Here is a 71,448-nt window from a genome sequence, read left to right on the forward strand (position 1 = left end):
CCATCCAAATTGGACATTAACTCTAACGATCTGACCCACTTTGAGGGCTAAAATGGTCATTTCAAGGCTTCCAAAAACTTTCTCTTCTCTCTCTCTTCTCCAAATTTCTCTCTCTCAGATCTGTAACTCCAAAAATCCAAATTGAAACCCAAACGAAGCAAAGAGCACAGCCATGGTAGCACTAGCATACAGCTACAAATCATCTCTCATTCTATTCATTCACACATTGATGTTTTCTCAATAACCACAATAGAATCGAAACACTAACATTGTTGTCAAAGATAGGCCATTGTTGTGATTCTGGAGGACTAAGGGCACGTCCTCGCCGAGGAGGTCTTCAGGGTCAAACTAATGGGGTATGAGGTGACAGAGGGGGCTGAATTGGTTGCACTACGTGTCGTTATTGTCGTCGTCGTCTTCTCCGGGCTCGGTGGAAGTGATGAGGATCTTGATGTCTTGGGCGCGGCGGATTTATTGGAAGAATTGGCGGCAACGCCTACAGGGGGCGGCAGAGACGGCGATATATTAGAGGCGAGGCTCCTATTGGACCAAGAGCCCCTTCAATCCCTTCAATCATAACCGAACTGGTCACAGGGCTAGTATAAACCCTAAAATTCTTCAACCTATGAACAAATAGAGCCCTCATAGACCCCATGAGCCTCACCTCAGATCGTAGATTGTTTTTAGCGACGATCGGACTTTGTACGAGGGGAAGAAGTAGGAGTTCTAAGTGACGAGCTTCTCGAGGTAGGTGATAGAGGCAGAGATTTGGTCGAGGAAGGGTTTGAGGTGAGTGGGATCGGTGAGTCGGCACTGGGCGAGTTGGGAGTTAACGAAGGACTTGGAGATGGAGAAGCGGGATTGGTGGCAGTGGGTGAGGCAGTCGGGCATGGATTGGTGCTTCTTTTGGCGAGCTGGGTCGGAATCTAGGGCTTCTTGGGTAGGATTTGGAGATGAAAGAGAAACCCCCGAAAGTGAATGTGATGCCCCGGAAATTCGTATTTATTTTCCGAGGATTTTCTGGAATCTAATTTATGGTTGTTGGACGGTTTCGTGGCTCGTGGATGGAGCGGAAGTATTTCGGACGAAATTCTATTTGAAAAGTGTGGTTTTAGGGGGGTTGCCAAAGGTTGACTTTTGATACGTTGGGATTCTCCGAAAACTTCCTTCACGAAAGTTGTAGAGTGCGTCAATACGAGTTCGTGGACATGTGGAACGCGAGAATCGGAGTTCGTATGAGAAAGTTATGGCCATTGGAAGGAATTTCCATTTTAGTATAAATAGAAGTTTCCCGAAGGAGAAACTTACTATTTTCATTTCCTTCCATTTCCGGAAACTCATTTTTTTCTCTCCCTTTTTCTCTCTCGGTCGATACCTTCAGTATCGAAGAAAACCGCCTGACCCGACCCGAACCCGGCCGATCCGACCCGACTTTTCCGGCCAACTGCGGCGGTCTCCGGCCGTGAAACTTGGCCAGCAGGGTCGCCTCCTCCGTCTGGTCGTCCCTCTGGTGGTCTCTATCGCCGATTCTTCTCCACGGCGGCGCTGCAAGGTGGTGCAGCCTTGTGTTTTCGGACCCGGCCGGAAAACACAACTCCGGCGACCTCGTGGCTTCAGGCTTCTTGGGTTGAGTTCAGAACAAGCTCCCTGGTCGATCCTTGGTGTTTGTTTCGACCGGTTTACGTGAAAATTCGATCAACTCAGATTGGATTACTATTCACGGCTTGTGAGGTAGTTTTCGATCCCTTAAGCTTGTTTTCTGACTTCGATCCAGTTATGAAAGTTCACAAGCATGCTTAGATGAAGCTTTTTGATGTTGGGAGTTTTGTGAGATTTTGAGTTTTGGCCGGCGGCGGTGCTCCACCGCCTGTGGCGGCGTTCCGGCTGTGTTCCGGCCATGTATGGGACTGTTTCTGGTATTATATGTCTTCTACTCGTCGATACGAGCGTTTCGATATATAATATGCAAATTTTGGAGTTCGAATGGATTTGTTATGATTTTTTCCGTTTCATATCGGTGAATTTATTCGATCCGTGAAGATTTGAGCGTCCGATCGACTTGTGGTTTGGTCACATCGATCGTGGGTGTATTCCGGAGACTTTGGGAGGTCTCGGATGTGGTTTTGCCTCGATTGGCGCCACTTTGGGGATTTTAGTTCAAAACAGGGGTTTCGAACTTAAATCAAATGTGAATCGTTACTAAGTTGAAACCATATGTGACCAGGTACTTGACGAGGTATCCTTGGACGATTGTTTTGTGGTGTGGCTGCCTTGTTCTGTATTGAAGACGCAGCAGGAATTTCGAGGTGAGTAAATCTCGCGATATGTGTTATGAGACTAGTTACCATATTGTCTTGGAGTTAGGGGATTAACTGTGACTTTAGATGGTATTAGTGGTATTTCTGAGTGGATGACTATGTGTGTATATATATATATTATGGGGTATATATATATGCATATGTACTCATGTATTAGTGGCTTCGTGGTGAATCTTTGTGATGATTGTCGTGTAAGACTTGTATAGGAGTATCTGTGTGATGAATCAATGACATCAATATGGTGAATCTTTGTGATGATTGTCATGTAGAGCTTGTGTGTAGAAATATCTGTTTAGCTTGTGTAGGAATAATTGTGTGATGATTGCTATCTGTGTGATGACTAGCAATGAATCTGTGTGAGGATCGCTATCTGTGTGATGACCGGTGATATCTGTGTGATGAATATGTGGGAGGATTGCTATCTGTGTGATGACTAGCAATGAATCTGTGTGATGATTAGTTAAATGATCGCTATCTATGTGATGACCAGCGATATCTGTGTGATGAATATGTGGGATGATCGCTATCTATGTGATGACCGGCGATATCTGTGTGATGAATATATGCGATGATTGCTATCTGTGTGATGATTAGCAATGAATCTATGTGGGAGGATCGCTATCTGTGTGATGATTGGCGATATCTGTGTGATGATTAGTTAGATGATCGCTATCTGTGTGATGACTGGCGATGTCTGCGTGATGATTAGTTGGATGATCAGCGATATCTGTGTGATGATCAGTAGGATGATGGCTATCTGTGTGATGATCGATGGAATCTATGTGATGATCAGTGTGATGACAGCTCGGTAGCGGAGTTGAATTGTTATTAAGTTAACAAAGATCGAGAGGACTGCTGTGATGGTTGGGGCTACCTACAGACGTCAGAGTGTGGGATTACTATGGTTTGAACTACTTGACTTAGTGTGACCTCCTGAACTAAATTATATGCAGGGGTTACCATGACTTGTTTTGCTTGTTTTGAATTGTGATTGCCTTGTTTTCTTCTTGATTTGATTGATTGATGGTTTGATTTATCTTGAAAACCATAGTGGTGACGATTGTGCTCTGTGTGAGGATAGGAAGGTGATTCATTGTTTTCACCTTGATGTCATGTTGATGACAAGGTTTCCTGTGGGAAGGAAATGAGTGTGATCCTTGTGACTCACCGTTGTGCGTCAAGGGATTTTCAAACATTATCTAAGGAGGTTTTGTTTGATGGGGAATTTGTGTAATGAGATGCTGGGTTGAGAATCTGAGCATGTAGTTTAGTCACGAGTTGACCTATGTAAGCATGAGATGGAAGAGTGAAGCAGATGGCTGTAGGTGTGAGATGTATGCTTATCGTTGTTTAGGTTGGGGTGACTTGAGAAATGTGTTTTGCTTTGTGGTTTTGAGTTTACTCATACGAGCTTCATAAGCTTACCGGGTTTGTTGTGTGGCAACCCGGTGCACTATTCAATGGAATTGTGTAGGGGTTATTTCTGCAGGTCAGGTTGATCGTGGCTGAAGCTGAAGTGGCGTGCTGGCAGCATTATGGGTAGGAAGCAATTTTTGTTGGCCTTGTCATTGTTATGACTTCTGCTGTGTGGCAAAACTCTGTGGTGCATTTATGTTTTAGTTTGTATTGTTGACTGAACGTTTCACGCATATATAATTATGGGGTTATATATATCGATTTTTAATTGTGTTAAAAATCAGGGGTGTGACAGTGAAAGAGAAAGGTTTTTTTTTTGGTTTGTTTGTTTTTTTGCCTTGAAATGACCATTTTAGCCTCAAAGTGGGTCAAATAGTCAGAGTTAACGTCCAATTTGGATGGAATCAGAGAAATTGGACATGACCGACTGCAATTGAAAAGTTGGGGGGGGGGGGTAAAAATTCAAAATTGAGAGTAGATGGGGTGACATCACCTCAGGGGGGTAAACTGAAATTAATCATATATTTTATTTAAGGAATATGCCAATCAATTATAATTTGATTTAATGCTTGATTTCAATCAGAATTAAACAAATTAATTTGATTGATATTTGAATTTAATACTTGATTTCAATTAGAATTAAATAATTTAATCTGATCGATATTTGTATTTAATACTTGATTTCAATCAGAATTAAACAATTTAATCTAATCGATATTTGTATTTAATGCTTGATTTTTATCGAGATCAATCAGTTTAATACAATTGATCCGCTTTAAATGCTTAACTCGAGCAACAATCAATCAGCGATAAATTAATGCTTCCACAATTGATGTTTCCGCGTCATTCAATCGATGGATCACTCGTGTTTTGACATGTGTCATCCTCGAAGCTCACATAATTTTGGTGACAGATGAGCCACGTGTACCTTTTGTAGGACTCATGTGCCAACTAAGCTTGTTTAGTTAAAATTTCAAAGATTAACCGATTTATTTAATGAATTTTATTTTCATTAAATTTCTTGTGTCTACACCTGCGATTAGGCACCTTTGGCCACACTTCATGTTAGAAAATTTGAATTTAGATATTGATAGAAAAGTGTTAGTTTTGAAATTATTGGATTTTTTATTCGTTGTTGTGAATCAAATTCGGTGGCCATCCTTATTGGATTGAAGCATGTTAAAAGAAAATTAAGGAATGCTAAAAGAGGATTTGGGGATAGTTAAATGGTTGAGAATCTTGGATTTTGAGTATTTAAGGACCTTAAATTGGAAAAGCCAGTTTTAGTGAAATTATGAGTAATTGTGTTATTAATATTTTGTGGAAGTAATTATCGATCTTAAACTTTTCCCCTTTTATTATTTATACACTGCCAATTTGTACAAGACATAGTGAGCCCTCGAGTGAGGAGGATCCCGGCAGGCAGCAGGCATAGCTGTGAGGCTTACCAATGAGTAGACTTTTGATTTTAAATTAAATTATGCATGCAGTGTGGATTTTCGATTATGAATTTAATTCAAGACATAAAAATATTTGTTTAAATACGATTTCAGTATTATCAAAAAGAAATTTATTTTTAAAATGTGACTTGATAAGGAGGCTATTGTATGTTGCATGCATGCATTACCTAGTCGGCAGTACCCTCCAGGTAATAATCCGGTCGGCAGTACCCTCCAGACTATATTCCAATCGGTAGTACCCTTCGATGCGTCATCTGGTCGGCAGTACGCTCTAACCACCACTTCCTAGATTCCAGTGGGCAGTACCCTCGATGCGTCGTCTGGTCAACAGTATCCTTCAGATGGCATGAGATGACTAGTCGGTAGTACCCTCTAGTCATCGAACGTTTTACATTAAGTTGTTGATTTCAAAAAGATGATTTGAATGATTAATTTTTTGTGCTGCATGCCGGTTTTAAACATGAAGAAAATGGGAAGGCATTCACTTTACTTTTATCTCTATAATAAATTACTTTATTTTTGTCCATTCACTCTAACGGTTTCCAATGCTTTTCCCTAGGCCCTTCGGTTTTTCAATTGCCTAGATTTCAAACTGCCGAAGTCATGCATTCAGAAATTCAAGGCTTAGAGGCTTAGGATCTACCACTTCCGTTTTGTCTGTAGGTTATTACTTAACCTACTTATGTAATATATTGGCTTAATTTCGTAGAATTGCTTTGATAACCAAAACTTAAGCTGGAAGAATGATTAATACTTAAGAATTTAGATGTTGTGGGTGTGCTAAGATGAATTACTATCTGAAATGTATTATACCTGGAATGTAAATATTTGAATGCATAAATTGGTGTTGTGATGTTAGTTTAAGCTTCATGTCTTGGTTTTGCTAAATTTGGGTAATCGATTTTTAGGGGAAATTTTGCCTAATTTTCAGCAAAAACTTTACCTAAGGTGGGCCCCGCAGGCCCAGTTCGGGTTTCAGGGTGAAATCCGGTCTAGGTTCTGTTCATGATAAATTTCTGCTTGTTGAGGACTGGATGCCTAATGATAGCATTGTAGGAACTAAAAAAATATACAAAAATGAACTCAGTGTGTACCTCTACCGTGGTCCCAATTGACAGGCACATGTAGGTAGATCCTAGCGATTGAGTTACGTTGCTAGAGAAACTGAGTAGAGGCTCATGGTATTGTAGGAGTTTTCTGTTGCGCTCTAGTTGTTGTAGTAGCTGTTGAAGATGACATTGACGGTGGATCCGCTATCCACTAATACCCTTCCAACTGACCACCTGTCAAGGGTTGCGTTAATCACGAATAGGTCATCGTGGGTGAGTGGATGCCTCGCTTTTCCTTCCCAGCTAGTTTTAGTCATCTTGGCGGACCTTTTGTAGCGGATATTGAAGACTTCCTTTGGGTGGTTGGCGCGCTCATAGCGCTTTCTTGCCCTGTATGACATGTTGTTGATGAGAGCGCCCCCATCAATCATATTGATATGACATATAGGCTCAATATTAGTGACTACTGGTGCCAGCTGGCGAACTTTGTACTACTCCAATTTTCCGTCACGGTAAAGTGATTGCCGTTTTTAGGGCGTTGCAGTCATTGGTGTTGTGACCGTGTCTTCGTGGTACTAGCAACACTTGTCGATATTTCTTGGTTTACCTGTTCTAGGGTATTTTCTTGGGGGTGGCAGAGGAACTTGATCCTTGTATTGATTGTAGATTTCTTCATAGGAGGCCGTCAGGACCGTGAACACCTCATACCTTGGAAGATTTGCTGTTGGCTTGTTGTTGCGGTTATCACGGAGGTCATTATGGAAAAAACGATTACCCTTATTATGATACTGCTGGTTCTTCTGACGCTTATATTGGTAATTGCTCTATTGCCATTCTCTATTCTTATCGTTTGACTGTGTGGTGTTAGAGGGAGGATTGCTGGCGGTGGCCTGTTGGGATGATAAAGGTTGAGTGCTCTTGGCGGGAGTTTGTGAATGTGGTGGTGTGGGGGGGGGGGGGGCGTGGTACGATAAGTGCTATATTTCACTTGGGCATGGAGAACTGCCTCACCCATTATGTGATCATAGGTTGCATTAGGGCAGTTGTAGTTCAAATGATATAAGAATTGTCCCTTAACGAGCCCTTGCTTGAAGGCAGCTAGAGCCGTGGTTTTGTCGAAATCCCGACACGTTGATGTAGCGTTTTGTCATCTAGTGACGAATGCTCGTAAGGACTCGTCAGTGCCCTGCTTAACATTGAACAGCTGGCTTGAGTTGTGGTGTCCATCCGTCATGAGGATGAATTGTTACAAGAAGGCGTTTGACAGAGATGAAAATGAGTCGATGGAACCTGGAGGACATTCAAAGAACTGGCTCATAACCTCGCCATCCAATGTGTCGCTGAACAACTGACATATGATTACATCATCAAAGCCCTTGTTGTTTGTTACCTTCTTGAATGTGTTCATGTGGACAAAAGGATCCTTCAGGCCATTATACTGGGAGATTTTTGGCGTCTTTGCATATGCTGGCCTCATGGTTTGTAGAATTCTGACAGTGAATGGGCCTGGGCGTGTAGCAAAGAGTGGGTTTGGGTTGGCGCTAGGGCGTCTGTTTCTGCTCAGAGCAGTCTTTCCTCTAACTCTTACACCTTTTCTAGGATCAAAGTGGTAACAGGATCAAATGAGAGGATCATTTTTCCTACCTCATGCACTGTTGGGGATTGCCGGATTGGCCAAAAATTATAGGAAAAATAGTTGGAGTTGTAGCGCCTTATCAGCGTCGTACCGTAGCCATCCAGCGCCGAGTGGATGATCTGACGCCAATGCTCACATAATGCCACCAAGAGGGTTCAACCACTACTGGTCTGCCGACCTGAGGTTGCTGGAATCGGAAGATGAAGTCGGGTCGGGTAGCCGTGTCGCTGGTTCTCTTGCGGGTTGGGATTTCTGAATCTCTCTCGATCTTTCTAACGCTATTTGATCCCTTCCACTACTTCTATATTCCAATAAAATCAAATCCAATGGTTGAGAACAACCGGTGGAAGATTTGGATGGTCCTAATTGCACCACACAATTTTAACTTTTCTTTAAATATTTTTCAAAATCCTAGAACTTCAGTAATTCATAAAAATTAGCTCGAGTGTCCAAAAAATTTCTCGAAAATACCCACGAACTTGTCATGTAGTGTAATTTATTATCCGACCCCTAAATAAAAGATGTAACCTTGTGAAAATTTTCAGAAAATATTCCCGAGCAGCATTTTAATTACCAAGATTGTTAAATAGTTCTCAAACAATCTCTTCTTAGCTCGACAAAATTTTTCGAGGCTCACAGTCGCACCTCGAGCGGTGTGGCGACTTCAACTTATGAGAGATGCTGGGGCTAACTGAAGAAATAGACAGCCCACCATGATAAAAACCATAAGCAACACCACCTAAGGAAGGGATTGGCGCTAAGGATCCCATATCAACACAGTTCTTGTACAAATATTGTTTGTTGAAATCACATCTTTATTGTACTTCCTCTACGATGTTAGAAAAACCAATAATCAAACAAGCCACATCAATATAATTTAAATTTCTAATTTCAAAAGTGAATTGTTATATATAATAGGGGAAAAATGTGAATAGTACCTGACGTTTGTTTCATTAGTCACTTTGATATCTCAAGTTTACAAAACATCACATTGGTACCTGAGATTTTGACCTCGACTTAATATAAGTACCTGGAGCCGTTAACTCCGTTACGACGTTAGCCAACAAAATAACTTGAAGGGCATATGAGTAATTTCAGTCTTTAATGTTATCTTTTTTTTTTTCCCTTCACGCACTCTCTTCTTCTTCCTTAGCAACTCGGCTTGGCTGCTCCCGACAATGTTGAGAGGAAAGGTCTCCGGCTATGAGAAGAAGGGAGGCTCCTCATAATAAATAAAAGTGAATCCATTTCCCTTGCTCTAATGCTCTCAACTGAGCATAGCCTGTGAGGAGTGCAACGACTGTGAATTTATCCACTTGAACTCATCTAAATTGCATCTCTTGGAATATAGCCACTGCTTCATCAAATTGGTTATATTGTACATTCCATTCATCATAGCTGTCCATAGAACAACATCCTTAGTAAGACTCCTATCAAACAACTTTCTAGCCTCATCTAGCATACCACAATTCACATACCCATTCATCATAGTAGTCCAACACAAGACATTTTTCAACGGAATTTCATCGAAAACTTTCCTTGCTTCACTTAAATAACCACACATAGCATATACATGCAACACCAAATTTCCGATTATAGTAGTGAACTTAAGCTCAGCTCTAACATAGTCATGAATTTCTCTACCAAGCTCCATATCTTCTAGTGCTATGTAAGTCGAAAGCTCACGACTGTAGCTTTATCTGGCGTATCATTGCTCTCCCTTCTCATCCACCAGAACACACTCACTACCTCCCTAAACCTCATGCATCTAACATTCCAAGAAACAAGGACATTGCAACATCAACTTGACCAATAAGTAGGATTTTCACATATTTTTCAATTTGAGGCAATTGAAGTGGAATTATAGAGGAAATTGCCTCTTCTATCAGCAAGTCCTTGGTAAAGTCAAGACCTTTTCTTGATATAACTGCATATATGGATCCTTCCTCTTGGGCCTTTGTAGGAATCAGAAAAAATGATAAACTGTGAAGAAAGTAGTAAAAGCCATGAACTTTATGAAGAAAACCATCTTAGAAATAGCTACGTTATGCTATGGAATTGGATTGAAATATAGAAAAACATAATTACAGCAAAACCATAAACCATATGGAACAAAATAATCAAATTTGGGCTTTCATTGGAATCTTTTAAAATGATAAGACTATGAAGATTATAGTGGAAGCCATGAACTTTGTGAAGGAGCCCATGTTAGAAAATAGCTATTAGAGATGGTTTCCTTTTGAGACTTTCTCTTCCGAAATCGAGTTAAGAAATTTGGAAATCGAAGTCCAGTAAGAGCCTTGCTACAGCTTTTGGGTTCTTGAAATCGACTCAATTGAGGATTGAGAGAGTAGGAAAAATTGAAATTTGAAGCATGAGAGCTTGAGAGGTAAAGCTGAGTTTGATCTTTGAAGAAGAGAAACATGGAGAATTGGGAGGAAGAAGAACAAGAGATTGAGTGAAGGGACAAAAATAGCCTTTTAGATATGCCTGCTGGCAACCTCTGCAACGAAGCTAACTTATGCAAGTACTTCTATTGGGTCAGAGCCAAAACCTCAGGTATTATTCTGATATTTTTGAAACTTGATGTACCGAAGTTACTAATGAAATAAACGTCAAGTACTGTTTGCATTTTTCCGTATATAATATGTTAATCTGAAAGGGAAAATCGTTCAAACAGTGTCTGAACTTTTCTAGACTATTAATTTTCATACCTATACTTTGAAAAAATGTCAAAATGGTACGTGAAAATTTTACCCTGACCCAATTTCTGTACCTAACAACAGTAAAGTTGTCAACTCTGTTAAATTTTCAGGGGTAAATCTGGCACTTCATGTGGTTTGGATAAGATGTGCTTCTGGGTCCAACTTGGATTTTGTAACCCTTTTGGGTGTGGTTAGATCAATGAAGAGTTCTGGGTTTTTGTTGAAGAATCCAATTATCAAGTATTTGTTATTGTTGTTGATTTATGGTGTTGGAAAGCACTGGTTTTGGATCGAAGAGTTGAAATGGATGTACATGTGTTGATTGAATCCTTATACTTGAGTTTTATGAGAGTTTTTTCCTAATCTGGATCCCGAACAACCATGTTGAAAACTAGAGTAGTAAACAAAATCCTTACTGTGAGTTTAAATCCATTAATCTTGTGGCTTTAGTTCCCTGCACTCAACATTCCAGCACTTAGATTGTTGAACAACCATGAAGTTTGATTGAGAAAGCAGAATCCCGCATCAAGATTAATTTTGTGCTTTTGGGTCTAATTTGGATTTTGTAATTGTTGTCCTTAATTTTGTGTAGGTGTTTCATCTCCTTCTTCAACTCAACCTCTTGCTTGTGAATTGTGATTCCATGGATCAATGAAAAGTTCATAAAGCTGATTTTGAAATCCAATGGCCTTCTTCTCCACTCTTTGATTCACTGTACTGGAATACATGAAGTATCAATTTTACCCCTTGAAAGTTAACGGAGTTGACGACCTTACTGTTCCTAGGTACGGAAATTGGGTCGGGGTAATGTTAATGTTTAAGATTGAGCGGTAGCTTAATCTTTGTTAACGCTAGTCCGATGGGCGGACTGCTACTTGCAATGTTCTCAGAGCTTTCGTTACCTGTCAAGTGAATTACAAAGCGGGGACATTGCCTAAGTTAGTCAATGTATTTATATTGACAAAGTAACAATAGGTGAGTAGTAAATGCGTAATTAATGAGGAGAGAGGAGAGAACCTTTTATTGGTGGGGAAGAGGCAGAGCTCTTCCATGTGGGACTGATGTGCTTCAGTTTCTCAGCTTCTGATGCTAACTTGGTGCCACGTCAGCGATGATCTGGGGGTGAGCCGGGGCTTAGGCGGTAGCCTGTTTGGTTGTGTTTCCGTATGTCACACAGTTGGAGGTATTTGGTACCGCTGGCGGTATCATAAATGTGGCTCATTATAGCTAATTATGCTTGCAAATGCTCACATAAGTACAAGTCCCCCAAGTCCCCATTCAAGGAGGGCAATCTTGGTTGGGGAGTTGCCTTGCGGTTCAAAGCGTTACTTCCGCTAGACTTGCAAAAGCATAATGATCATCAGTGCGTTGTCAACCATGGTCTTATTAAGCAAACACTTTGTACCCTTTTGGATGGGCCCCTGTTAGGCCCCCCAGGGAGTCCCCCACTCCCCGGCTAAGATAGACCTCCGTTTGGTCGGTATATTATTTGTTGAGGGGACCTGCATTAAGCAGAGGGTGTTGGGTAGCGAGCCCAAACTTTGGTACCCGAGTGGCCGGGGTCAACGTGCCTGATCAGGGCTGTCGTAAACTGTTGACGTGTCCCCGTGTCCCGGAGGGACTTAGCTTGATTGTAACTCCGCGTAACGGTCGTTGTTAAAAAGAGGCGTTGCCTCGGGAATCGCCTTTGGCGGAAGTCCCTCATCTGATAGTGAGCGGTAAGCAGTGTTGCTGGGACCAACCTGGTGGTGGTCCAGTGAGCGGAGTTGCGCTTAGCAGAGACTGCCTCGCTTGTAAGATGAAAATGGAGAAGTTCCGCTAGCGAAGTTGCGCTTCGCGGAGACTGCCTCGCTTGCAAGATGAAAAGGGAGAAGTTCCGCTAGCAGAGTTGCGCTTGACGGAGACTCTCTCACTTGCAAGATGAAAAAGGGGGAAGTTCTGCTAGTGGAGTTGCGCTTCGCGGAGACTGCCTCACTTGCAAGATGAAAAGGGAGAAGTTCCGCTAGCGGAGTTGCGCTTGGCGGAGACTGCCTCACTTGTAAGATTAAAAAGGGGGAAGTTCCACTATTGGAGACTGCCCGATGGTTTGTGACCTGCCTCTTCGATGGTTGCTTCTGCTGGACGCTTCGTCTGACGGCGTTCGACACGTGGCCGATATGTATTGGGTTAGCGTGTGGAATAACGTCTCTGCAGCACGCCCGTCTTGTCGTCATTAATGCGAGTAATCATGGATTTGTTGCCTCGGTTAATCCGGAGAGTAAGTGCGATCGTAGGCCACGTGTACAGTTGTCGTGTGATCTTTTTTTTTTTCAGCGGACGATGGAGATTTGTTTGATGTTGACATAAAAGAGGGAAACCGAGTGGTTCAACACTTTGCACTTTGAACTGATATCGTCATCTTCAAGCTACCCTCTGTTATTTCGAGAAGAAGATTCTGCGATTCCGTGAAGTTGTTGAACTCCGGAGGACGAAAACCTCTTGTAGTGAAGACAAGTGTCCTCGAGCGTACCAGAAATTTCATCTTCGAGGTTGGTATTCTGAACCCATCCCTGTTTTATTGGGTTTTTTTGTTTGTAAGTTTGTGTTTGCTATTTGTATTGAGTTCTAGCAGTCCCTGTTGTGTTTGAAGGTTTAGACTGGGTTCTGGGGGTGGGTGTATGTGCTGGATGGTTGAATATGGGTTTTGAGTGTGGATGTGTTTTGTTCTTGTTTTGGCATTTTCTGGGTAAATGTTCTTGGTGTTCTTAACTGAAAACTGCTAAGGGGTTAGTGTAGATCGGTTTGGAACTAACTTACCTGGGTTTTAGGGTTTGTGATGGCCAGCGTCATAGAAATCTCGAGCAGTGAGGCTTCCGGGTCTAACGTGTCGCTCAGAGGGGCGGATAGGGTGTTTATTGATTCGTTGCATCCGTCTGCCCCTGCAGGAACCTCACTGTCCGAACAGCTTGATATCGAGCAGCTACAAACCATACCTTGGGAAGTTTCCATGGGTCGTGCGGTCGTCCAGAGTGTTCTAGGGCGAGGGAGGAGGCCACCGCTCAAAATAGGCACGAGGGGAGGTTAGCGAGCAATAGCGCTGCTAGCGGTTCTGCAAACGAGGGAGACACTGGTGGTGGAGAAATAGAGTCTGCCTGGGTTTTTAGCGACGGTACCTCCGTGGATGAACCGGGAGGGCCCATGACTGCGGCCGCCGTCCAACGTATGAAGCGGGTCTTCCGCCTACCCGGAGTGGTGAAGCTGTATCTGCCGACCACCGAGGAAAAAGCTTCCATTCTGCCGGCGAGGTATGGGGCAGTCCATGAGGCCATCTTCCGCCAAGGTGAAACCTTGCCGCTACTCCCCAACCTCCAGATCCTGTTATGCTAGTTCGGCGTCGCCTTTGGGCAGGTTTGCCCTAATATATGGCGTCTGCTGATGGTGATCAACTTGCTATGGCGCTTGTCTAGTAGCGAGGGTCCAACTGTGGCGGAGGTGCTGCACTTCTACGAATTGGTGTACGTGAGGCGCCAAGGTTGCAGCGGGCAGGTGAACTTGAGCCGCCGCCAGGGGGCGCCCAAGCTAATTGAGAATTTGAAGGACTCCATGTCTGCCTGGCGGGGCACCTTCTGTGTTGCCACGACGGGGTGGGAATATCAAGCGGGGTTGAATGAGAGGGTGCCATCGTTCAGGATTAAGTAGGAGTTCCAACCTATCTAAGGTTGCCGCCGATCTCTGCTGCCCAAAGTTGGCGGCTTTTGTTTGTGTTGTGCATTTTGTTTTAATCATTAACTCCCCTTCTTCTTTTTTTGGTAGCGGGCTTGCGGTATACTTTGACGCGTGAGGAAGAGTGTCGCCTGGTGAGGATTAGAGGTTGTTGGCTGAATCACAATCTGCTTGACCTACGTTTTCTCACCGGCTGGGAGTTGTTGGTCTGCCAAGAGTTAACTCGCTCACTTGGTAAGTGTCTTCCGCTAATTTGTGCCCTAAGTTTGTATGGGGCTAATTGTTTCTTTTTTTTTTAGATTCTCCGCTAGGCAACAAAGTAAGTCGTGACGCATTTGCCAAGGCCATGGACCGCGCAGAGTTGACTGATTTTTTGGAGGGCATGTACGCCGCTGGGCTGGAGGCCCAACATACTGCCGTCAACCCCCAAACACTGGCGATGAGCCAGTCAGAGGCTCTAGTGGTGCTACCAATGCCGCACCACTCGCATCTTGGTCCTGATGGTTCGCCCGTGGTTCAAGCGGGAGGTGGAGCCAATCGCGGGGCTGCCGGCGTTAGCCAAGTACCTGCTGCCCTTGCACAGCCGAAATAGAGAGCGCCCGCCACCCGACGTGGGTCCCAGAGGGAGCGCAGGGTCTTGAGGTAGGAAACCGCTACTATTGCGGGGTTGGAGCAACAAGTAGCCTCAAGGCCTGCAGCCGCTGGTACTACACTGGCTATTCTGCAAAGGATGCGGTGGCAAAACGACAATGAAGAAGAGGACGAGGTTGATGACGCGGAAACCATTGGGGCCAGCCAGAAGAAGAAGACGAAGCAGGCCTCCTAGCAGGTGACCGTAGCGGTGTCTGGGGAAGCACCGCAGGGCGGGCTGGACTCATTCTTCGCCTATGCGGAGTTTCTAGCCAATCCAGAGAGGGAATTCCTGTTCCACCTGTGCAAGAGGCTGGGCCTTGGCAGACTGGATGGGACGGTCCGCCCAACTGCTGTGCAACAATCGCCGTTCAGCTCGGCGTTCGGCCATTTGTCTGTCAGGCTACATGAGCTGTTCTTGGCTGTTTCAAAGCAGCCTAAGGCCGAGCGGCGACTGCGGGAGGAACTTGAAGGTCTTAAGGAGCAGTTGGCGGATGCCCAGGCCAGGCTGGAGGATATGGAGCGGCGGCTGACCAAGGCGGAGTGTGATGCCTTAGATGCCCACGGCAAGCTTGGCGTAGACATAGAGCACAATCTTAAGCGGAACGACAAGATTAACTGGCTCGAGCAGGATGTGGCTCTGCTGAAGGAGCAGGTGGCGGCTAAGGGTAAGATGGTCGACATCCTCCAGAAGGATTCTGCCGCCAATGCCACGGAGCTGCAAAGGTTGGAAGCTGAGGTGGCCCGACTGAGTGCTGAGAAAGATCTCACTGAGGCTGCCGCCGTAGAGGCGTTTAAGCAGTCCACGGAATATCAGCGTGCCATGATGGAGGCGGCAAAGAGGGGTGCTGCTGCTAATGTGGAGCTGCTGAAGCAGAAGGGCGCCATTGATTGGGTGAAGGCGTCTCAGCCTACGAGTACACCAAGTCGACCGCCAGTGCAGCCCGTTCAGGCATGATGTCTTTCCGCTGATCCAGTTGAGGTGTGCTCTGGTAGCGGAAATAGTGATCATGCCCTGGTGGATGACCCTTAGCTGACCCCGATGCCCACTCAGTCTGAAGTATCCCGGGCCAATGTTCTGGCGGCGCACACTCGCCCTGATGGGACCATCATGACACCGAGCCCCACTGCTCGTGGCTCGGACCAGACCAGTCACCTGGCTACTGCTCAGCCGCCGGTGGGCAAAGAGACCGCTGCCGACGATCCCAAAAATTCTTGAAGACCGCCAGTTCCCCAGCTATTTTTTTTGTAATGCAATGCCGCTGAGGCTTTATTTTTTTTTTTGTAACTTGACAGTATTTTTGGGCGGGGAGTCTCGACCCTGGATATATGAAGTATTGCTATTTCTTCTGAAATTTTTCCAAGTGTGGTATTGCGTCTACTGATTGTGTTGTTTGAATGTTGGTATACTGCTAGAGTTTTGACTTGTGCTTTTGCCAGTCGATGAAACATTAAAGGAATTAAAATTGTTCCAAGTGCACGATGTAGTGGACGTGGTCTGCCGAATGTTGTTGGCGTTACCAGTGAATTCTTGTGCAGGACTTGGTGACAATGGCTTGAATAATTCCTCGTTGCATTGATAGCTGATTGATCAGTGCTTACAAAAGCGGGGTTGTACCCGTTGGGTAGCTTCCCGTAGCTAAATATGGAACAAAAATTTAGCTAAGTCAAGATGCTCTTGGGTAGCGGCATAACTATTTGTAATAATACTGAAGGTGTTCGGTATTCCAAGGGTGGGTCGTGGTGACGCCATCCTTGTCCATTAAGTAGAAGGTGCTAGGGCTGATGACCTCCACTATTTTGTGTGGTCCTTCCCAAGTTGGGTGGAATGCCGTTGGCGGTGGAATGATTTCCTTCATGACCCAGTCCCCCAGTTGGAGGTTCCTGGCTTTGACTCTGGCGTTATAAAAACGTGATATTTATTGCTTGTTTTGCAAGTTGTGTAGATGGGCTCTGTGGCGTTTCTCTTCAAGGTTGATGCCTTCGCCGTTAGTCTAGGGGCGGTAGCCCTCGACTCTGGCGGTTGGTTGGGTGACCTCAATTGGTAGGACTGCCTCAGTTTCGAACATCATATAGAATGGTGTTTCACCAGTGGCGGAAGTTGGGGTAGTCTGAATGGCCCACAGAACTTCCGAATAAACCCTTGGCATCGCCGAGTTTCTTTTTTAGCTGCTTCTTGATTATCTTGCTTGCTGCTTCGACCTGGCCATTAGTTTGGGGGTGGGCGACAGATGCAAAGTTCATCTTGGTGCCCAGGTTGGCGTTGAAAGATATGAGTTCCTTGTTGTTGAACTGTGTCTGTGATGATTGTGTGGGGGACACCATAGCGGCAGTAGATGTTCTTCCAGAGGAAGTGAATTACCTTGGCGGTAGTTATTGCTTATCCATTTACTGTTGTAGTCGATGGCGACAATCATATATTTGAACTGGCCCTTGGCGGTTGGGAATTTACTAAGTAGGTCCAGGCCCCACGTGGAGTGAATCCATGGACCAATGATGATGGAGAGGGGTTCCGTCGGGGCGTGGGGAAGATCAGCATATTGTTGACACTTGTGGCAAGACCTAGAAACCTTCAAGGTGTCGTCTCCGTGTGGGGGCCAGAAGTAGCCTTGTCGCATTGTGCGATTGGCCAGAGATCTGGCGTAGGAGTGGTTTCCACATTCCTCAGCATGTATCATGGCAAGGATAACCTTCCCCTCTTCTGGGATCAGACACCGAAGGTCGGGATGGGTGAATCCTTGGCGGTAAAGCTTGTCATTCTGGATGTTGTAGCGGACTGCCCTCCGCTTAAGTTGCTGCGCTTCGACCTTATCCGCTGGCAGTGTGCCATTGCGCTTGTACTCAATGATTTCATCCATCCAGCTGGGATTGACCTCAATGTTGAAAATCTCCGCCACGGTTTTTGTGATGCTTGGCCTGTCAAGACACTCTAACCTTGTGTCCGCCGGACTTTGGTGTGGATGGGCGGTGGCCAATCTTACCAGTGAGTCAGCCTTGGCGTTCTTTTGTCTGGGGATCTATGTGATGGTGTGAAATTTGAATTTTTTGAGGAGTGTCTTGACGTACCCCAGGTATGCCGCCAGTTGTTGGTCCTTGGCCTGAAAGCAGTCGTTGACCTGGTTGACGACTAGCTAGGAGTCGTTGAATATGTTGACACTTTCAGCCCCTGAATCAATGGCTAGGAGTAAGCAGACAATGAGCGCTTCATACTCTGCCATGTTGTTTGAGGCTTTGAAATTGAACTTTAGCTCGTATTCCACGTTTAACCCTCCTGGTCATGTCAAGATGACTCCGGTGGCGCAAGCCTTGGCTCAAGCGGAGCCGTCTACGTAGAGGTTCTAGTCTGACTGCTGCTGGGGGGCTGGTTCCTCAGCGGTTATCATTTCTGTGTTGGCCTCTACCCTTGAGTTAGGTTCATCCTACCGCTCGGTGAGCTCAGCGATGAAATCTGCTTCTGCCTGGCCTTTCATGGCAGTCCTTGGCTTGTAGTCAATGTCGAACTTGCTGAGCTCGATGGCCCGCTTGCTGAGGCGGCCAGAATGTTCGGGATTTTGCAATACCTACTTCAGCGGTTGATATTTTAGGACATGAATTGTGTAGGCTTGTAAGTATTGGCGGAGACGATGAGTGCGAGAGCGAGTTTCTCTAGTGGGGGATTCCTTGTTTCCGCCCCGTTCATGCCTCTGCCTGCGTAGAAGACTGGGAGCTCTGTGTGGTTCTTTGGTCTTACAATGGCGCAGCTTACCGTTGTTGGTGATACCGCCAAGTATATGTATAGTACTTCACCCTAAATAGGAATGGAAAGAAGTGGAACTGCCGCCAGGTATTCTTTCAGGCCTTGGAATGCCGCCGCACAATCGGGGGTCCAGTCGATTACCTTCTTGTGGGTTCTTTTCAACAGCTTGAAAAATGGGAGGCATTTGTCGGTGAGTCTGGATATAACAGAGAAAGGGCAGTCAGCTTTCCCTGTAGGCTCTGGACGTGCACCTTCCATTCAGGAGCCTTCATGTTGCGGATGGCCTGCACCTTGTCAGAATTGGCCTCAATGCCCTGTTCACTGATGATGTAGCCCAGGAACTTGCTAGCGGTGATGCCAAAGAAACATTTTTCTGGGTTGAGGCGCATGCCATAGGCCAAGAGAATGGCGAATATGATTATGAGGTTTTCCACGTGTCCGCTGGCCTTGATGATTTTGACCAACATGTCGTCCTCGTAGACCTCAATGATTTTGCCTAGATGCTCGGCGAACATGGCGTTCATCAGCTGCTGATAGGTTGCACTAGCGTTCTTCAACTCGAAGGGCATGACATTGTAACAGTATAGGCCCTTGTCGGTAGTGATGGTGGTACACTCTTGGTTGTCGGGGTGCATTTTGATATGATTATAGCTGAAGAAGGCGTCCATCATGCTGAGCAGTTCATGGCCAGTGGTTGCATCAACCAGTTGATCAATGCGGGGTAGCGGGAAGCTATCCTTTGGGCATGCCTTGTTAAGGGCCTTGTGTCGACGCACATCCGCCATTTTCCTCTAGGTTTCTTGACCATGACCAGGTTGGAAATCCATCGAGGATAATTGACCTGGCGGATGAACCCAATGTTCTGGAGCTTGGCGACCTCTTCCCCGATAGCGCGGTATCTTTCCTCATCGAAGGCCCTCCGCCGCTACTTCACAGGGTAGAAGGATGTTGTGATGCTAAACTTGTGTGTGATGATCTCGGGGTGATGCCGAGCATATCAGTGTAGGACCATGTAAAGACGGCATCATTGTTACGTAAGAATTGTGTATGTTCCGCCGCTACTTCTGGGGCCAGTTGAGAGCCGACGCGGACCGTCCGCTCAGGGTGCTGGTCGGAGATGCTGATAACCCTCAAAGATGTTTCTGGGTTGACAGGCTCCTTTTGGACATATTTCTTCTCGTCATCCCGAGGGTCCTCAAAAATGTTTGGTGCCGGTGCATGGTTTCCTACTGTTAGGATTTCATGCCACAGTCATTGAATATCACTCCCGTGCCAGCTGTTGGCTTCCTCTCACACAGCCTGTGTCGTTGGGTGTGGGGAACTTCATAAGGAGCATGTAGCCAGTGATGATGCACTTAAGTTTGTTGAGTGTCGATCGCCCAATGATGGCGTTGTACGAACTGAAGCAGTCGACAACGATGAAATCCGTGTGAACTTCGGCCGTACATGGGCTGGTGCCGATTACCAGGCTCATGTAATCAGAACCTAGCAGCTGTGTCACATCGCCAGAGAAGCTAAGCAGGGGCTCATGATCCTAGAGCAATTTTCTGTACCGCTGGAGTTGGTTGTAGCAGCCATTGAAGATGACATTAACCGCGGATCCGCTATTAACAAGGACTCTTTCCACTGACCATTTGCTGAGTATGGCGTCGATCAAGAATGGATAGTCGTGGGGCAGATGTACTCCGCGCTCTTCCTCCTCCGAGAAGGTGATGGGTTCCTAGCCAGATCTTGGAAGTTTAGCGGATCTCTCATAGCGGATGTTGCAAACTTCCTTAGGGTGGTTAGCGCATGCATAGCGCTTTCTTTCCCTATGAGACATGTTGGTGATTGGAGCACCGCCGTCGATGGTGTTGATGCGGCCCATAGGCTCAATGTTGGCAACCATAGGTGGCGGTTGACGCACTTCGAATTATTCCAGCTTACCATCACGGTACAGAGTCTTAATAGCTGTTTTGAGAGCATTGCAATTGTTGGTGGTGTGACCACTGTCCTCTTGGTATTTGCACCACTTGCCAGTGTTCTTGGGCTTCCCCACCCTTGGGTATTTTCTTGGGGGTGGTGGTGGAATCTGGTCCTTGCACTAGTTGTATATCTCCTCGTACGAGGCTGTGAGGACTGTAAACACTGCGTACCGCTGAGAGGACTCCTTCGGTTTGTTGCAATTATCCCCATGGGATGAGCAGTTGCCCTTGTTGTAATGTTGGTTCTTCTGCCGCTTGCTCTGGTAGTTGCCCTGTTGCCTCTCTCTCTTATTATCAGTTGGCGGCGTAACAGAGATTTTGCTAGCGGTTTCCTGCTGGCTCTAGGAGGGCTGAGCGGACTTTGCCGATGTTGGTGGCGATGGTGGGGTTTCTCCATATGTGATGAATTCTGCCTGTGCATGGATGACTGCCTTGCCCATGACGTGGTCATACGTGGCATTTGGGTGATTGTAATTAAGGTGGTAGAGAAATAGCCCCTTGAGGAGTCCTTACTTGAAGGCTGCCAACGCCATTGTTTTGTCAAGATTGCGGCACTGAGATGCTACCGCCCGCCACCTGGTGACAAATGCCTTCAACGCCTCCTCGGCGCCCTGTTTAACGTTGAATAACTGACTTGTGTTGTGATGTCTGGCGGCTAGGAGGATGAACCGAGAGAGAAAAGCATTTGATAATTCCTGGAATGAGTCGATGTATCCTGATGGGCACTCAAAGAACCAACTCATCGCCTTACTATCCAATGTTTCACTGAACAAGTGGCAGAGGGTGGCGTCATCAAATCCCTTGTTGTTAGTGACCTTCTTGAAGGTGTCCATGTGGACGAAGGGGTCAGTCATACTGCTGTATTGTGACATCTTTGGCGTCTTTGCGTATGCTGGCCTGACTGCTTGCAAGATCTTGGCAGTGAATGGCCCTGGTCTGGACACAAAGAGCGGATTTGAGATTGGCACTGGGGCGCGTGTCTCCGCCCGGATTAGCCTTTGCTCTAATTGTTGCATTCTTTCTAGGATTAGGGCGGTTATGTCATCAGCGGGTCCTACCTGGAGATTCTGCTGAACCAGCTCCCGCCTGGGGACATGTGGATTGCTTTCAGTCCTGGCCCTAGCGGCCGAGCGGTTGATGTGCGGCTGTGACTCCTCTTCCGGTTCCATCTTTAGGCAGGGCAAGGGAGGTGGGCCCATTCCCAATAGTTCTAGTGGGTTCGGCCGTACCTGCATTTGTATGATTGGTACGGGTACCATTCCGCCAGTAATGGGTCGACTACGTCTGATGCTCGCGATTGCTCGCTCTGTGCTGGGTTAGCGTTTGCCTCCAGCGCCCTTTTCAGCTCGTCGAATTTTGACATCAGCGTGGCCACCTGCTTTTGGGCCTCGGCCTTCTCTCTGCACTCTAGTTCGCGCTCTCTATTCTCCTTGTGGAGGTACGCCAATGCCAGCTCATACATAGCGGTGAGATCCCAGCCTGGTGGGTAACTGCTGCCTGGTCGTGCCTCCGCTGCAGTTTGGGTCAGCGGGACTTGGGATGAGCCTTGGGTTCCACGCTAGGGTTGACGGGAGTGTTTAATAGTGCTCGGTTAACGTTAACTGCTGGGTTATCATTAGCTGTGGGGTTGGTGGGATGAGAGTTGGCAGATTGATCCGCCTGCTCCTCAGCATTTCCTTCGCTACCGTTAGTCATGGTGATTGTTGTGGTGGGATAGCCTTTTGCTCAAGGATTCCGACAGACGGCGCCAATGTTAATGTTTAAGATTGAGCAGTAGCTTAATCTTTGTTAACGCTAGTCCGATGGGCAGACTGCTACTTGCAATGTTCTCAGAGCTTCCGCTACCTTTCAAGTGAAATACAAAGCGGCGTCAAAGGGAGACCGCGTTGGGCGGTCTTCTCTTCTCTGATGCCTAAGTTAGTCAATGTATTTATATTGACAGAGTAACAATAGGTGAGTAGTAAATGCGTAATTAATGAGAAGAGATGAAATAACCTTTTATAGGTGGAGAAGAGGCCGAACTCTTCAATGTTTTCGATGTGGGACTGATGTGCTTCAGTTTCTCAGCTTCTGGAGCTTCTGATGCTAACTTGGCGCGGCGCGTGGAGGCGCTTCAGCAATGATCTGGGGGTGAGCCGGGGCTCAGGCGGTAGCCTGTTTGGTTGTGTTTCCGTAGGTCACACAGTTGGCAGTATTTGGTACCGCTGGCGATATCATGAGTGTGGCTCATTATAGCTAATTATGCTTGCAAATGCTCATGTAAGTACAGGTAAAATTTTCAGGTACCATTTTGATTTTTTTTCAAAGTATAGATATGAAAATTAATAGTCTGGAAAAGTTCAGACATTGTTTGGACGATTTTTCCTAATCTGAAATAAATCAACCGTTTGTCTAGTGTTTTTTTTTTTTTCAAGAAATATTTCATAAGCCAAGATATTTCAATCAGAGGGAAATATGTCTTGCGCTGAAGGAATTATAGTTGAAGAGATGCAAGCTCTGTCAAGTAGTCTTAATATCTCTTTGATCAAGCATACATTATGGGATAACAATATATAGAGCTGCTCATGCAATAACAAGCATTGTAGCTCAAGAGGATGGACGAGTGTTATGGTTAGAGGATGTGCAATCTTGGTTCATGGCCATAACTGAGAGTGAGTAGTCTTTAACCGGAGTAGATGTGAGGGAAATGAGTAGTTCTAGATGAGAGACCTTGTTGGGAGATGTTGAGACTCTACATCGGGTCATTCCTGTCTTATGTGATTGTTATTTTTAGGTTAATAAAAGTTCTTATTCTAAAAAAAAAAAAATCAGCGGACTTAACAGCCACATATATCTTTATCGTATGAGAGATTCTTATATATGACAGAGGTGTCACGTGGCGATACGCCCAACCAATCATTACCTATGCAGAGGGGTGTTTTTGATATTTCATTTTCATTAAACATGGGTAATTTCAAAATACAATTAAAAAATAAAAAGACTTGATTGACTGGGCGTACCACGTGGCTTTTGCGTTTGTCCTACCTAAGAATTTAAACATCATTACTAACCATCAAAATGTATGTTCTTCAAGTTGTTAAAAAAGAAAGGAAAAAAAGTTGTTAAATAAGTTTGTGAGTTCACTACAGTTGTATAACCATGGAAAATGTGTAGAATATTCTCAGTTCCTTTTGTCTTGGAACGAACAGAAGAAGCCCATTATTACCGGGTCCGTTCTGACGTGTCGTAAACAAAACGGAGTGGGGCCCACAGGGGGAAGCGGGAAAGACTAGCGAAGTATCGTCGGGACTTTGAGGAGAGGTGGGATTATTCTAACAGTAGTACTACTGGGAGGGGGAGGCGTGGGGATAAGGAAAGGGTAAGGGCAATGACAGTGAGATTCACCTCCATTATTCCCTTCTGACCCGCAATGCTGTCCTCATCAAATCTGCCTCTCTCTTTTTTCTCAACGCCTTTTTGAATCTTCTTATATATTCGCAGCTCTCAAAGCTCAAACCGAGTATCCACTTCAAGCTAGCTAAGCTTTGTTTAGTTTTGTTGGGTGCTCTCTCAAACCCTCTCCCCAAATTATTCTGAATTTCTGGTACGCCCACTTTGGAATCTACCATTTCCCCATTTCTGGCCGGGTTTCTTTCTTCTGTGAGTGTCTCCACAGTTTTGCATTGAAACTTGTTGAGAACAAGCTCCAGATCGATCATGTAATTTAATTTAGGTGTTTATTTTTACTTCTGATTGCCTCCTCTTCTTCAAATGGCAATCTCTTGCACACCAGCTTACTGACAAAAAGCCTTATTAGGATCACCCATTGATTCAGTGGAGGCTATCCAAGTACATATTGCCAGTAATTCATTAGAGAAACAAGCATGGAGGAGACATTTGTGCCTCTTCGTGGCATCAAGAATGACCTTAGAGGAAGGTTGATGTGCTACAAGCAAGATTGGACTGGTGGCTTCAGAGCAGGATACAGGTACCCACTTAACTTTCAACTTTTTGTTTTCTTTCATTTTTCGGAATTTAGTTTTGCCTTTGTAAACAAATCCGGCACGTTAAGTTGTCAAACTGTCAATTAATCATTAAAATTTTGTTCTGAGGTGAAAGTCTAAATTGTTGAGAGATTGACAGTTTGACAATATAACATACCATATATGTTTAAATCGATGCTATTCTTTCTACTTTTATGTTTGATTTGGACTTCATTTTCCGGTGAGAGAGGCCTTGGTGACAAAATCGGTAATATGGTTTGCAGGATTTTGGCTCCCACCACATACATCTTCTTTGCTTCAGCAATCCCGGTCATTTCATTTGGTGAACAGCTGGAGCGAAGTACTGGTATGATAAATGAACTCAAAAGACATTCTTTTGCAGTACTTGAAAAAAAAAAACATATAATTCTAAAAAACATGTAAGTCCAAAGGTTACAACTTTCTGATTTCTTTGAATTTTCAGCCTTTTTTCACATTAGCGTTCTTCATCATTGATAATGGAGAAGAAAAAACAGAAAGCAATAGAAAGATAAAGTAAAATATTATGATTAACAATATTTTGTGATAGTTATGGCCAGCATATGTGAGTTTTCTACTGAATTATGATATGATATTTAACTAGTTGGCACCTGTTAAATTACTTTGTAGATGGAGTTTTGACAGCAGTGCAAACCTTGGTATCTACGGCTGTCTGTGGAATCATACACTCCATAGTTGGTGGTCAACCCTTGCTGATATTGGGTGTGGCTGAGCCTACTGTAATCATGTACACCTTTATGTTTAATTTTGCCAAGGAGCAAAAAGACTTGGGTCCAAAACTGTTTCTAGCATGGACAGGATGGTGAGCTAGGATTATTATTCATTTTCTAGTTTTATTTAACTATCTACGTACTCAATCACGCTTTTGTGATCTTGTCTTATTCCACAATTCAATTTGGCTTATATATTCTTCTATGAAATGGGTTGACTGAGCTTAATTTTCTGACAATACTTAATTTTCTTGTAGGGTATGTGTATGGACAGCAGTGTTGCTGTTCTTATTGGCTATTTTGGGTGCTTGTTCCATTATAAACAGATTCACCCGTGTAGCTGGAGAACTGTTTGGCCTCCTTATTGCTATGCTCTTCATGCAGCAATCCATAAAAGTAAGAATACCTGCAACTTTTGGTGCCTTCTGGTACATTGGAGTTGAATTGAACCTTGGAATAGGAATCTCCATTCAGTTGTTTGGTGGTCAAAAAGAACATAACAATACAACTTTACTGTCATAGGATGGGTATTTGATTATTAGAGTTCCATCGATAAATATTACTAAAAAGAAGTAGAACTGAACAATTTGATCATGACCTTGATTGTTTGCAATTGTGATATTCTAGGGACTTGTGGAGGAGTTTCGCATACCACAAAGAGAAGATAAAAGTTTAGCAGAGTTTCTTCCTTCATGGAGGTTCGCAAATGGGATGTTTGCTTTGGTATTGTCATTTGGCCTTCTTCTCACTGCATTAAAAAGTCGGAAAGCAAGGTCTTGGCGCTATGGCTCTGGTAAGTAGTTTAGAATCCATCTTATTCAGTCTTGTTAATTAATGCAATCAGTTAAATAGATTAACCTTGTCTCATTTTATGTAATCATACAAACATCTTTTGCACAGGTTCGCTTAGAGGCTTCATAGCTGATTATGGAGTGCCACTTATGGTTCTAGTCTGGACTGCTGTATCTTACATACCAACTAGTAGTGTTCCGAAAGGAATCCCACGACGGCTCTTTAGTCCAAATCCATGGTCACCTGGTGCATATGAGAATTGGACTGTCATTAAGGCATGTGATCTGATAGACTTTCTCTGTATTTGGTTAGCTGAATGCCTGCCTTGTGCCAGTTAATTACTTGAGACAATTGAAGCTGATGATGAATTTATTTGTTTAATCTTGAATTATCTCACAGGAAATGCTCGATGTTCCGGTCCTTTATATCATTGGAGCTTTCATTCCAGCAACAATGATTGCAGTGCTTTATTATTTCGACCACAGTGTAGCATCCCAACTTGCTCAGCAGAAAGAGTTCAATTTGAGAAAGCCATCTTCTTACCATTATGACTTGCTTCTTTTGGGGTTTCTGGTATGCAAAGGCAAAATTGCACTTGATTTTCCTCCTTTTCAATTTATTGTTCGAGTTGATGTTTATTTCTCTCTATTTTTGATAATCAACCGGAAAGTCTTATATCTCTTGTTATTTTTTGGCAGACCTTGATGTGTGGTCTGCTAGGAATTCCTCCATCAAATGGTGTCATTCCACAGTCACCAATGCACACTAAGAGTTTGGCTACTCTTAAACACCAGGTAATCACACAACAAAAAATACAGCCTTCTTGTTTCTCCTTTAATTTCTATTTTTCTATTATTGTTCTCTTTTATTATTTTTTTTTGCCACTTCTTCTTCTTCTTCTTAGAATGATATTTGCTTGTACAGTTGCTTCGTAATAAACTTGTAGCAACAGCACGCAAAAGTATGAGAAAGAATGCTAGCTTGGGACAGCTGTATGGAAATATGCAAGAAGCCTATCATCAAATGCAGACTCCTTTGATTTACCAGGGTGCCTCATCTCAGGTATTGACAGAATTATTAATTGTATACAAATATCTTGCAGTTCTAAGTTTTTCAAAATATTAACCTGCAGCTTCGTTTGCAAATTGAGGCCACAAAGCCGTACTTAAGAATTTTTTGAAGTCACTACGAAATGATTATCTTGATCTCTAAATCAAACATTTATGTATGGCACTTGAACAGGGACTGAATGAGTTAAAAGAATCAACTATCCAGGCAGCTTCAAGTATGGGAAACTATATTGATGCGCCAGTTGATGATACAGTGTTCGATGTGGAGAAAGAGATTGACGATCTATTACCTGTTGAGGTGAAAGAACAGCGTCTTAGTAACATACTTCAAGCTATACTGGTCGGAGCATGTGTTGCAGCCATGCCTATACTAAAAAAGATCCCAACCTCTGTCCTTTGGGGCTACTTTGCCTTCATGGCGATTGAAAGCTTACCCGGTAACCAATTTTGGGAAAGGATCTTACTGCTCTTTACCGCTCCCAGTAGAAGATTCAAGTAAACCTTCAAATCCTCTTTCACTTGCTTCATACATATATACTTTCCCTTCCTTTTCATTGCTTGACATGCATGAATTTCGTCATTTTACCTGTAGAGTCCTCGAGGAGTACCATGCAACTTTTGTAGAAACTGTGCCTTTCAAGACAATTGTGATGTTTACAATTTTCCAAACTGTATACTTGCTTATATGTTTTGGGCTTACATGGGTTCCAATTGCCGGGGTCATGTTTCCATTGATGATCATGCTGTTGGTTCCTGTGAGACAATACCTTCTGCCCAAGTTTTTCAAAGGAGCTCATCTTCAAGATTTGGATGCAGCAGAGTATGAAGAGGCTCCAGCTTTACCATTTAATCTTGCAGCGGTATAACTAACTTATCTTTCAACTAGTTTCCCTTTCAAACTTACAATTTTCACATCATTGTACAAAAATTCATCTTCTCATGTGTTTGATGTGCCTAGCAGGAGACAGAGCTGGGAGCTGGAGCTTCCTATGCAGGAGATGCAGAAATACTAGATGAGGCTTTTACCCGAAGCCGAGGTGAGTTTAAGCATGTGAGCAGTCCTAAGATCACAAGTACAGCTTCAACACCAGCTAATGCCCCCAAAAGCCTTGAGAGTCCACGTGTCTCCTTCAGTCCTCGAATAAGTGAGCTAAGAGGAGTGCCAAGTCCTCGTTCTGGCGGAAGAGGGCCGCATAGTCCAAAGACTGGAGAAGCGAAGCCTTCCATTCTGGGAAAGAGTCCTAGTGGTAGCAATACGACATCATAATACCTGCACATTATGATCCCACCTTCAATTAAGAAGTTTTTAGATGGCTTTCACCACTTGGCGCCAATTGTTGCTTTGTTTTGTCTTGTTTTTTCTTTGCTTTGTTTGGCTTTGTTGTAAAGAGCTTTTCCTTGTTTTGCTTCCTTGTCCTAAGAGGGACTTGTAATCATAGCATATATTAGCTTTGTGTTCATTTCTTCTAACAATTATATTAGATTACTAGTGTATGTAGTTCTCTCTGACTCATGTACCTTCTTCCAAAAGAGACTACTGTTAAGAAATGTATATGGATTCTGAGTCCCTCATCAATTGTTCTCTACAATCTCTTTCTCTGTAACAAGTGCCAGAAATTGACACAAAAACAGCAAGTTCCCTTCTATAGTAGGTTGGCTAATGATAGCTTCTTTTTCACTGCACTTTGGCTGGCTGAGATTGCCACGGCGGCCGTCGGAACCCAACAGATGGGCCATTGTTGCTGTCATTTCGAAAGAAACACACACTCGGTGATTCAAATCGAAACAAAATAGGAGCTTTTGTTGTTGTCATCTATCATGACAGAAAAAGCAGTGGAGATTGTTCCTTCTAGACTCTAAAGCTAGCAGTGATCAAGTGACTTGAACCAGAAGAACCAGAAGAGATGGGGTCCCTCTCTCCTACGGTCCTACCTACATTCTCAATTGCAAAGATGAATGACATAGTTGACCAAAAAAACAAAAGATGAATTAATGTTGGTGGTAGAGGAGGGTGCTGTTGTGACATTGACTAGGGGGTGGCATTAAGAGCTTGTAAAGTCCCTTTCGAATGATTATAGTATCTTTGTCTTGGTGTATAATTCAAGGAAAAGCTCCAAAACAAAAGCTCATCAGCATAAATTTCAACTCTCTCTTTAGTCCTACTTGTTATAATGAAGGTGTAAATTAGGGTTGGCGGTGACGATTTGACATGTTAGTTGACCATAGCAATATTGAGATCTACAATTTCTGATCAAAAGTTCTATTGCATGCTTTACTCCTAAACGTACACAATTATATGTGAGCGTACAAAGCTGCTCTCTTTCAAATTTTCTGATACATGTGCCTGCTAAAAATAAAAAATAAAAACAAAAGAAGAAGGAAAAATGATGCACTTTCTTTATTAAGAGATAAATTTTATTCACACATATCAATATATTTAATATACAGCTCGTAATTTTTTTTTTTGGTCAAATATTATCATCAAACTTCCTATTATATCCTCATTTTACATATTACATGTGTGCTGCAAATCTGTGCCGTACCATCGGTACCTTAAGCAGCTAGTCTCTCTCATATTGACTCGATGCCCAGCACAACAAAGCAGATAATGGTTTCTTTATGTGATTGTGAGATGAAATTATATATCACCTTCATGAAATCTGTCTCTCTCCCTCTTGTACTTTGATTTCTCTCTACTTCTTGAGAGGGAGAAAGAACAAAATCTTCCTTGAGTTTGACAAGTCGCATTGCATTTAACAATGTCAATTGCACCATCAACCCAAACCCCAATATTGTAGCTTGGCCATGACTTCAAAGTTCAAACACAGAATCATCACCATTCTTGTAGTCAACTAGCAATTGATGGAGGAGACAGTTTTTTTATTTATTAATTCAACATTTAATTGATAGGGCGAATTGCAATTAATCAGCGATCTCTAGAGTAATGTTCTGCTCTTGTCGATTTTATATGAAGCTTTGAATTATCAAACTCCACTCCAGTTCAATGTCTTTTTTTTTGTTCGGCTTTCTCAAAGGGTAAAATTTTGCAATGTAGGGATGTGTAGTTAGTATCAAACTCCACTCCAGTTCAATGTCTTCTTTTTTTTTGTTCGCCTTTCTCAAAGGGTAAAATAGTATTTAACAAAAATTCAAAAAATAGGGGTGTGTAGCTACTAATTAGCTATGTGTTAATAAAATTACTCTTGTTGAGATATATTAGGCACAGCTCTTTTTTTATTAAAAAAAAAAAAAAAAAAAACTCTTAACTCACTCCACTCTTATATATATGTGAGTGAGAATCAAACTGATGACATTTACAGTATTAGAATTATAACTTACCAACAAATCATAGCTCACCGATATATATAAGCTGTGCAAAATGCTGCTTAATTTATAAGTTAAGTAACAAAGACCTAGTTTGGCCCCACTGGGATTAACAATTAAGCAGCTTAATACGAAATTTAAGTAAAAGCTTTAGAATTAGCTTCTAGCAAAAGTTCACGAAACCCATGGAACTTATAGAAGTTGCTATTTTGGTGCTTTTATAATCTCAAAGCTGATGTGCTGTTAAATTACCCAAATGGTCATACATGTGTCCCATTATCTTCTTGAAACTCAAAACTCTCAAAGGTATCCCTCCAATTAAACCAAACTTACGCCCTGCCCTATTCATTCATGAAGCTTTTGCATTAACAATCCCCAAAAGTATCCATAGAAGAAATAAACCAATTAATCAGAAGTCTAACTGAATGTACTCCGGATTGAAATCCATGATTCTCATTCAAATTTTCATGAAGATAACAAAACTTGTATGTATAAGAATGAAAATAAAGTATACCAAACATTCATATTTCATAGACATGAACAAGAGCAATTTCTTCTTCTTAATTTTTTTTTTCCTTACTTTTTCCTAAATAATGGTTTTACTGTAAAGCCTATTTCGGTCATTTTATGTAGTCACATCACTTTTAGATTATAATTTACCAAACACTCAATAACTTAATTTCACAGTCGATTATTTTCATAGCACAGCAGAATCAGCTTATTTAAAAGCACATCTATGCCAAACTGGGCCAAAAGGTGGTTGGTAAAATGAAAAAATAAAATAAAATAAAAATTATTTTAAAAGTTGCACCATTAAGTTACTGCTTATAAAAGTTAGTAAACAGCAACTTTCATAAGCTAAAAGTTACAACTGCTTTTAGGCCATGTTTGGTTCACGGATTTGAGGAATCAGGAAAGGAAATTAAGTCATTCATTTCCTTTGTTTGGGACGCATAAAATTTGGAAGTATTTTCCTGACAGAAGGGAAAATAAGGGGGAAGATCATTCCTTTCAGAACCCATGGGATTGATTTTCCCTTCTCCTTTTCCAGCATTTATTACGAAAATTTTGGACTATAATATCCCTACTCAAATGTGTTATTGCCAAAATTAGTGTATTTTTGAATTTTCATAATGTTATTTTTATTTTATAATACAAGGGTATTATTGAAAATTATTGAAACATTGTTGTATCTTTGCTTTCCTTTCTTGCACCAACCAAGCACTGGAAGGGAAATCAAATCAAATGGTCTTTCCTAAATGTTTTCCCTGTTTTACCAAACATAGGAAAGGAAATCTGACAGCAAATTTAATTTCACATCTCCATGAGAAAGACAAGTGAATTGATTTCTCTTCCGTGAACCAAACAAGGCCTTAATTAAAGGAGAGAATTGTATGCACCGACAGTGCAAGTGCACTGATGGTTATTTTAATCTCTAAAAAAATAACAGTCACTCATCTAATCCACTCCTTTATATATTTTAATATCAAAAAAATTATACCCATTCATATTGCAAGTACCCATGCACTAATAGTGCATAAAATACACTCCCCTTAATTAATCCAAGCTCTTCTAAACTTGGCCATAACATAGTGTCAAGTTACTATATACTTATTAAAGCACAAAGCCATTCTTAAATGATCTATTCCAAGGTCATGTTCAAATAATTCCGAGTATATATGCAGACCTGTTTGTAGATCCATGCTGCTTCTTCTGATAACAAAAAGTCTTATCCAGCTGTTATGTAAAAATGGAGCTACCTATTTGTTGGGGTTGTGTTGTTAGTGCAAACTAAGGTTCCACAAGAAAGATCTCAAGTCAAAAAACAACCACATCCAACATAGGTACAGAACATAGTGGAAACAGTTTGAAATATACTATGCCTGCTATCACTCAAGGTGGTTAGGGGGAGACAATCTGGGTGCTAGTAACGGGCCATGCAAATTCCATTGCACAAAAACTATTATCAAATCCAAAGGTTGAACTCAAACCTGTCATCTAAGGCAAGTTCGACAAATGCTCAAATTGACTACTCACAGATGTGAAAGATGGAGCAACTCAAAGAAAATTATAAAGAGGTGGAATAGGTTTGGGGAGATCGAGAACACTATAGGTGGAGTGACTAAGAAACTAGCTGGGTTGAACGATTTAGACTCGAGAAAACATAATGAATAGTTGACTTGGCAGAGACTGTTTGGCTCCAAAACCAGTTGGCTTGCAAACTGTCTCTTTTGAGCGAGTGATTGTGCAGGCGTGCCAGCACCGCGGGGTGCAGTCGTTGGGGTAGTCCCTTGACCTGACTTCTTCTTCAAGCGCTGTGGACGAGGAGAGCACCAACCTCGTCACAGGGTTCTTCTCTTGCCTTTCGGAAAAGGACTTTTGCCTTACAGATAAGGACTTTGGGTGTGATCACTTTGGTCACCAAAATCGATACTCAACGTTGTAGGCTGAGCAGAGCAATCACTGGGAAGTTGGAGAAAGCACGTGTCTTGCTAAAGCGTGACTTTAGCTTCGCTGGGTTGCGAGGGCGTTACCCTTGCTTCGCTGGGTATGTCGGTGGCAGTAGTACTAGCAGTCGGCTCGCGGGGAGACTAGGACTGGAAGCACAGTCGCCGGGTTGATTTGGTGAGGCTAACAGTCGGCTGGCAAGGAGACTAGGACTGGCGGGCGGTCACCGGGTTTCAACGGGGTTGAAGGTTTGCTCCGGGGAGGCTTTGTAATCGCTGGGATTAATTGATTCGAGAGAGGTATTTGATTTCGCCGCTTAGCCCTGTATTTATACCCTAGGGTTTCGACTGCTCCTTGCCTCAGAAGGACTCTTAATTGGAGTTTCTTGTCTAGTCTCTACTACTCGATTTCAATAAGGTTTCGTCTCCTTATGAAACACGGAATGGGCGAAGCTATAACCCAAACCCGAGTGGTTTTATTTTTGGGCCGCAGGTATCGGCTCGCTGGTTCGAATCCACTAAAGGATTTTGCCTAAAATTGCTTTTGGGCTCAAACATTGCCCCCCAGGCCGCGAAATCAGGCCCGCTGGGGTGTAACTGATTGAAGGGGACTTAGAAAGACGTGTCGGTCGCTTGAAACGATGCCATTAATGAAGGTCGCGTCCTTTCGTTCGTGAAACGCTTTCTGTCGCATCGTTTCCCTCACAAAATCCTTTATTTAAACTCACAGCCGCAACCTTGTCACTTCAGAAACCCTTCCAGTCTCTTAAGCCTAGAAAAACCATTTCTGCCAACATATTCTCTGCAAACTAACCAGAAATGGCTCCCCCTAAGAAAATCATCATTGATCAGGAAGAAGAACTAAATGAAAATGCCGCTCGGACTTAGGGCACCAGCATCGGTGCCCGCATTCATCTTGAAACCTCAATTCATCGACCCCTACTCCTTCGTTTTCCCGACCATCACACCGGGTTGGGCCCAGCACCGCAAGGCTTTATTCCGGACGATGCCATCGCTCTATACGGCCTTCCTATTCGCCGGCCCATTCCAGTCCTCCGAAGGACTCCTGGAGACTTTAGCGGTTGGGGTGCCCAGAACCATCGAGCCAAGATAGGGAATTGGCCATCTTCCATTAGTACACAGGAGATTTCCTGGTATCGCGAGACGCGGGCACGAGATCTAGCTCGCTGGAACGCGGCAAGTATCACCCACACTATCGATTTGTGTTTCCATCTTCCTCGCGGTGCTAATCGCTCGCCGCTCGCTGCTTTCCTCTGTTTTTGGAATACCGCCACCAACACATTTGACTTTAGATTTGGTCAAATGAGCATCACTCTGTTGGATATCCTCGCCATCACTGGCTTGCCCATCGATGGCGAGCCTTATGTGCACGGCCAATTTGACTCTGTCAACTTCACCTCAACTATGGCCCAACACGGTCGCAGCGCTCACAGTGGCTCCTACCCGCGATGGTTGGAGTATTACAGCCGGGAACACAACGCGACCGGTGGAATCGCCTTTCTTGAGTATTGGCTGTGTAAGTTCATATTCTACACCTCTTCCTGTAAGCCCACTAGCACCTGGACCTTCTTAGCAACAGCCCTCTACAACGGCCGCAACATTGGGCTCGGTCAACCGGTACTGGGAGCCCTCTATCGCATGCTGTACCAAGCGACGATGCACCCATTTGAGACCAACATATCTGGTCCTTTCTGGATTTTAGATTTCTGGATCCAGACTTACTTTCAACTCTTCCGCCGCGAAGATATCCCGCTACTTCCACCGGCCGACCAACTCTTAGGTCGATGGTTCTGCCGCGAGGACAAGTACTCATCTCCCCCTTATTCTGAATGATTTTCTTATCTGTACTTGCTAGATGATATGCCGTACTGTGACCTAATTCTGAGCAGAAGATTCCCATCTGTGCTCGAATATGGTTTTCTTCCTGGTGATCCTCGCTATTCCGACCGCGCTCGCCTGGCTTTTTGCGGCGCGGTCTCCTGTTCGGATATCAGGATCGCCGCCGAAGAACTCAGCTACGAGCTCTATGCTCCTAATCACTTCGCCCGTCAGTTCGGCCTTGTCCAATTGGTACCAGTCCCTTTATACGACGCCTGGAACTAAAACACCTCTTGGCGCAGATTCGGGCCCCCCTCAGGGCCCCCACCGGCATAAAGCACACTCGCGCCAGTCTATCTCCCTGATTGGGCCCAGGTCATCGACGCTGTAGACGGAACTGAAGAAGGCTATGAGATTTGGTGGGCGGAAGTCTCCGTCAATTGCTGGACCCCACCAGACGACGAACTCTTTGCAACTATCTTTGGCGAGCTGAGGAATCCTTATCCTGTCAATGTCGACATGATCGCTCGCTTCTCTGAAGACATTACTGGACCCCGGCCCCTTCAAGTGATCCGACCGGCGCGAGTTCCTCGCCCGGCCTAGGCTGGAATCGTAATTCGCGAACCCCCGCCGGAGGTAAGTATTATAACTTTACCCTCTGCAAGTTCCTTCACTGTTCTCTCCGTTTACTCACACTTCTTTGTACTAGGGGAGTGCGCCGCGCCCTGGCCGCCGCACAACCAGTGCTTCCCCGGCCGCCGGACAATCTGGAAAACAGAAAGCAGTGCTCGCTGAACCTGCAGCCGAAGATTCTTCTTCTTCTTCTGATGATAACGATCCACAAACCGTATGAAATCCTCTATCCTCAAGATCACGCTCTGTGGGTTAAGTCCTAACTCCTTGATTTTGACAGGTCGCAGCTGCTCTAGCTCGCAAGCGCGGTCGCTCGGACCCTCGCGCTGACCCCTGGGCAGAAGATGAACCACCGGCTGACCGATTGGTAAGAAGCGAGAAGCTCATACTAAGCTGTATCTACACCTTCGCCCAAACTTCCATAACCTTTTCTTTTGCAGGTTCGTCACCGGCAGTCTGGAACCGCTGGGGAGGGTTCTTCAACTGCTAGTCAGGGAACAACCGCTTCACAAGCGTCGGTGCCCGTGGGCCCTGAAAATATCCCACCTCCTATCAACACCGTTGGTGACTCGGCCTCAATTCCTGTGCAGATCATAGAGGACAGTTCACCTGAGCCGGAAGAGAATGCACCCCTGCCAGATGCACCGCCCGAGGAGCCGATCACTGTACAACCCCGGCAGATGTATCGCTCAATCTTGATCCCACCGCAGCAATTGAAGACCCTGCAACAACACCAACTACAGACGAGCCTTCAGTTGCACAGGTAACCCTCATTCCAAAATCCATGCCTCATCTTTTGATTGACTCTGTATATCCTGATAAATTTTCCCCAATCGTAGAGTAACGTCCCTGCTGAGGAGGTCGCTGTCACTGATCCTGCTGGGCCCGCTGGTGAAAGCATGGTGGCTCAAGAACCTGCCCCCCCAGGTTCTAGAAGTAGGAGCTGAGATAGTTGTAGCACTGGAACCAATCGCGGCCCAAATCATCGAGCCCCAAGAAGTCCCTGCTGAGGCCGCTGTTGACGCTAATGCTATTGTCGATGTCTCTCCTCCTGAACCTCCTAACAGGCTGGAAAGGCTTGTTCGCGTGCTCGAAGTGGCTCCTCCAGGAGTCATAGACGAAGGGAGGGACGGTCTGCAGTGACTTCTGGGTCCTGACATTTTACTGCCGGGCGCGCCTGCCAGAGCTCAAGAATATTTGATGGTGCTTCGCCGCGAGCGCATTATCACCGATGCTAAATTTGTTGAGGTATACGAGCTCCTACAAAACCTCCCTGCGCGGATTAATGAGAGAACGACCGCGTCCGCGCAGGCTAGGCAGGTTCAGGCTCACTATCGTGGCCTTTCGCAACAAGCAGAGGCATCTCGCGACTCCTTAGGTGATCGAGCTATTCGCGTCAGGGACCTACGGATCTCGCAGAACCACCTTCAGACCCACATTCAGGACCTGCAAGCCCAACTGATCGAAGCAAAGGCCCAGTTGGTGGTGGTGACGGCCCAACTGGAGCAAGAGGAACCTCAGATAAAGCAACCCTTAGCAGCCTTCGAAGCCATGACTCAGAACTTGGCTCAAGCACGCGAAGCAGTCCGACAAGCGGAGCGAGCTGCTGCTGACGCTAGCTTTCGTCTAGATGAACACTTACTTCGCTTGATCCATGCGGGTCGTAAACTTTAGGCCTCTTACTTCAGGCCCATTTTGCTTTGTACGAACAAACTTAATATTTAATGTTTAATATTTAGCCCGCTTCGCTCGGCCCAAATATCACTTACAGTCTGACAATTAATGATAAGTAAAACCGTTGAAAAGATAACCCCAATTTGAGCGGTTACCTCCTTGGAGATTGCCCTGCTTCCCACGCGTTTTCAATATCTTCCATTTCTGAGATTATAGCATTTAACTGCATTGATTCTCATTGATGGCGTTGAAAGTACCTCAACTGCTTATCGCGCGGTGTAGAGTTGGTCCTATAAATACCGGTTTCCAAGGAACAACGATAACCAAACCACCATGTCTTTCCCACAGATACCCTTGCAAGACCTGTTGCTCTTTCTTCAGTTTCTAAAATCTTCCCTCCATGATTTCAACCTTAGCCACAAATTCTTAGGCTTCATGGCTTAATCTCAAGACCTGGGTAGGCCTCATGGCCTAATCTCAGGTCCAGTGGCATGTCTTTGGTTTCTGAAAATCTGGATGAACTTGCCAGTCTCAGTTAAACCGAAGAACACGCCACGCTCCTAACGCGGCAGAACCAGATTCTGAAGAGGCTATCTCTTCAGACTGTCCGCGAGGAGCATGGGGCAGAAGGGCGGAATGCCACGTTGAGACTGACTGTTCTTCTCCCGCGGTCTACCTCCGGGGCCTAGGTGCGAGGCTTCTGTTTTTCCCCAGGAGGTAGATGTGGTTGTGAGTCGCGCTCGCTCCGGACCCCAACTCCTGCCTGGAAGAAAGGCTCAAGGAAGGAATATGATGGATTGTTTCCTTCGCCCTTCTTCTAGTACCGATGACAGCAGTGGCGACTCAGATCGGAAGAGGATCTGAGTAAAGGGGGAAAGAGTGCTCTGAGGTAGCGCTCAGATCCTTCTCCTCGCAACCAGATCCAGTCATTTTAAACTTTACGTTCCTGTTAGAGCCACCTTTGGCCTTGTAACTGTATGTGAAATTGTATTGCTCTATTCTGTTGTATGCTTCTAGCCGCAAAGCCACTTTATGTATGAAATTCCTGCTTTAAACAGAAATCTGCAAAAAATTTGTTAGTTTAAAACAAAGCCTCTTGTATAGGCTTTTCACATCTATTCTTCACACACTTTGTCAAGACATTCAATTTGAAAAAATTGAGGTTAACTGGGATAACTTGGATAATGAATACAATAATGATAAAACAAAGCCTCATGTATAGGCTGTTACATAATAAAGCCTCAGAGAAGGCCTATTAGATATGGAGTTGCCCCCCAATGTTCATCGGGGAAGCAGACACAAGAACTATTGGCCACAGAGAAAAGGCCGAATGATGCGAGCCGATGAAGATTAAGGTTGCCCCCCAGCCTGGGCAAGAACAGGATCAGGTGGATCTTCGAACTCCCAAACACTTGGGTAATATTTCTTCAGGAAACGGCCGTTAATAGGGTTACGATAGATGTCGCCATCGACGTCTCTGAGGTGACAAGCTCCGCGCTCCAAGATCCGGTGGATAACAAAGGGTCCCTCCCAACGCGGCGTCCATTTACCGCGACCGGTTAACTTTTCGCCGAAGGGTAAAATGGCCTTCCAGACGAGGTCACCTTCTTTGTAACTACGACCACGCGTCCGCTTATCATAGGCGCGGGCGATACGTTGTTTTTCCATCACCAAATTGTCCAAAGCTGCTAAGCGCTGCTCGCTTAAATCTTCGTGCTCCTGCCACATTGCTTGAACGTAATCCTCGCCAATCAAATGATGCTGTTCTTGCACGCGTAGAGAATGAACGTTAATTTCTAACGGTAAGACAGCGTCATGACCGAACATAAGCGCATACGGCGTTGTGGCGGTGGGATTCCGTTTAGAAGTGCGATAGGCCCAAAGTGTCTCATACAAAGTGTCATGCCATTGTCGAGGGTTCTCTACCAACATCTTCTTTAGTAAGGTGATGATTGTCTTGTTGCTAGCTTCCGCTCGACCATTAGATTGAGCATAATACGGAGTGCTATGTGTGAATTGAATACCAAAATCATTGACCAGTTCCTCGACGGGGCCTCCCATGAACGCTACCCCCTTGTCTGAAACCAGCACCTCAGGGATACCAAACCTGCAGAGAATGTTACAGAAAATAAACTGGCGAATGGCGGCACCGGAAGCCTCCTTCAAAGGCTCTGCTTCAACCCATTTAGTGAAGTAGTCAGTGGCGACGATGATAAACTTGTGCTGGAGGGAAGAATGAGGATGGATCATCCCAATCAAGTCCAGTGCCCAGCCTCGCGCAGGCCAAGGCTTAATAATAGGCTGCATTGGAATGTTAGGAACATACTGGACTGGACCATGCGCTTGACAGTCCTCACAACCTTTGGCAAATGCGATACAATCCTTCAAAATGCTAGGCCAATAATAACCATGACGTCGCAGAAGCCAGCGCATCTTAGGTCCAGCTTGATGGGCTCCACATATCCCCGTGTGCACCTCGCGCATCAATCGTTTAGCTTCGCGACCATAGACACATCAAAAATCTATGCCATCCTCCCCACGTCGTCGTAATTCATCGCCTCGAAGGAAGTAGTTCAATGCGAGGAAGCGAATCCTCCTGTCAGCTCCGGGAACTGGTTGTTTGAGGTACTCAATCAGCGGGATTCGCCAATCCACATCAATAGGTTCTAGTACCGCCACTTCAGGATCATCTGGTGGATCAGGTCGGGCAAGCCACAAAGGTAATGTGCGACGCTCAACTTTCAAAATGCGCTCGCGCACTCCATACTTCAATGTGATTCCTGTGGCCAACTGAGCGAGCTCATTAGCTGCAAAGTTACGCTCGCGTGGTATATGTTCCAGATCGACATCGGTAAATTGGTCCAGAAGCTCGACGGCGCGATTCAGATATGGCACGAGCAACCAACTCGCACAACGATATTTTTCCTGGAGCTGGTTTATAACGAGCTGAGAATCGCCGCGAATCTGAACGTCCCGTACGCCCATTTCCAGTAAGACTTCGAGTCCAATGATAAGAGCTTCATATTCAGCCTGATTATTAGTACATTGGAATGTTAGCTGGAAAGAATAAGAGAAGCGGTCACCAGCCGGGTTTTCCAGAACAATCCCCGCGCCAGCCAGTGTGTCCGTTCTTGAGCCATCAAAGAATAAAACCCAAGGCTGTAGGGAGACTGTAGCTTGGTACCAAACCGCGTACTCAGGGATGCACGCCAAATCTGGTCGAGTTGTATTGGTGCATGCAATCTCTAACTCCTTCAGTGCGGGTATCTCTAACGTAGGATGATGTGCGAGAAAGTCTGCGATGGCCTGCCCTTTGACAGCTTTCTGTGGTACATACTGGAGCGAGAACTCTGAGAGAGGCAATACCCATTTGCCAATGCGGCCTCTCAAGATAGGCCGGGACAACATGTATTTGACCAGGTCGGTTTGAGCGATGATGCAAGTGGTAAAGGATAGCATGTAGTGTCGTAACTTGCACGCTGAAAAGTACAGAGTGAGGCACAGCTTCTCCATAGGGGTGTACCTTGTCTCGCAGTCTGTCAATGTGCGGCTAAGGTAAAATATAGCATGCTCGACACCTCCCTCATTGTCTTGAGCGAGCAGGCTGCCAATGGAGGCCTCAGCTGTTGAAATGTACAGCTTTAATGGGACCCCGGCTCTGGGTGGAACCAGGACTGGTGGGCTTACTAAATAGGCCTTGATACTGTCGAAAGCCTCTTGATGTTTAGCCTCCCACACAAACTCATTCTGCCCTTGTAACCTTAGTAATGGCGAGAACGGTTGGATTTTGCCTGCAGAGTTAGAGATAAAACGTCTTAGGAAATTGATCTTACCCAAAAGACGCTGTAATTCCTTTTTCGTCCGCGGGGGAGACGCGTTGATAACTGCGCTCGCCTTGTCTTCGGGGACCTCAATCCCTCGCTGATGAACTATGAACCCCAAAAAATCTCCTGCCTGGACCCCAAACACACATTTGGCCGGATTCATCTTAAGTCTATGTCTTCGCATGCGCTCGAATACTTTCCTGAGATCCGCGATATGGTCCTCCTTCTGAGACTTGACGACTACGTCATCGATATATATCTCTAAAACCTTTCCCAGTATATCGTGGAAGATCAAGTTCATGGCTCTTTGATAAGTCGCACCAGCATTCTTCAGGCCAAACGGCATGACCACATATTCAAAAACTCCTGCGAAGCCAGGGCAGCGGAAAGCGGTCTTATGTCTGTCTTCTTCAGCGACCGGAATCTGGTGATATCCTGCAGTACCGTCCATGAAGGACAACAACTCATGTCCTGCCACAGCATCTACCAACATATCCGCGACCGGCATGGGGTAAACATCCTTAGGTGTAGCGAGATTCAAGTCTCTATAATCGACGTAGACTCTCATCTTGCCATTCTTTTTCCGGACAGGCACTATATTAGATAGCCACTGATTATACTTGGCGACCCTTATAATACCCGACTTGTGCATTTTCTCTACCTCCTCCTTAACGAGAATCTGGGTCTCCGAATTCATTCGTCGAGGTTCCTGCTTGACGGGCCTCTTGTCAGGGAGAGTTGGTAGTTGATGACAAACCAAGTCTGGTGACAGGCCGGGCATGTCTTCATACTTCTCTGCGAAGCAATCCTTGAATTCTAGCAATAAGTCAGTGAGCCTCTGTTTCTCGCTAGGCTCTAGGTAAGCGCTGATAGATACCTCCATAGGCTCGCTCGCTGTGCCCAGATTGACCTTCTCAGTAGGGTCTCTAACTTTAGGAGGTGTATCGTCTAGCGCTGCCGGGGCAAGTTGAATGCGGACTTCATCTTCGTCCTCCGGATCAGAAAGTTCTTCATTAACGACCTCTAAGGTCGCGATGCGATCATAAGCCTCTTTTTCCACCATGTATGATGACAGTCGTTCATGTATCGAGTGGAAGGCCTCTATCCCCTCCTCCGAGAGGTTGTAATCCATTAATCGGTTAAGGGTTTGGGCACAGCGTGGCCAGGCCTTTCCAAGCCTTCTTTTGCGAGCGTGAGCCCCCACTGTGCCAGTTCAGAGGCCGTCACCCCTGTGGGGCGGCCCTTATCATCGATGCCACTAACCTGCAATGGAGTGATAGGCTCCAAATAGTATCTGGCATCTACATAATTTGCGGAGACCGGGAATGGACGGGGATCTGCTTTGACCACTTCCGCCGTATCTGTTCCCCTATTCCACATAACCAGCTCTTGATGAAGTGTCGAGGGTACATAGTAACTCCTGTGGATCCAGTCTCTGCCCAAAATGGCACTGTAGGCCGCATAGCAATCCGTCACGAAGAAGGCATAGACTCCCTCGGCTGGGCCGACCTTAATGCGCAAGAACAATAGCCCTAAGGTTTTTGTCACTGTGCCTGCGAAATTTTTGAGTGCAAGAGACGTGGACTGGATCTTCTCCCGCTTAATCCCAAGCAAGTGCATGGTCCGAGTAGTGACAACATTAACGGCTGCTCCGGTGTCAATCATGATTTTGCTAACTTTGATACCGCTGATGTCTGCCGTAATGTATAGTGGTCGCATGTGATGGACCATAGCTGGCGTTGGTTTGGAGAAGTGCATGAGTGACCCCTTGTTCGGAATCTCTTATGTTTCCTGCTAGACTCCATCTTCTGCAGGCGTTGCCGCTGCTGAAGTGACCTGCAATGGCTGTACACCCTCTTCTTTTGTCCCCACGCAATCTTGAGCAGCGACTGGCAATGCATATCTCGCGGGGAGTACATAAACCATGTTGCAAGAAACGTCAGCTGTCTCGGTCCCTTCCATGTCATCGTCCAACTCAAACTTGGGTTCTTCGACCGGGATATCAGTTTGGAATTGCTTAGCCAAACAATCTACCAACGACTCTTCCGTGAGTCCTTTTACCTCGCAATGTTCAAGCTCTTGTGATTCCAGTTCCTGCTCCACAACAACAGGCTTAGCGCTCTCAGGTTCCAAGCGCTCCTCTGAGGCAGAGATGACCATACTTTGGATTTTCTTAGGTCACCACTGCAAGGTGTCACCAGTCCTGTCTTTGCCCCCCAGCCTCTCAAAGACTGAAGCTTTGACCACTGGTGCTTCACGGAATAGCCGGCGCCTGACATGCGGACGCCGAGTTGGCGAGTTCTCCATTCGCGCAAGAGGTAGTGAGCGCTCCTCTGAAATCCTGCAAAACACACTGGGCTTTGAGGCCCCTGTTAGTGAATCTGTTTGTTTGTTAAAACCACGGGGAGGTCTTAATGGCTTAGCAGCCAGCGCTTCCATCTCTTTCTGGTATTGTTCGGGCGACTTGACCAGTTGGGAAGGTTTGATCAGGCCCTGATCTAAAGCCTCTAGAGCGCGTTTGGCTTCTCCAAACCTGCGCTGCAGTTTCCGTTTCCTGGACGAGCTAATCTCCACCGCCTTCCCCTTTTCCCTGGTGTACCATCTGCCCTCCTTGATAGGGTTAGCCGACGCAAGTGGTATATAGGGCTTGGTCAGCATATCTTTGCAATTGCTCCTGGACTCTTCCTGTTTCGGACCAACCGCGGCTGCTTTTAGCTTCATGAATAAGTTGGAGTCTCTGGGGGATGGTGGTGATTTCGTCTTCTCCCTTTCTCTTGGACTGGAAGGCTGATAGTTCCGTGACGAGGAAGCCCACTTGATTGGTGGTAAGGATCCAAAGTGAAATGTCTGCTCGACCTCCTCGTGCGGTATTTGGATACCGCACTCCTCTTTACATCGCGAGCATAGGATCACGGGTGAAGCCTGGTTGGTTGACTCAATTCTACCCTTGGCTGGCATTTCATCCGCGATAGACCTATCAGTCTGCTTGCTCGGAACCAAATCCAGAGTTGTTTTCTGTCGCTGCTGCTTGTTCCAATCCACATTGACCATATTGATCCCGGTGTCAGGAAAGGGATCCACGTCAACTAGTGCCGCCGCTGTGACTAGAGCCTCTACCTGCAAACTACCGTTATTAAGCCATACCTGAATCTGGTCTTTGAGTTTTACACAGTCCGCGGTATTGTGGTTCCACAGATTATGGAACTTGCAGTACTTCTTTCCTTTCAACTGCTCTGGTCGCAGAAAAGGCTCAAAATCAGTCTTCACCATCTCCGCAGCGATCATCTCGTCGAGGATCTCGTGAGCTTTATTGGCATCATAAGTATATGTCGCGAACTCCGGCTTGGTGAAGGCCATTGATTTAAGCTTAACAGGCTCCTTTGAAATCTTCAACTGCTTCAAGGACGGGTTCTTCTTCCCGGTTAGCTCATAGGCTGCTATATCATTATCCTCGTCCTCTTCATCGTCCTGGACCGTTTCTCCAGTATTGTGATGGTAATAAGGGTCGTAGGTGGCCTGCTGGTAGCTCAGGGCCGCTACAGTACGGTGTTTACCTGGCACATACGTCCCTCTAGAAGCATTCTTCCTTGCATCTGTTTCTCTGAGGAGATGCTCGAAACTGCCCACCTCTGTGATGAGCTCCCCCATCGACTGAATCATGCTGCCATGCTGCTTCTTTCGTTGTCGAGGCTCCAAACCTTTGACCGCCAACTTGACTAACTCCTTTTCGGGCAGAATGACATTCAGTTTTGCTTTTTGGATTTGAAAGCGCTGAAGATAAGCGACTGCCGATTCTATAGGCTGTTGGGCCATCTGAGTGAGAGAGGCTAGGTCTACTTCAGGTTCAATAGTCCCAAATGTCTCACGGAAAAGTAGTTCCATTGCCGGCCAATCCGCCACTGTCCCTGGTCTGAGTTTAGAAAACCATCTGAAGGCAGCGCCCGACAGTGAAGTGCCAAAGATCCTGCACTTGAGGACGTCATCATTCTGGTATTGGCCACATTGTACCCTAAACCTGGCCAGATGAGTCGCCGCATCTTCAGTGTCCTCCCTGAAAAAGTAGAGAAAATAATGTTCTTATAACCTCGGGGGAAAGGTGCGAGCATGATGTGTGGCGGGAAAGGTCCCTCATAGACCCCATCCGGCTGGGCTCTAGGGTTTGCCAATCTGATCATCTCCTCTACCTCATTACGTCTCACATAATCTGGTCCCGGAGGCGGAGGAGGTGCCATCGTGGCTCGGTGGGTAGCTTGCCCAGAGGCTGCCTGGTTTGCTATTGCTGATCCTTCCCCAACATGCACAATGCGGGTAGTAGCCTGTTGCTGGAGAGTTATTGCAGGCATAACCTCTTCCTTCGATAAAGCTGTTATCTTGATCGGGGCGCCAGTCTGGTCGAGCGCATAATAACTCCCCGGCAGTTCCTGATATACCACTTCTGCCCCGTCGCTGTCGTACTGGATGAAAGTCACAGGTTCCGACGCAGTTCCTGCGCCCTTCGAGACTTGGTGTTTCTTGGTGGCATGTCCGCTTGATGAAGCAGTCTTTTCTTTGCTGCCATTAATAACCAAGGCTTGTTCTTTATTCTTCGCCGGAGCAGTAGCAACTGTAGCTGAGGAAGAAACAGCATTTTGATTAGTCTTCTCGCGCTGATTTGGTGGCACGTACTTGCCTGAACCGGATGGCTGGCCAAGAGAGCCAAGGATAGCATTAGGATCCCCTAGGGCTTTGTTCAATACATCTCTCGCCTGGTTCAATTCGGCTCTCTGCATAGCCACCTCAGTTGCCAGGTTAGCCCCGTCCTTGCGAAGATCTGTTATATTCGACGCGGTCTGCTTGGTATGATCCGTTATAGCATCCAAAATTGCCTTATGACGCTGATCCTGTTCTCTAGCGATACTTGCAGCGTGTGCCTTCAAGGCACTTTCTGATTGTGTGATCTGCTGCCGGGCACTCTCCGTATGTAGAGTCATCCGCTGCTCAATTTCGCGAAGAAGCTTTTCTGATTTTGCGGTTTCCCTGGCAAAGTCAGCATCCATCTTCTTGCGATGGTTTTCGACATTTTCCATGATGATCGCGAACTTGACCTCAGCGGTCGCTCCTTCCGGAATAGGCTTCGAGACAAAAGCCTCTTCTTCTCCACCTTCCACTGTAGTGTCGACAATGGCGGGGATAACAGACTAGCTGGCCTGATTAACATTGACGCTCTGACCCTCAGTAGCGGTCGAGCGATTCTCACCTTGTGCAGTTGACATACCGGGTGATTGGGGCTGATGATAGAATCGTTGCGTCACTTGTTCTTCAGAGAGACCGCGACAGTCCGCGCGAGAATGCGGTCTGTAACTGGAGGTCTTATGCTTTGAGCAGTTAGCGTAGCCCTTTTGGTAAGGGTTATCGCTAGACTTCCCAATGGTTGCGTTCACAAAGAAACACTATTGTGGTCCCACCGGGTGTGCCAAAATGTTTGGCTCCAAAACCAGTTGGCTTGCAAACTGTCTCTTTTGAGCGAGTGATTGCGCAGGCGTGCCAGCACCGCGGGGTGCAGTCGTTGGGGTAGTCCCTTGACCTGACTTCTTCTTCAAGCGCTGTGGACGAGGAGAGCACCAACCTCGTCACAGGGTTCTTCTCTTGCCTTTCGGAAAAGGACTTTTGCCTTACGGATAAGGACTTTGGGTATGATCTCTTTGGTCACCAAAATCGATACTCAACGTTGTAGGCTGAGCAGAGCAATCACTGGGAAGTTGGAGAAAGCACGTGTCTTGCTAAAGCGTGACTTTAGCTTCGCTGGGTTGCGAGGGCGTTACCCTTGCTTCGCTGGGTGTGTCGGTGGCAGTAGTACTAGCAATCGGCTCGCGGGGAGACTAGGACTGGAAGCACGGTCGCCGGGTTGATCTAGTGAGGCTGGCAGTCGGCTCGCGAGGAGACTAGGACTGGCAAGCGGTCATCGGGTTTCAACGGGGTTGAAGGTTTGCTCCGGGGAGGCTTTGTAATCGCTGGGATTGATTGATTCGAGAGAGGTATTTGATTTCACCGCTTAGCCCTGTATTTATACCCTAGGGTTTCGACTGCTCCTTGCCTCAGAAGGACTCTTAATTGAAGTTTCCTGTCTAGTCTCTACTACTCGATTTCAATAAGGTTTAGTCTCCTTATGAAACACGGAATGGGCGAAGCTATAACCCAAACCCGAGTGGTTTTATTTTTGGGCCGCAGGTATTGGCCCGAAAGAGACTATAATATGACTTAAGAAATCATGAAATCTTGCATATTTTCAATAGTGAAGATTATTGGAATGTGTGGTAGATATTAACTACAAAATATAAGTGAGCAGTAAAGGTATTTTTTACATTAAAGCCTCGAGAACCTATTATTACTTAAGGCGATCCATTAGACCTGTCAAAACAACGTCGTGCTTGTGTCATATTAAATTCATTCTGTATATTTATTGTGAAACACGATAACAAACGTTTAAACTAACGTGTGGAGGATGCTAAAATTAAAACCGAGCCATTATGTTTCGTGTTAACCCTTAAAACTTAGTAAGACCCGTTAAGAAAATAATTAAATCTCATCTTATAAATTTAGAGTAACATAAGAAGCACACATAAATCTTATACAATTGGGGTACCTTTTCCTTTTTAAAAGTTAAGAGTTGAGGTTGTTGTTGTAAAAATTGAAAAAGGGATTATGATGAATTAGAGAGACGCATTAGGGTTTCTAATATATATAATGTATTAGACAGAGAAACTCAAATTTACAATAATACCCTTATGGTAATGTGGTTCTTATCGTGTTGACTGATTAATACTAAACCAAATCTCTAAATCTCAAACCAAATCCTTATAATTTCATTCATATTCATGTCATGTACAATTTTACTAGGTCTACGATCAATATCGCTAGCTGCTACGTACATGACCATAATAGAACATTGTTTGTTGTGACCCTTGATGGGTAGTGGCGGATGTAAGATCTGAAACTGGAGTGGGCCACGTCTTGTTACTAAGCCGATACTTTTCCTAAGCTACGGTACCAAACCGGTATCTGAACTTCAATTTTAATCACAACCAGTACCTGAACTTTTTTATTTCATTTCAAATGGTACCTATCACTAACTTCCGTTAAAAACTAACATGTGCAAAACATATGACCTATATTCAAGAGTAGTTTGACGAAAATACCCATTTAAATAATTTTGTTTACAAGATATTGTGATCAATTAATATGTGTTAATAAAAATAGAAGTTCAATTAAAAATAGAATTAGACCTTAGCATGGCTTATGATCGTATGGAGTGGATCTTTCTTCGAAAGGTTATGGAACGGTTTGGTTTTGCTCAAAGGTGGATTGATATGGTGATGCGTTGTGTTACTACGGTTAGCTATTCTTTTCTGGTTCGAGGTAAGCCTCGAGGTTATGTGATACCATCACGGGGTCTGAGACAGGGAGACCCTCTATCTCCATATTTGTTTCTTCTTGGAGCTAAAGCTTTCTCTGCCCTTCTACAACGGAAACAAAGTTTGGGTTTGCTACCTGGTATTGAGCTTTGCTGTGATGCCCCATCAGTCAATCATCTTCTGTTTGCAGATGACAGTATGTTGTATGCTAATGCAAGTCTGGAGGACTGTTATCAGATTCAGGATGTTATTGAAACATATGGGAGAGCTTCGGGACAGCTGGTGAATCTTACTAAAAGTTCTGTTGTTTTCAGTAAGAATGTCTCTGAGTTTATGCAGCAGGAGGTTTCTAGTCTCTTGGGTGTGGGGATAGTGGAGTCACACGAGAAATATTTAGGGTTGCCAACCTATGTAGGCCGGCAGAAATCTGCAACTTTTCAGTACATTAAGGATAACCTTGCTAAAAAGCTTAAGAGTTGGCAAGGTAAATTATTGAGTGGTGCAGGGAAGGATATCTTGATCAGGGTGGTTGCTCAAGCCTTACCGACTTATGCTATGAGTGTGTTCCAACTCACGAAGGGTTTTTGTGAAGATATGGAACAAATGTGCGCTAGGTTTTGGTGGGGAAGCACATTAGATAAAAGGAAAATACATTGGAAGTCCTGGGATGCTCTTTGTAATCCGAAAGAGGAGGGTGGATTGGGATTTCGTAGCCTTTCAGAGTTTAATTCTGCAATGCTAGCCAAGCAGGCTTGGCGTCTTATCTCTAATCCCACTTCATTGATTGCTAAAATATACCAGGCCAAATATTATCCTTCAGGGTCTTTTTGGACAGCAGAGCCACATGCTTCTCCATCGTATTCCTGGAGAAGTATTTTGGCTACAAGAGAGTTAATTTTACAAGGCTCTATTTGGCAGATAGGGAATGGGGAGCAGGTACGGGTGTGGCAGGATCCTTGGGTTCCAAGACTACCTCAACTTACACCGATCGCTCTTGCTCCTATTGTTAATACGTCTCTTAAGGTCAGTGCTTTAATTATTGATAATTCTTCTTGGAATGAAGGGTTGGTTAGGGAGCTATTCTCTGTTGAAGAGGCTGAGGCGATTTTATGTATCCCCTTAAGCTCTAGGGTGGTTGAAGATAGATGTGTGTGGAGAATGGAGAGTAATGGGGGTTTCTCTGTTAAGACTGCATACAGACACTCTTTTGTGCATTCCCCAGCTAGGGTACCTAGTACTCTAAGTGTCACTAATGATTTCTGGAAAAAGATCTGGAAGGGGTTCATACCTACTTCGGCTAAGCTACATGCTTGGAGGGTGTGTAATGATGTTTTACCTTCTTTGGAGCGTCTTGCATCTAAACAGGTGATTCTTGAATCCCAGGTTTGTATCTTATGTGGGATTGAGCCGGAAACTACACTTCATTTGTGTCGAAACTGCTCATTTACAAGACAGGTGCTACAAACTAATAGAAGGGTGAGTAGTTGTTTGGATATACAAACTGATGGGATGGATGTTTTGGAGTGGTTCAACTTATGTGCTAGACATCTTTCCAAACAGGTTTTTGAGGATTTTATGTATTTGCAGTGGTGTGTTTGGAAGGAACGCAATAAGCATGTGTGGGAACAGAAATTTTCTCAGGCTTCTGATGTAGCGTTAGGAGCTAGCACAAGGTTAGCCGAATTTCGTGTTCACAACGGTAAGGCGGGGAACATAAGTCGGAAAGCCAGCGTGATACGGTGGCAACGCCCCTCTGATGGGATACTCAAGGTTAATATTGATGGGGCCTTCCTCTCCACTACAAGGCAGGCAGGCTTAGGTTTTGTTATCCGAGATTCTAACGGCTCCATGTTGGTGGGGGGAGCTATGCCTCTTCGAAATCTGCTGTCGGCTGAGCATGCAGAGATTTTAGCATGCCAAGCAGCTGTGAGGTTTGTTCTGGACCATAACATGATGCCGGCTGTGATTGAGACTGATTCGTTGTTAGTGAAACAACAAGCTGTTATTAATTCCAGTTCGAATACTTCACTACTGGGTAGGCTATACGATGATATTAGTGAGGTATTGAGGTCGATTCCAAATGTGAAAATTATCCATACAAGGAGGGAGGCAAACCAGGTGGCTCATCTTCTTGCAGATCATGCCAAATCTCTCTACAGGGAGGCGTTTTATGTTTCAGCACCTAGCTTTTTAGCAGCTGCTCTTGCAGCTGACGCTATTACTATGTAATCTTTCACCATTTCAATAAAGGGTTGACTCTTTTACTCAAAAAAAAAAAATAGAATTAAAAATGTATGTCTACCCTCTTATGAAAATAAAATTTAAAAACAAGATCTCAACAAAAATTAATTTGTTTTATAGATACGAACAAAACATTTCAAATAAAACTATAAAATATATTGTTTTTGGACAAACTATAAAACATTTAAAACCATAAGCTTATCAAAATTTTCATAATTCTCTTTTTTTTCCTTGTCATTCATATTTTTAATTGAAGTTGAAAGTTTTTCCTTTTGATAGTCTCATTTTTTATAGCCACATTGCCACAATATAAGTGACAATAAGTGATATTACAAAAAAAAAAAAGTAATTTTACAGATTTATCCTTGAAAAATGAGTCACACGTCAGTTTTTAACGGAATATTAACGGAAGTTAGTTATAGGTACCATTTGAAATAAAATCGAAAAGTTCAGGTACTGGTTGTGATCAAAATTGAAGTTCAGGTACCATTTGTGATAATTACCCATATATATATATATATATATATATATATATATATTGAAGGAGATTATGATGTTAGGCTCAAGTTACCAACTACAATCCTTATTATTGGATAATAAAATAGGGAAAATGTTCATTTATCCAAATTTGAGCTACACTAACTTCATTTGCCTAAACATCTTACAAGATTGCCCACTTACCCAACAAATTACATATTTTTTGCCCTAATACCCAAATAAGTTATTTTTTTAATTATTTTTTATTTATTTTCTCCGGCGACCTCTTTGGAAACCTTCAGTCACTGACCGGAGTCTTGCGACCAGTAACAAGATTTCGGCAACCGGTGACCAGAGTTCGGCAAAATCTTCAATGATTTTTTAATTATTTGAAGGGCAAACTTGTCTCTTTGCATTTAAATTGGGTAAATAAGCACACAAATTTTTTAGTTGGGCATTTGTTGGGCCCAACTTAAGAAAATGGTCAAGAGCCCAATAAAATAAGGGGTCCAATGATGCAAAGGAAGAATCAGAAGCCTCCAAGGGCCTAAGGTTGATCAAACTTAAGGAATAAAGACACCAAAGCCACAGGCCTTGGGGCGATCCATACAGTGAAGTGACAGCCACAATAGAGTGCACAAGTTCAAACATTTTAATTTATAAAGTTCTTGGTGTTTGTTATGTTGTAACTGAACTCAACTACTTCATAGCTTATATTACTTCAATGAATTTTTATTTTGTTTTTGATAAGTCTAGATGATCGAAAAATTATTCTACGGTCTTGGACCATAATATATGTAATGGTCTGGGTTAATGTTGTTATATAGTTATTGGTTAATTTTTGTTCTTGTTTGTTTTTTTTTTTATCAAGGAAAAACTTCATTAATAATGAATTGGTTACAACGAGTTTTGGGCAACATCTCTTACACAGAAATGGCTACTAGACTTCACACTGAAACTTAATTCTCTATAAAGACTGACTGAAGGAGCCAAAATGCCTCGACTCCAAATAAAGCCATTTTGTCAAACGGTGAGCAATCTTGGTGCCATCGTGTTTCACAAAATGGAAACTACAAACTTTAAGAAGACTAAAAGAAAACTTGCATAACAACTATATGGCAAAGACAACATGCGCAAGAACAGTGAATCCTTGACACTCAACTTTGTCAACACTAACTTGCCACCCCTTTGATCGACCAAGCCTAAACTCATTGTGACTTCGAACCTGACCAAAGAAAATTGCTAGGCCGTCAGACCTGGGACTAAAGTAAACCCAACACCGTCACCACTCTAATGTCAACACCGTTAATCCACTACTACTCCAAATTGCCATCGCCTCCGACTCGAAACCAGACAGGAACAACCCACAAGAAGGCCAAGCATGATTGTCTGTGCCACAGCCAGACTTTTTTGCCATCACTGCTGACCCAACTCTAGAACAGGAACGACCCTCTAGATGGCCAAAGAGAAGATTGTCTCTGCCACAACCTGCATTGCGCCCAAACCAACAGCTAAAACCTAACACAAATGGGCCTAAGACGTAACCTAGGCCCAAGCTCAACTGAACTTTTTTTTTTTGGTACAACTAAACTTAAAAAGCAAAAAACAAAAAGAAATGTAACATTAGGCCCGGACCAAAGCCCAGGCCCAAATACCAACAAGCCAAAGTCCATGTTGAATACGGCTGAGGCCGTGAAACCAACTACCCATCTACAGATCCCTTGCCGTCCCGCTAGCCCCTCCGCCATCACATACCGTGCTCTGAGCGAACACATGCCATTTATCCCTCCTGCCATTATTCAAATGCTAACAAGGGACTCCAGTCCTCCCAGCCACCCTGATCTCTGGATCGGATATGAGCAACCCAAACCAAATCGGTGCTTTGTTGTGAAATTTTAATTAAAACTCGCAAGCTCACGAATCGTCGTTAGTATAGTGTGCAAGTACGAGGTCGTTCCAACTGAGGATTGATAATCAATTTAAATCCTAACCTTATTAATCCAAACACAAAATCACATAAACAATCAAGCTAAAGAAGATATGGTTTTGGATTTTTGAATAAAGAAATAATGTGAAAATTAAAGAAACAAACAAACAAACAAACAAAGTTTATAAGTTGAAAAACAAAGATGATAAAACCTAGGGTTTCGGAATCAACCATTAACAATCCTATTTATGTTTCGATGCAATTAACAGATTCTTTTGTTCCTTTTGATGACAATTCCCGTATCTAAGTCTAGGTACGGCACTTAGACCATAATTTTCCTTAAGTGTATGATTCTGTCCAGGTACGGCAGAGGTCGTATATCCTAACATGCAATTTATCCAGGTATGGCATAAATTTAACACGTATGACTCATTACGTTTTAGAAAACAAGAGAATCATGCAAACCATTACTTCAAGTACGACAATAATGTAATTCACAACTCTTAATCACAAGAAACTATTTTGAATTATATTGCAGGTACGCCTCAAATTAATCTTCTAATTACTAGATGCAAAGCCCTAAGGTGATCAATCAAAGAACTTAAACATAAAGCATCAATTCAAATAGTGACTAAGAATTCATCATAAAGAAACTATAAATCCATCAATAAATCATCAAAGTACATAAACAATCATGATAGGGCATCATCTTAACCCTAGAAAAAGGTTTTGCAAAAGATAACTAACTAAAACATAAAAAGAATGGAAGGGAAAAGAAGGGAAAATGGGTGAGTCGTCTCTGCTCCTTAGGCATCTACATTGTGCTCCCGAGACTTCCCTCCTCATGTAAATTCGTGCTCCCTTATATAGGGAAGATTTATGCTCATCTTTGGCTTCAAATTTCCTTGTTAAACTTGGGTTTAGATTCCTTTCTTCATTTGGAATGGGAAAACCTTGAAATATCTCTTGTAGAAGTAGGAATACATGTGCTCTTTGAATCCTCATCTGAATTAACTTCCTTGAAACATTAAGATTGACGATCTTGTGCCACGGAACTTGAGTTCTCTACGAATGGTTGTAAATTTCCGAGCAGGTTTCCTGTCCGACCTATCTTCACTCAAATAATCATAATTTTCTCCAGAAGTATTGAAATCAAGATCCATAAAATTATACAAAAAGTAGACATCTGTAATTTCCATGCATATAAGGCTCATTATATGATTCTATCTGAGTAACTCCCAGTAATTTGGGGAAGTTAGAAGTTCTACACAGGCAGATTCTGGGACCTGGGCGTCATTCAATCCTAGTTAGCTCATTTTAGCTTCTTTTCTTCTTTCTATGGAACAAACCTACAAAAACACTAAAAGATGTAAATGAATCATAAATAAGGAGAGCTAAACATAAAAACCAAGATTAAGAGACATAGAAATATAGGATAATATGAGTACATCATACTTTCCAATCGAATTTGAGCTCTGCAGATCCCGACATCATCGCCATCCCACACCAACAAGTTCACACCGTTCGTCAGAAAAGGAAGTAGAGATCCCTTCGATGAAGACCACAAATCATCACCCACTATTCTTCGAACCACTGCCATAATTCTCCTCGGAAACCTGCGATCTCAGACAAGAAACCGGCACCGTCGTCCTCGCCTCTTCTCCTCAGACTTGGTTTATTTGGGGAGAACCCCACATTACCCACAACCGACCATCATACCAAACGTCAATTGGGAGAGCGGAAATTGAGCATAACCAGAGGACTAAGACAATGGAAAACGGGAAAAAAAAAAAAAAAAAAAAAAAAACGAGGTAACGGGGACACAGCCCGAATATGGGAGCCACCCCCAACTCTCAAGCCATTGATCTAGATCCGGAGGGATGAAGATCTAGACTAGAGATGAGGGGAGGGAGCTGAGTTTCAGATCTGGACTAGAACACTAAAATGATAATTTTTTCAAAAAAAAAAAAAAAATCTCACCCCTTGCAATAATTCTTACCAAATTCGAGTGTTCTTATTAACTCGGATCACTACAAAACAATATCCGCGTGATAGTCTGGGACAATAGACGACGACAATGGATCATCAGCTGAATTCGTTTACTGAACTTCTTTTGTAGAGAACGCATGTTTCGTACATGGTGTACTGATCAGGTTGACAGGTGCGTGTGTTAAGTTAATGCGGACAATAAGCCCATATGTAAGAAAAAAAGATTAAATGTACTATTAATTTGTCCAGCTGATGTGAGACGGGAAAAATCCAATTCCCTATTGAGCATTTGGGCTTTACTATACTTTCAAGTAAAAGGCACATTTAAACAACACATTTCCGGAAGTGTGAAAAATGTTGCAACCAATAATTATTTCTATTTAAATTTGGAATTCTAGCTCACAGAAATTTGGTTTCCTAATTTCCGCCTTTCGCAGCTAGTTCACCAAACCAAAGACTAGATTCTCTCTCGTTTTCTCTCTTTCTTTTTGTCATTAGTGATAATTAATATTATTGTATCATTCATTCTTCTTTTTTCGTCCTAACCAAAAAAACTTAAAGACGTAAGACCTTGCTCTCTCATTTAACTACCAACTTCGTAATCTACTCAGGTGCTCATAATTTGGCACTTTTATTTTTATTTTTATTTCTGTTTTTTTTTTTTTTCATTTTTCTATATATTGAGGACTGAAAATTGAGTTATAAGGAAAATTCAAAAATTGCAGATGTTATTGGAATGTTCTGACTAATAGAATACATTGTAAGTATGAACATACACATAAAATCTAAGTTTTATATTTGAGCGGTAGATAACAAAGTTAAAAGTTGTACTAAACATAAAGAGAACTACAAGAAATAAAGCACAGCTGGATGCAATACAAGTTGAAAACTAGCAAATCTAATGATTCAAACAAGTAACTAATCTTAAATATACCAAACTAATTACCCACCAAAAAGAAGTAGTAATCTCTCCAGCTAACATATTTCCCTTTACTATGTTAGATTACAAGAGCTAGATATTCACATTCTTATTCCAAACAAGAGGTGAAATTATATACCAAAAAAAAAAAAAACACACACACACACACAAGTAGATCTAGTTCAAATTGGAGACCAGAAATTGAACCGACCCCAAATCCCGATCTAGATCCATATAGGACCGAAACTAAATCCAAAATGGGTTAGAGCCGTAAAGTCAAAAATGAGTTTGGTTACGAACCATATCCCAGACTCAAATCCCAAACTCACCTAGATCCCAAATTCAAATCCAAAACAAGATCTCTAAAAAAAGATGCCATCCAAATGTTGCGTCACCAACACAAAAAGGTAGATCTAGTTCAAATTGGAGACCAGAAATTGAACCGACTCCAAATCCCGATCTAGATCCATATAGGACCGAAACTAAACCCAAAATGGATTAGAGCCATAAAGTCAAAAATGAGTTTGTTACGAGCCAGTTGGTTACAAGCCATATCCTAGACTCAAATCCCAAACTCACCTAGATCACAAATTCAAATCCAAAACAAGATCTCTAAAAAAAGATGCCATCCAAATGTTGCATCACCATGCCAAATGAGAACCGATTCGATACCAAATGACGACCAAACTGTCCAATTGATTTCACTACATGCTCATGAACAACACTGACTTGGTTCATATAATCTCGCAAGCGTACGAATCGTTGTCAAGTAAGGAAAGTATTAAAACCTTGATTATCGTACCTCGGGGATTAGATGTTGGACCTAACCGAGGTAATTGGCGCTAGAATCACTCAAATGCATACAATGAAAAATAAAAATAAAATAAAATAAAGTAAAATAATATTCACAAGGCACCAAGCCTCGGCAATGCTCGGTTTAGCTCACACTAAGCCTAATCAAAGCCACTCACTTGTAGCCCAAATGAGTTATGCACAATGGAAGGTAGAATTTTGTTTGGGAGTTTTGAATTGGAAATTAACTAAATTAAATGCAAACTAAAATAAAAGCAAACAACTAATTAAATTTGGTTTTTCAAATTAATGGGAACATGGGAGTGTCGGGTGATTCACATTAACTATCTTGTAAACATCGATGCCAATTTCACAAATGCATGCATTTCCTATATGTGTCGAGTCCCGTATCTAGTACCGGTTAAGGCTACTAAACCAATTATCCTTTCGATGTATTGACAATGCCGATTAAGGCCACAATCAATTCTCTAATTTAGGCATTACGCCGGTTAATGCCATAATATCCAAAATTAGAAGCCTAGAGAGCAAGATAATAGAGACCCAAGCAAGCTTAGCTACAATTAAGCTAGCTAATGGTCACCACACTTAAATCCTAGATGCCACAAGACTAATAAGTTGTCAATTTATCAATCTATTCATCACAATTGCCCACAACATAATTTCAAAGGGTGACAAAGCCTAGAAACATGCTTCTAAGGACCAATAAATTCGGATTTAAAGCATACACAATGGAAATTGCATTTATCAAAAGTAAAGCATCAACATTTATACAAGATGAGTTAGGGCTTCACGACCCTAACTTTCAAAATTGAACTACTCGATCACTACCCATACTCAAATACATCATCCAATATATAAGAAATTAAGAGAAATGATAGAGGAGAGAGAGAACACAAATTAAGCTCACAATTTGCTATAGGCAAACATGAATCCAACTTGATATTAAGCCCGGCCCCACTCTTTACCAAAGCCAAAATCCCTTGTGGTGATGAAGGCTTGATGATGTGAAGTGAAAGCCCCTTGATTTTCCCTTGAAAAATGGTAGAGAATGATAAATTGGGAAGAGAAAGAATGAGAGAGAAGATGGAAAATGGAGGAGAGGTCTCTAAATTCGGCCAAAAGGCCTAGGGTGTAGAAAAATGGGTCTTAGGCTTGTGCAATATGTGTGCAAAGGTGTTTAAATACCCCTTGGGTTCTAGGGTCAAGATTGGACTTGTACCCTAGATCCAAGGGCTCAAAAACAAGTAGAAAATAGATAAAATGAAAAGACTAAAACAACCTAACAAAAATGTAGAGAATTAGAAGTGTAGAAAACATTTTGGAAAATATCAAGAAAATAGGAGGACAAAAGTGTAAGTGAGTGTGTGCCTAGTGTGAACACAAATAAATATCTCCATCCACATGTGTGATGTGTGTGAGGTGTGTGATCCACTAATTATTATTGTTATTACATCAATTTTGAATTTGAAATTTGAATACAATGATGTAATACAAATGGGCTTGGGTCTTCACTTGTATGCTTCTTTGGTCTTGGGTCTCGGACTTCTTGCTATTGGGCCAAGTTGACTTTGTTGATCCTATGGTCAATCAGTTGACTTTTCGTCTTTTTGTCGTGAACCCCATTCTGCTCCAATTTTGCACAACTTCTTCCGAAATTCACAACTCCACTTATTTACTAATATATAAATAAAAATAGATTAATTACATAATTATTACTTTGGAGATTAGCTTAATTCTAGTGTTTAGAACGTAATTACACACATAAAAATGCGTGTAATCAAACACCTACCAAAAATCACATACCAAATAATCAAATTGAGCAACAAAACTCCAAAACCAATGCCAAAATGCATTGCTACAAAGGAATCTATGCCTGCTTCGTATAAGCACCAAGTCATTGTTAAACCACAACAAGCATGGTCTGTGACTCACTATTGTATTGATATTGCCAACTTAACAAAAATTTTTTTGAGGCAACCACCTTGTGACTCAAAAAAGAGTAAACACAAAGCTAGTCACAAAATGGAAGAAAATATGGGATCCGGCTCCTCTAAAGTTAAATTGTCTGAAATTATGTGAATTTCTTAAAATCACAACCCTCCGTCTAATCTATCGGGTAGAAAAATGGCCACATTGACTAATACAAATTAGACCTGTTTTTTTCTGTCACAAACCATCTTAACGCTGCCGTTACCTCAAACAGAAAAAGGAAAAAATGAAAAAGAAAAATGGGGAACTTGATTCTACACCCAAATTCACACACACCTTTTAGATTAAACCCATCTATAAGATTGTTTTATCATACACCCAAACCTATTAATTAGGTTTATCTAAAAAAAAAAAAACCTATTGTTTGAGCCCAAAAGTAATTTTGGCAAGATCCTTTAAGAGGATTCAGCATAGCGAGCCGATACGTACATGCGGCTCAAAAATGAGTCTACTTGGGTTTGAGTTATAACTTTGCCCATTCCAGAGTCCATAAGGAAAACGAGCCCTTATAGGATTCGAGTAGCAGAGACCAATTAGGAATCTTCAATCAAAAATCCTTCTATGGCAAGGAACCATCGAAACCATAATTATAAATACTAGGTTTCAAGGACAGAACAATAACAATTGTCCAATCAATCTCAACAATTATCCAAAGTCTCTCCGGAGCAAACCTACCTTCAATCTAGTTGAAACTAGCGAAGCAAGGGTAATGCATTCGCAACCCAATGAAGCTAAAGTCACACTTTAGCAAACCCGTGCTTTCTCCTACTTCCCGGTGATTGCTCTGCTTAACCTACAACGTTAAGTATCGACTCGGTGACAAAAGAGATCACACCACAAGTCCTTACCCGTAAGGCAAGAAGTCCTTTTCCAAAAGGCATAGAAAAGAACATGGTGACGAGGTGGGTACTCTCCTCGTCCACATCGCTTGATTAAGCACTGTGTTGGCACACTCGCGCATTCAAAAGAGACAGTTTGCACCCAGACTGATTTTGGAGCCAAACATTTTGCCATGCCCAGTGGGACCAGCATTAGTGTTTCTTTGCCTTCACCACCATTGGGAAGTCAAGCGGAAACCCTTACCAGAAGGTTTACATCAACTGCCCGAAACATAAGACCTCCAGTTACAGGCTGCACTCTCGTGCAAACTGTCGTGGTCTTTCTGAAGAACAAGTAATCCAAAGAACAAGTAATCCAAAGATTTTCTCTCAACCCGCCATTATCCGAGATGTCAACTAAACAAGGAGGAAATCATCAGCTCGCCACTGAGGGTGAGAATTCTGTCGTCTCCCAACCTAAAGAGGTTGATGATGTTCCTGCCGCCACCAATACTGCTGTGGATGGTGAGACAACTAAAGCTAACGAGTTCGCTCCTCTCCTCATCCTCGACGATGCGAGTGTTGAGGAACAACTCAACATCCTTATGATTAATAGTGATAAATATAAGCAACAGCTGGCCAGTTCAATCATGAAAACAGAGTAGCGTCTGCACGATTTGGACCAGCGAATTGACCAGAATGCCCAGGAGGCTAAGAAGCAGGCAGAGCTGCTACTCGCGAATGAGGCCAATAAGCATGCTGATATGATTGCTGACAAGAACCACGACCAATACTGACAACTTCTGAATGTCGTTAACTCCCAAAGTAAACATATCGTATCTGAGATCGCAGCTATTCACAACGAGGGGTCCAACCTCGCCACTAAAGTTGCCATGCAAAAAGTCGACGTGGACCAAGCTAGGGAGGTTTTGAGGAAAACAATAGGGGACCCTAATGCCATTCTTAGCACCCTCAGCCAGCCTGCAGGGTCCGGAAAGTATGTGCCACAAAAAGCTAGAGATAAGGCTAGTAATAGTAATACTGCGATACCCCCCACAGGTACTGCTTCTTCATCGGCCAAGAGTAAGGATAAGGCCCTGGTAATTGGCGGTAAAGACAAGGCTGTACCACAGGTCGCGCAAAAGACGAAAATCCTGAAAACCAGTGAAGGTACTCTCCCTGATCCTGTCGTGTTTGCCCAATAAGACAGCAATGAAGCGGAGAACATTTATCAAGAGCTCCTAGGGAACTATTATGGGATTGACCAGGTAGGAAATCCGGTTAGGATAATGGCCTTGCCAAAGGATGTGTCTAGGCAAACTCCTACTATTCAACAGTCACATATTCCTCATGTCATTGGCCTAGAAGAAGGAACAGTGGTTGCTAGTCAGCTTGCGCCTACTTTGCAGACTAATCGCCAGACTGTGGAGACACCTCCTCCTCCTAGACCAAAGTATGTAATACGTGAGGAGGTGGAAGAGATGATGAGATTGGCTTATCCAAGGGTTAATTTGGATGAGGTCTATGATGGACCTTTTCCGCTGCACATAATGCTTGCGCCTTTTCCTAGAGGCTACAAGAATATCATATTCTCTACCTTTTCAGGGGAGGATACAGACAATGCGGCGACTCACTTGGCTGAGTTCAAAGTGCAATGAGGCCAATATTAGAATGATGACAGTCTCAAGTGCAAGATCTTTGGCACTTCCCTATCAGGAGCAGCTTTCACCTGGTTCTCTAAACTCAGGCTGGGGTCGGTCTCTAACTGGCTGCCAATGGAAAAGCTATTCCGGGAAACCTTCGGAGCTATAGAGCCCAAAGTTGACTTGGCCTCCCTTACCCAGATGGATCGGTAGCCTACTGATTCTGCTATTGCTTATCTTCAACGATTCCAGATCCAAAAGGCCAAGTTGAACATGGTACTGCCAGAAAAGGAATTAGTTAAGTTGGCGATCAAGGGCTTGGAGCCACGCCAATGAAAGAAGCAACATGGAAGTATGTTTAAGTCCATGGGAGAACTGATCACGGAGGTTGGCAGCTTTGAGCACCTCCTCAGGGAAACGGATGATAGGAAAAATGTATCCAAGGGAACATACGTTCCTGGGAAACACTAGACAGTGGCTGCTCTAAACTATCAACCAACCATATATGCTTCCTATTGTCAAGGCGAAGAGGTGTTTCTAGAAAAAGTCAACTCTTAACTTGACAACTGAGGGCAAAAGGGGTGAAAAGGAGGAAGTACCAGAGAAGAAGAAGCTTAAGCCCGTCAGCGAAGCCTCACTAGTTGTCTTGTGCTCGCGATGCAAAGAGGAATGTGGCATCCAAGTGTCACATGAAGAGGTCGAGCAAACATTCCGCTTTGGTTCATTTCCACCAATTAAGTGGGCTTCGCCCTTGCAAAACTTCCAGCCTTCCAGTCCCAGAGGAAGAGATAAAGCTTAGGCTCCGTCCTCTCCAAAAGATTCCAACCTGTTTAGGAAGTTGAGAGCAGCGGTAGAGAAAAAGAAGCAGGATGAGAAGGGCAAAGGCGAGCAAAAAGATATCATGATTAAGCCATAAATCGCACCTACTTCAACACCCGCCATAAGGAAGGGAAGTGGTACACCAGAGAGAAAGGTAAGGCTGTAGAGATCAGCCCTTCCAAGAAGAGAAAGCTGCAGCGCAGGTTTGGAGAAGCCAACCGGACATTAGAGGCTCTGGATCAAGGCCTGATGAAGCCATCGCGATTGGTTAAATCTCCAGAGTAGTACCAAAAAGAGATGGAGGCGCTAGCTGCCAAGCCTTTAGTGGCTCCCTATAGTTTCCAGAAACAAGCAAGTTCAACATCTGGTGCACGCAAGCCTAGTGTTTTCTGCAGAATTACTAAAGAAAAGACGCCACCACCTGCAAAGAAAGAAAGCTCACCAACCAGAAGACCCAGCGTCACGCGCAAGCTGTTTTGTAAAGAGCCTGAGGCAAAGCCCTCAGTTTTTGAGATACTAGGGGGAAAGGACATAGCACGGAGAGCTTACAGTAGAGATATAAGAAGATTAAGAGTATAGTGGTCACAGCTTCAGGAAATGCTCCAACAGAGAAACAGAGCAGGACCCACCAAAGCAAGCTCCCGCTCTCAAGGAAAAGAAACAAGATCAGGAGTTAATCCCCACTGAAGAGTCATTGGTCGCATTCATCGCTAAGCAGTTCAATGAATAAATCCCCGCTGACGAACCCAAGCTCAACCTTGACGACGATATGGATTTGACAAACGAGGTGGACACCACTTGCAGCATGGTCTACGTGTTACCTGCCAAGTACGCTCTACCGGTCGCGGCACAGGAATGTGTAGAAGTTGAAGAAGCCGGTTAACTATCGTTGCAAATCACCTCAGCAGCCATGACCCCAATAGAAGCAGTGTTCCTAGAGATTGAAGATGCTAAAAACAAAGGTTTCTTCATGAGTTTTACAATGCCAACAAAGTCATGGTGCAACACATGAGGCCTTTATACATCACGGCAGAGGTTAATGGTGTCAAGGTTAGCAAGATCATGGTTGATACAACGGCATTTGTGAACGTCATTACCACAAAGACCATGCGTCTGCTGGGAATCAAGAAGGAGAAGATCCAATTCACTTCCCTCACGCTCAAGAACTTTACAGGCACTGTAACCAAAACGTTGGGCTTACTTTTCCTGCGAATCAAGGTCGGCCCTGCAGAAGGTGTCTACGCTTTCTTTATAACGGATTGTTACGCAGCCTGCAGTGCCATTCTGGGCAGAGACTGGATTCATCGGAGCTATTGTGTTCCGTCTACTCTCCACCAGGAACTAATCATGTGGAACATGGTTACGGATAAAGCAGAAGTAATTAAGGCTAATCCTCGACCTTTCCCTGTCTCCGTGAATTATGTAGATGCCAGGTACTACTTGGAGCCAATCACTCCATTGCAAGTCAGTCGCCACGCTGTGCCTCAATCTCAGATTAATTAATGGATTTTTTTTCCTTCCAGAGGAAGGGTTAGAGGCATTCAACGCTGTGCCTCAATCTCACTCTTTGGATGACAGGTTGTCTTCATACTTGGTGGAGAAAGAAGCCTATGATCAGGTCGCGACACTGGAATGCTTCAACGAAGAGTTCTCTGACCATGAGGAAGAAGAGAAGATAATTCAACTTGCTTCAGCCACATTGGATGACACTCCCGCAAAGGTCAGGGACCTTATCGGGAAGGTCAATTTGGGAACAACTGTCGAGCCCATGGAATCGGCTATTAGTGCAAACTTAAAGCCTAGCGAGAAACAGAGGCTCATTGACTTGTTACAAGAATACAAGGATTGTTTCGCAGAGAAATATGAAGATATGCCTGGCCTATCACCCGACTTGGTTTACCACTAGCTGCCAACGTTGCCTGACAGGAGGCCCATTGTAACGCCCCGATTTGCACCTCTTCAAACCGAGTACATTACAGTGCCGAGTGCCCTTAGAACCTAAGCTAAGATACTTAACTCAAGTCCCAAGAACCCGCAAGGCAACACAAGGAAGTTAAGAATGCTTTAGTAAATACATTAGGAAAACTTGAGCAAGGAAGCAGTTGTCTAAGTGAGGTGAAAACTATAAAACCATCGGAAGTCCTTTAAAGAAAACAAATACAAGTAATTTCAAAATAATTATCGAATGTTAGTCTGGTTCAAGGCCAAAGTCCGAAAGAATATATGAAAAAGGTATTTTACAAATAATCACAACCTTGGTAAACAAGTTACACAGGAGTAAAGGAAATAAGTTAACCTGTCACGCGGATCTAACTCCGTCGATGACCATTTAAAGTAGAAGGTAACTAAGCCACAATTAGCATCATCCACCTGTCCCGTCTTCATACACAGTACCTGCATCCACAAACTGTTGTAGGGGTGAGCTTTCGTCCTCGCTGCTCAATAAGACTCTACCCTAGCTAGGTGCAAAAATAATTTAAAATATAGGTGCCGGCAAAGTAAATGAGAAACAATGCATATAGATAAAAATGTTCGAAACCACAAACCGTAGTCCGTTTATAAAAATATAGAAGGGCCCAAAGGAATGAAACAGACCTAATAACCGATCGCTATGTCAACTAAAACCTTACCACAATTAATATCGTTTACACCGGCAAGGTGTAGCGAGAGTGTCCACTTACGCCGTATCACCTAGAAGCAGTGCCACATCTCAACGGATGTCAGACACTCTTCAGTCCATACAGCCCCTCTGGAGGTTTAGGGGATCGAAGCCCAAGGAAGTCGCTATACTCCTCTCACTCTCAGGTCATCAAACAATAACTCATAGAAAATGCAATAAAAACCAAATTCTTTTTCATGCATCATTAATTTCCTTAAAATATATGCATAAAAGTTATACTCAGGCGAGTCTAGAATCCCTACCTAGAATATTGCAACTTTGACTTCATTTGCTTTTGTAGGTCAACATGACCATAGCTTGTTTTATGAGTAAACTTGCATTCCAGGTAACTGTAGTCCTAGTCATACAATGATAGTATTCGAGTGTTAATATAAAATTCTATTTGATAACACTCAAAAACATCAAAGCCATTTGACTAATTCCCAAAGTGGACTCATTTCTTATTGGGTGAAGTATCATCAATTACCATGGGCACCCAACAATTTTCTCTCCTCTCTCATTACTTTTCAATTCATGACCTTCATACCCCAAATTAAAGTTCAACGTCCAAGAAAATATTTATTTCTTTATACCAATGCACTAAGAATTCAAACTGATTACCAACAACATCATTTAATCACTCATGGTAATCAAGTCCCAACATATCTGATATACAGCTCAATTAAACTCCCAGGCAAGTAGTATACAAGGTCTCAAACCTTCCATGACCACTCATGAATGCTAACTTTTGTGAACTTATTCAACTTGTCATGGCTCGGTACATGCTATTACTTCTATTTTATTGTCATTCTCAATGACTAGTACGTCAACTTCAATAGCCTAAGTTCTAATTCTATCACAACATAATTCTTTCAATGACTTCAACTTAACAATTAAAGGAACTATGCCAGGCCATTCACAATAAACATCAAACCCACATAGGATGTACACACCCGTATTTCGCATTCTATATAATCAAATCCAAACATTCATTCTTGTTTCCCACATAAACACTCGACACAACCAACCATTACAATTAATATAATCTATCCAACTCTTTATGGACAACCAACGTAAGATGCACAATTCCAAGGTTGGTGTTTCACAATTACCTTTTATAATTCAGCTTTTTGTCTAAAACCCAATTTGGGTTTTGGAGTATGTAACAACTTGCAGCAACCTTTCATGTGAAATCTTCATTAATAATCCACGAGCAGAGCCTAAAAATATAGGTTCCCACTTCTCTTCATCCTCAAGCTTCTGGGTCCCATTCCCTTCGTATTTCTGCGTTTTCCTCCAAACTCAACCATTCAATTTACAACATGGCAGTTAGTTCAGATTGACAACCCAACTTCAAAATCACAAGGATATGCCGAGAATGGTTTACCTTGATTCGAAGTAGTCTCAATCGATTCTCCATATATGACTCTTCCAATTAAACTGTAGAGGTTCAAGTTTCTTCTTTAACCGGTAAGAACAGGAGACACTCGCTGCGAGTAGTGAACTATGACACCAAATATATCAATTCGTTCAGAACTCAATCAAAATCAAAAACTAAATATACCAGACGTAGAGCTCGAAGAGAAGACTAATTTCCTTACCTTGCATGTCGTCATCAGCTACCGGAGTCGCCGGAAAATGCAGAAGAGCAGTTGGAACCGTAGAAATTTCTCAGCTTCGAATTGGCTTCGTTGGAGCTCATTGGTGGAAACCCAAGCTATAGGATTCGCGAGATGGTCCTAATACCAGTGGTCCGTTGATCATAGGTGGCCGAAATTGGAAGAGGAAGTTCGGTCTCCGTCCCAGGCTTGGGTTGAACACAAGTTGGCCCGGCTATTTACCCCAAAATTCAATTAGAGTGGACGCTCTAGATCAGGCGGTGGCTGCAATCAATGGCTCATATTGCACCGACTCATTTTCCATTTGTTAAATTAAATTCTTTATTTCTCAACTTCTGAAATTCGTCACAAATAGCTCGGGTGTCCGGAAAGTTTCACAAAAATTACCACGAACTCGTCGTAATGCGTATGATAAACTCATGTCAAAAATTTGAAAATTCACTTCCGTAAAGTTTTCCAGAAATTTTCCCGAATGTCGTTATCACTTATCGGAAAATAAAATTAATATCGTCTTAATTCCTTAAATTTTTCTCGGGCCTCACACTCATAAAGCAAGAGACTTGGTGAATGAACTCGGAGACCCAAGTCCTGGTCAAAGTGGAGGTTGAGAAGATGCACAAGTCAGGAATTATCAGGGTGGCCAAGTATAACCGGTGGCTATCAAACATAGTGCCTGTTCACAAAAAGAATGGCAAAATGAGGGTATGCGTGTACTACAGAGACCTCAACACTGCTACTCCTAAGGACGTCTACCCCATGCCGGTTGTGGACTTGTTGGTGGACACAATAGCGGGGCACAAGCTGTTGTCCTTTATGGATGGGACAGCAGGCTATCACCAAATCCCAGTAGCGGAAAAGGATAGGCACAAGACTGCTTTCCGCTGTCCTGGCTTCATAGGAGTTTTTAAGTATGTGGCTATGCCCTTTGGTCTAAAGAATGCAGGGGCCACATACCAGCAAGCCATGAACCTAATCTTCTATGACATCCTAGGAAAGATTCTAAAGGTTTACATCGATGACGTGGTCGTTAAGTCCAAAAAAAAAAGGAGACCACATCGGGGACCTAAAAAAGGTCTTTGAACGCATGCATCTGCACAAATTGAAAATGAACCCGGCGAAATGCGTGTTTGGAGTCCAAGCTGGCGACTTCTTAGGTTTCATTGTTCATCAAAGGGGTATTGAAGTACCTAAGGATAAAGTGAATTCAGTCATCAACATGTCTCCCCCGCGAATGAAGAAAGAGCTGCAAAGGCTGTTGGGCAAGATCAATTTCTTACGATAGTTCATCTATAATACTGCCAGCAAAATTCAGTCTTTCTCTCCACTGCTGAAGCTGCAAGGGAAAAGTGAGTTTGTTTGGGAACCCAAGCATCAAGAGGCCTTTGACATATTTAAGGCCTACCTCGCGAGTCCACCAGTGTTCGTTCCTCCTAAACATGGTTTCCTGCTCAAGCTTTATATCTCTGCTGTTGAGGCTTCCATTGGTAGCCTGCTCGCACAAGACGGTGAAGGAGTTGAGCATGTTATCCTCTACCTCAGCAAAACATTGACTGATTATGAGACAAGGTACACTCCAATAGAGAAGTTGTGTCTGACGCTATATTTCTCAGCGTGTATGTTGCGACACTACATGCTATCCTTTTCTACTTGCATTATAGCCCAGACAGACTTGGTCAAATATATGCTTTCTTGGCCTATCCTCAGAGGTTTCATTGGCAAGTAGGAGATAGCGCTTTCAGAATTTTCCCTGCAATATGTCCTCCAGAAGCCAGTTAAGGCCAAGCCATCGCGGACTTCCTGGCACACCATCCTATGTTGGAGGTCCCAGCAGTTCGTGATTTGGAGGTCGCAACAGAGATGATAGATCGACCGGACTTGGCTTGTTTACCTGAGTATGCCGCACTGTATCAGGCCACGGTATCGCTTCAGCCTTGGGTGCTATACTTCGATGGCTCAAGAATGGACATAATGTCCAGGGCTGACGTCGTTTTGGAAAATCCGGCTAGGGACTGTTTTTCCTACTCCTTCCGGTTAGAATTCTGATGCACCAACAACCAAGCTGAATATGAGGCCCTCATTATAGTCCTAGAGGTGTTATTGGAGCTAGGAGTGTGGCATGTGCAGGTTTTAGAAGATTCACTGCTGGTCATCAACCAACTTCGAGAAAAGTTCAGGTGCACAAGTTTCTTACTTGCCCCATACAAGGATCAAGCACTTGAATTGCTTGCCCAATTTGATGACCTGGATCTGGAGCATATTCATCTCGACAGCAATTTTGCCGCAAATGAGTTAGCCTAGTTGGCTATTGATATAACCTTGAAGGTAGAGCAACGAACCCTACCTTCGTGGCTCACCAGAGCTGACCCACCTGACGAACTCACGGTGACGGCCTTGGATCCTATAGATATGGACTGGCGTGTCCCTTTGATAGAGTATCTCAAACAACTGAACCAACCCACAGATAAGAAGATCGGTTTCCTGGCACTTAATTATTTCCACCAGAATGATGAACTACGCAGACAAGGAGAAGATGACATTGACTTCAGATGTGTCTATGGCAGCGAAGCAAAGCACCTAATGCTGGAGGTGCATGCAGGCGTGTGCGGGGCTTATCAAGCGGGCCTAAAGATGTGTTGGCTCATCAGAATACATGGTTACTACTGGCCAAACATTCTGAAGGATTGTATAATGTTCGCGAAAGGTTGCCAGGATTGCCAGGCCAGTCCAACATATTCCCAATATTCCTATGCAGCCTATCATTAAACCCTGGCCTGCGCAAGGCTGGGCACTAGACTTGATTGGAATGATTCACCCCCACTATTCTCTTCAACACAAGTTCATTATCATTGCTACCAACTTCTTCACCAAATGGTTGGGCATACAGTTCATTCATTCCACTCCCTACTATGCTTAGTCTAACGGCTAAGCGGAGGCCAGTCACAAAATTAACAATGCTCTCCTCAAGAAGATGCTCGCCGAAAATCCTTGCTAGTGGCATGAAATGCTATACGAGACTTTGTGGGCTTATCGCACCTCTAAGCGCAATCCTACAACCACGACACCTTATGCTCTCATGTTTGGCCATGATGCGGTTTTTCCCTTAGAAATCAATGTTCACTCCTTGCAAGTACAGGAACAGCATCATCTGATTGGCGAAGATTATGTCTAGGCTATGTGGCAAGAGCACGAAAACCTTAGTTAAAAGCGCTTGGCAGCTTTGGACTGTTTAGTAATGGAGAAGCAGAGAGTTGCTCGCGCCTACGACAAGCGTACACGAGGCCGCAGCTACAAAGATGGTGAGCTTGTTTGGAAGGCGGTTCTTCCGCTATGAGAGAAGTTCAAAGGCCGTGGCAAATGAACGCTGCGATGGGAAGGACCATTTGTTATCCACAAAGTTCTGGAAAAGGGGGCTTTTCACCTTAGAGATTTGGACGGCGACATTCACTGGAATCCTATCAATGGCAGATACTTGAAGAAATACTACCTAAGTATTTGGGAGTTGATCCGTCGAATGCTCCATCACCAGGGACAGGGGGGCAAACATAGTCTTCCTCTGCTCGTATCCTTATCTTCGCAAGGGTCTATTTTAGAGGCCTCACTCTAATGTACTCGCCTTGCCTAGCAAAGACTAGGGGGCAACACTCTATATACTTTGGGCTTTGTTCTCGCGACCTCTTTTTTTTGTACGTTTCAGTTTGCAATAATTTCAAATTTTTTCCACATTTTTTGACAATTTAGTGTTAAAAATAATGTAGCAAAGCCTATACCAGAGGCTTCATAAAATGCATCAGAAGATTGGAAGTAAAAGTATTATTGTATTCATAAACTGGCTTTGCGGCCAAAAGCAATAGAGTATATTTGTCAAATTACAAAGGCCAAAATTGGCTAAAAAGAAACTTTCGAGTCTTCCAGATCTTCTTTCCAGAGGAATTCAACATCGACTTCAGCCTTTACACCCTTTTGAACCTTGCAGCCACTATCATCTGTACTCGAAGTGTGAGCCCCCGAAAATTTTATTTAATTTTTAGAAGGTAATTTTTCGCCGATAAGATTTTTCCGTAAGGTGAAACAAGTGAAGGAAATGACTTTGGAGATTGTTTTAATGTCGAGACCACCTATTGGGCCTTATGATTTAAGTTTGGGCCGAGATTCTTTCATTTGGGCCTAGAAGGTTGTAGGAGTTTAGTAAGGCAACCGTTTGTTGAAGTTTCGAAGACGATAAATTGAGTTGTAACCAAGTTTTGAATTTTTACAAAATCGAGTTTTGGGCCTAGAGCGAAGTCAAGAATTAACTTAGGAAGTTTCCAACGAAAAATGAATAAAAGAAAAGTTACTAGCCCAAAACCGAAAGCAATTAGCAAGAAGAGTTTCGTAATTCATCGCAAGGGCAAAATAGACATTTTGCTCACATAAGTATAAATAGGAACTTAAGAACCCAAAAACCTAAACTCTCTTCTTCCTCCCTTGTAGCCACGTCCTCCCTTCTCTCTCTTCCCGACCTCTCTCTCGTCCTCCCACTGCCAACGCTGGAAAACACCATTTCCAACCACCACCTAGCAAAACTGTCACCAGCACCAAATTCTTATCTAAACCTAGCAAGAATCACCGGCATGCACCGCCTCCAACCACTGCATGCAACCACCATGGTCTCCGCCGCAATGCCTAGCCGAAAAGGCTGCTTTCGATCACTTTCCCCACTCATCACCATCACCAATTGATTCGAAACAAGCCACTCACCAAAACCCCGAAGCCTTTCCAACGTCTGATGCCGGAAGACCACAGTAAGCGCCATCGTCGAAGACGTGGATCTGTGATTCTTCGTTCTTCAATTTTTGGCCAAGTTCACGCTACAGCGGCACCATGGATGTAGTCAGCTGCTCAATGTCTATAATAGCCCCTAACCTGGACCTCCGATTTCGACCAGAGCCACCCAGCACCTCCATGAGAGCCATCGGCTTACCTCTCTCATCTGGTAAGTTGGATTTTGTCACCTTGTTTAGTGTTGAGGCCTCTGTTTAATTTCCCAAAGAAGTGGGTTTCTAACTTAGATTTTCTGGATTGGAGTTTGGAACCCCAAGCTCGAAGGTGAATGGAGACAAGAGCTCAATACGGATTCTGGAGGGGTTGTGGATTTCTGCGGTTTTGGAGTGTTGGAGGAGAAGGAACTGCTTGGTTAATTTCAATTGAAACTGG

The 71,448-nt window shown here is 43.7% G+C and overlaps 2 protein-coding genes and 1 long non-coding RNA gene across 7 annotated transcripts; 1 reads left to right on the top strand and 2 right to left on the bottom strand.

Moving 5' to 3' along the window:
- Positions 1-23,946: 23,946 nt before the first annotated feature.
- Positions 23,947-28,708, top strand: LOC112193861 (boron transporter 1). Of its 2 annotated transcripts, XM_024334110.2 has the most exons (13): positions 23,947-24,314; positions 24,413-24,583; positions 24,863-24,945; positions 25,248-25,440; positions 25,606-25,744; positions 25,976-26,141; positions 26,249-26,415; positions 26,540-26,713; positions 26,839-26,934; positions 27,065-27,202; positions 27,383-27,705; positions 27,803-28,070; positions 28,172-28,708. In XM_024334110.2, the coding sequence occupies exons 2-13, from the start codon at positions 24,480-24,482 to the stop codon at positions 28,475-28,477; spliced, it is 2,157 nt and encodes a 718-aa protein (XP_024189878.1). In that variant the 5' UTR covers positions 23,947-24,314; positions 24,413-24,479; the 3' UTR covers positions 28,478-28,708. The 2 variants fall into 2 exon arrangements, with proteins under 2 accessions (XP_024189878.1, XP_024189877.1); XM_024334109.2 differs by having other exon boundaries at positions 23,947-24,583.
- Positions 28,709-39,641: 10,933 nt separating this feature from the next.
- On the bottom strand, positions 39,642-42,682 carry LOC112194472. The gene is made up of 4 exons (XM_024334707.1): positions 42,272-42,682; positions 40,961-41,279; positions 40,604-40,918; positions 39,642-40,510 (listed from the first exon to the last, which is right to left on the bottom strand). The coding sequence occupies exons 1-4, from the start codon at positions 42,680-42,682 to the stop codon at positions 39,642-39,644; spliced, it is 1,914 nt and encodes a 637-aa protein (XP_024190475.1).
- Positions 42,683-64,072: 21,390 nt separating this feature from the next.
- On the bottom strand, positions 64,073-66,459 carry LOC112195195. 4 transcript variants are annotated; one of them, XR_005808658.1, is made up of 5 exons: positions 66,238-66,459; positions 65,749-66,140; positions 64,900-64,986; positions 64,608-64,826; positions 64,073-64,384 (listed from the first exon to the last, which is right to left on the bottom strand). It is a non-coding gene; the product is annotated as an uncharacterized LOC112195195 (long non-coding RNA). The 4 variants fall into 4 exon arrangements; XR_005808657.1 differs by lacking the exon at positions 64,608-64,826 and having other exon boundaries at positions 64,075-64,384; XR_002934408.2 differs by lacking the exons at positions 64,608-64,826; positions 64,900-64,986 and having other exon boundaries at positions 64,078-64,384.
- Positions 66,460-71,448: the final 4,989 nt, after the last annotated feature.

This window comes from Rosa chinensis, chromosome 3 (assembly GCF_002994745.2).
Source record: "Rosa chinensis cultivar Old Blush chromosome 3, RchiOBHm-V2, whole genome shotgun sequence".
In the NCBI taxonomy this organism is placed as follows: domain Eukaryota; kingdom Viridiplantae; phylum Streptophyta; class Magnoliopsida; order Rosales; family Rosaceae; genus Rosa; species Rosa chinensis.

Coding starts and splice junctions, on each gene's coding strand:
- LOC112193861 (XM_024334109.2), top strand. CDS start 24,480: ATGGAGGAGACATTTGTGCCTCTTCGTGGCATCAAGAATGACCTTAGA. Junction 24,946..25,247: donor ACAGCTGGAGCGAAGTACTG/GTATGATAAATG, acceptor ATTACTTTGTAG/ATGGAGTTTTGACAGCAGTG. Junction 26,935..27,064: donor TGGCTACTCTTAAACACCAG/GTAATCACACAA, acceptor TTGCTTGTACAG/TTGCTTCGTAATAAACTTGT.
- LOC112194472 (XM_024334707.1), bottom strand. CDS start 42,682: ATGGTCCATCACATGCGACCACTATACATTACGGCAGACATCAGCGGT. Junction 41,280..42,271: donor CAGATCCCCGTCCATTCCCG/GTCTCCGCAAAT, acceptor TTTGGCCTGAAG/AATGCTGGTGCGACTTATCA. Junction 40,511..40,603: donor CACTCTGTACTTTTCAGCGT/GCAAGTTACGAC, acceptor CTATCTTGAGAG/GCCGCATTGGCAAATGGGTA.